Source organism: Thalassophryne amazonica, chromosome 18 (genome assembly GCF_902500255.1).
Source record: "Thalassophryne amazonica chromosome 18, fThaAma1.1, whole genome shotgun sequence".
NCBI lineage: Eukaryota > Metazoa > Chordata > Actinopteri > Batrachoidiformes > Batrachoididae > Thalassophryne > Thalassophryne amazonica.
Window position 1 is genome coordinate 28,806,244 of NC_047120.1, and position 62,108 is coordinate 28,868,351.

Below are 62,108 nucleotides of genomic sequence, written 5' to 3' on the forward strand. Positions count from 1 at the left end.
GCTTCGCTCTCAGACTGCAGGCTTACTTGTAGTTCCTAGGGTTTGTAAGAGTAGAATGGGAGGCAGAGCCTTCAGCTTTCAGGCTCCTCTCCTGTGGAACCAGCTCCCAATTCAGATCAGGGAGACAGACACCCTCTCTACTTTTAAGATTAGGCTTAAAACTTTCCTTTTTGCTAAAGCTTATAGTTAGGGCTGGATCAGGTGACCCTGAACCATCCCTTAGTTATGCTGCTATAGACGTAGACTGCTGGGGGGTTCCCATGATGCACTGTTTCTTTTTCTTTTTGCTCTGTATGCACCACTCTGCATTTAATCATTAGTGATCGATCTCTGCTCCCCTCCACAGCATGTCTTTGTCCTGGTTCTCTCCCTCAGCCCCAACCAGTCCCAGCAGAAGACTGCCCCTCCCTGAGCCTGGTTCTGCTGGAGGTTTCTTCCTGTTAAAAGGGAGTTTTTCCTTCCCACTGTAGCCAAGTGCTTGCTCACAGGGGGTCGTTTTGACCGTTGGGGTTTTACATAATTATTGTATGGCCTTGCCTTACAATATAAAGCGCCTTGGGGCAACTGTTTGTTGTGATTTGGCGCTATATAAAAAAAATTGATTGATTGATTGATTGACTTTACCTCAATTCGGAAGACAGATTACTTCAAGTTTAGTGCACATAAACAATGTCAAATGTATATGTGTTGTCTTTAATTTTGATGTGTGCCATTATTACGGTAAACAAGTAATAATTGTGGATTAATTGCTGTATCTTGTCTGAGGTAATTGGAGTGTAAACGTAATTGCCCTTTTTTGGGATCAATAAAGTTGTCTGAAGACCATGGTGACTGACACAATCACCCCTCGACCACACATGCGCAGATGCACCCTCAACCACACGCGTGCACACACACACACACACACACACATTCATTCTCAACCGCACGCTTCAATCATCCACGACAGATCATCCAACATACACATCCACATTCCCAGACCTGCCTGCAAACACTCAGTCCCCAACCTTGATCACCAAGCTCAATCCAACCTCGGTTCAGACACTTATCATTACCCTCCATAACATCTTATCCAGCTTACAATCTGTCCTCCCTCAGTTATCTGGCTTAAATACTGGTTCCCAGCCTTCTGAAATGGCTTCTGGATTCCACACACATCTGCCGCAACTGCCGTTCCTAATTCCTCTGCAGTAGCTGGCATTCAAAGTTCCTCCGGCATAGTCGGCGTTCCAAGTTCCTCCGCTGCAGTCGGCATTCCAATTGCCTCCGCGGCAACCAGGGTTCCAAGCCCTACTACTGCAGCTGGCATCCCACATGCCTCTCCAGCCACCGGCAGTCCAGGCTCTTCAATAGCTGCCAGTACCCTGATCTCCTTGCTGCTTGCTGCCCCCAGCTGACACCACCACTGTTACAGGTGGTGCTACCTGGAGGTGGTGTAAATGCCCGTTAAAGCCCGGCAAGAGGGATCGCAGGCCAGTTTCTGAGGAGGTGGCAGTCTTCCTATTGGAGTCATCTTTGGAGCAGGTCTGGGAGAGGTCGACCTCATCAGAGCTGCCTCCTGGCTGCAGGGCAGTCACAGAGCAACCAAAACCCTTTGTTTTCTGTTTCAGGTTTGTGAGCATGTCCAACCCTGGGCCGGATGCAGTTGAAGTCCCAGCCAAGTCATCCAATCCAACTCCTGGTGATGTCGCCGTTTGTCCATACCATTGATGACGTCACTGAAGGGCCACCCGCCCCAGCTCCAGAGAATGTTGTGGATTCAGATGGGTTCTCCACGCCTGCACCCGATGACGTCAGAATCTCAAAGGAGCTGGCGGGCTTTGGGCCAGTTGGTGTCTGCACTCCAGTGGAGCTGTCTGCCCCTGTCTCTGGTGACATCCCCAAGGAATCATCCACCCTGGCACCAGAGGACGTCTCGGGTCCAGCTGCCCTGGCTACAGAGGACATCGTGGTTCCAGTGTTCCTGAGGTGCCGGCTGGCTTCACTCCAGATGGTGTCACAGGTCCAGGGGGTCTTCTCACCGGTCCACTGCCGGATGACATCAGCGAGCTGTTGAACCATCCAGAACCTTGCCTGAGGATGTCAATCCTTCCTCCAGATGTGGCTGTGGTCACCTGTGGACCATATGGCTGCTCTCCTGATGCAGCATGGACTCCTGTGAGCCGTGTGGCTGCTCTCCTGATGTGGCTATGGACTCCGATGAGGCAGTCTGGCTTTCCTCCTGACTCTGTCATGGACCCCTGTGGGCCATCTGGCTGTCCACTTGACTCATGCATACAGATTTTTTTGTCTTTTCTGCATTCTGCTGCAAGCAGGGGCTTTTATTTTTACACACCCACACAGACTGTTTGTGGGTGTCTGCTCTGATCTCCCATCTCTTTAGGTTCTCACAGTATTATTTCCCAGCCTCTTTTTTTTAATCGCCTGTTGTCTGGTCTATCTTTCCCTGCATCTCCCAGCTTCCTATCTAGTTTCACATCTTTACATTTTTCCTGTTTTTTTTTTTTTTCATTATTTCCTTTTTTCTGGTTTTCAGACACTACATCAAACTAAAGATAATTTAGTTTGATGTAGTGTCTGAATATTTGCTGCCCTCTGGTGTTCTCTTATATTCCCTACATGTCATCAGTCTAATTAAGTGCACCTGCTTGGGTCTGCACCTGGAATAATTAAGGCTGGTTATATATAGTGACTCATGCGTGTCCTTAGTTGTGGGTTGATTGTCTGAATGTATGTTTGAATGCTGGTGTGTTTTCCCTGTTGCCACTTTGGTAGTGAGTTTTAACCTGTTTTATTTTATTTATTTTTGGAACGCTGGAGTTGAACTCATTTTCTAAGCAAGGAAGATTTTAACTCCTGTCTCTGAGTTTATACCTTTTTGGTATGAAAAAAAGGACTGTTTTGGTTTAATCCTGCTTTTGAGTTGGAATTCCACATCTAAGAAATAAGAGACATTCCTCAGTTGAACAGAGGGTTTTTTTCTCATTTGAAGCAGTTTCTTCAGTTTGTGTGTCACTTTTTGATAAAGAATACTCAGTGTTGATTTCCACCTAAGGTGAAAGCTTTCTGAATTTGAACTCACTTTTATCACTGCAAAAACAGATATCTAAAAAAGTTTTTAAAAACTAGTTTAAAGAAAATTAGACTTATTTTTTGTTTAAATAGAAAAATAACCTTAAACAGTTTTTACACAAGAAAAAAATGACTTATTTTGGGACAGTGTATCTCACTTTAAGTTTTTCCAGCTAATACATAAGTTGTAATTAACCAATAAAATAAAAAGCAATGAATTTCAAATCATTCGAGCAAAGGAACACCGTTTTCCTTATTTTAAGACAAAGGCTAATCTTAAAATAAGAATTCTAAGAAATGACATTAAGGTTGTATTCACAGCTGGATTTGAAAACATCACATGACAATGCAGCTTAATGACTGCTTTATTAATACTTCCTCTTATGTAATCTGATGCTGAAACCTCTCTCATTACAAAAGCAAACAAAACAAGTGTCCCTTTAAGAAAGGATGATTCTGAGTTTCAATCCTGTGTGACACTCACCTTCCATGAAGAGAAGTCTCTGTTTATTTTCATTAACAGTTTGTCCACACTTAAGTAGAAGATTATTCCTCTGTTTATTCACGCCTGTGTCAAGATTATTCTGGAGTTTGTCTTCTAATATGATTTTCAGTTGACTCGGTTTTGCACTTTAACTCGGGGGATGGTGTGTAACTCACCTGAGTAAATAAACTGTGATTTATCCTCATCCTTGTGTCTGAGCTGTCCTGCATCCTGGGGTTCTACTGTGTTTGCTTAAGTTCTGGTTCTAGTTAGCTGCCATAATTCCTAACCATAACAAATCTTATTGATAATAAACAAAAACTAAAACCAGACTTTGTTTCTGTCAGTTCATCTTATGCTCTGGCAGCTTTTGTACATAAGCTCGCCTGCGGCAGCTAAACACAGCTTCACTTCAGCCTGTTAATGAGAAAAGTATCCATTTGGGCCGTGAGGCTTTTATGTACATGTCTGAACATTATGGGACCTTTTAGTGCCCCTCTGACAGCCTCCGCAGTGAAAGGCACAAAAGTGACATTTCATGTTTGCCAGGCTGCGCGGCTCACAGAGGAGCAGTGGTGCGTCAGGAGAGTGCCACAGTGATTTATGATGTTGTGATTTATCCTTTATGACACTGAGAGCTTCTGTGGCCGCTCGGCCAACCCGAGCTTCTGCTCTTCCTGTTGCGGCGCGTCTCCAGCTGATATTTTAGATTGCCAGTTTTCCTGAGAAGAGTCGTCCTGGTTGTGATTTCTTACACACAAACAGGATTTGTTAATGATTTGAAACACATTTTTTCCCAACAATTCCTCATTATGTGAGCAGAGCTCTGACATTCCATCACTGTTAGGAAAAAAAGCACAGGGATGGTGTTTATCTCCTCGCCTCCTTTTTCTTCCTCTTCTTCCCGTATTTGTGACACGACGCCAAATTCCTTCTGTAGACCGTGTCTGAATCTTCTTTTAGAACATGCAGAATGAGTGACTCCTGTGTTTCGGCCTGAGAATTTAATTCCTGTGGGGATCATTACAGACCAGGTTTTTTCTTTCCTTCTTTCTTTTTCTTCCCCGCCTCCAGCAGTGGAAGCTGAGTGCCACAACTCTCCCTCCTCCTCTCCGTCAGCTTCAGAGTTGAACTCTGTAAACACTGTGGCTTTGTCTGCAGCTGTTGTGGCCAGTAAGCATCACAAAGTCAAGTTTTTACAGAGATTCAGTTGACGTACGGCCTTCATGGACTTTGCGGACAGCCACATCATTTGACCTAAAGAGGCAACAGGGCAGCAGAAAGTCAAAACCACAGTGAGTAGTGCTGTCTGAGGGAGTATCTTACAGCCATAAGTTCATTCCTTTCGTTCATTTTCCCATTTTCTACAGTGCATCCAGAATGCATTCACAGCGCTTCACTTTTTCCACATTTTGTTACAGCTTTATTCCAAAACTGATGAAATTCATTTTGTCATGAAAATTCTACACACAATACGCAAAAAATGACTGTTTAATATATATATTTTTGCAAATTTAGTAAGTCCCTTCGGCTGCTCCCTTGTCTGCACGCAGTCGCCACAGTGAATTTTATGCCGGATGCCCTTCCTGACGCAACTCCACATTGCATGGAGAAATGTGGCAGAGGTGAGATTTGAACCGGGAACCTGCCGCACCGAAACCAAGTGCACTAACCACTTAGCCACCACCCCTGCATTTTTGCAAATTTAGAAAAAAAAAATTAAGATCACATGTGCGTAAGTATTCACAGCCTTTGCCATGAAACTCTAAATTGAGCTCAACTGCATCCTGTTTCCACTGATCATCCTTGATGTTTCCATAGCCTAACTGGAGTCCACCTGGGGTAAATTCAGTTGACTGGACATGATTTGGAAAGACAGACATCTGTGTACATATAAGGTCCCACAGTTGACAGTGCGTGTCAGCACAAATCAAGCATGAAGTCAAAGAAATTGTCTATAGACCTCTGAGACAGGATTGTCTTGAGGCACAAATGTGGGGAAGGGTACAGAAATATTTCTGCTGCTTCGAAAGCCTCAATGAGCACAGTGGCTGCCATCATCTGTAAATGGAAGAAGTTCAGATCCACCAGGACTCTTCCAAGAGCTGGCTGCCATTCTGAACTGAGCGATCGGGGGAGAAGGGCCTTAGTCAAGGAGGTGACCAAGAACCCGATGGAGCTCCAGCATTCCTCTGTGGAAAGAGAACATTCCAGAAGGACAACCATCTCTGCAGCAATCCACCAATCAGGCCCGTGTGGTAGAGTGGCCAGACGGGAGTCACTCCTTCATAAAATGCACGTGGCAGCCCACCTGGAGTTTGCCAAAAGGCACCTTAAGGACTTTCAGACATAATGTTTGGAGGAAACCAGGTAACATCCCAACAATGAAGCATGGTGGTGGCAACATCATGCTGTGGGGATGTTTTTCAATGGCAGGAACTGGAAGAGAAGTCAGGATTGATGATATGAGGAAAGATGAATGCAGCAATGTATAGAAACATCCTGGATGAAAACCTGCTCCAGAGCGCTCTTGACCTCAGACTGGGGTGACAGTTCTTCTTTCAGCAGGACAATGACCCTAAGCACACAGCCAAGATATCAAAGGAGTGGCTTCAGGACAGCTCTGTGAATGTCCTTGAGTGGCCCAGCCAGAGCCCAGACCTGAATCCAATTGAACACCTCTGGAGAGATCTGAAAATGGCTGCAGAACCTCTCCAACTCCAGCGAGTTGGATGGGGCGCGTCGGTAAACAACTACCCAAAAATAAGTGCACCAAGCTTGTGGTATCATATTCAAGAAGACATGAGGCTGTGAAACACTTATGTACATGTGATATCTTAGTTTTTTGTTTGTTTTGTTTTACTAAATTTGCAAAAATCAAAATGAAAAACCTTTTTTCCTTTTGTCATTATGGGGTGGGGTGTGGGAAGGAAACGCATAACAAAATGTGGGGAAAGTGAAGTGCTGTGAATACTTTCCAGATGCACTGTACACACATGGACAAAATTACCCCTATATTTGATGTTCATATTTTAATATATAGTCACAAATAAATGGGTGATTCTTAGACTACGGGCACTTATGTCCTTTGATCATATTGTATGAAAAACAGAAAAAAGGGGAAATTTCACACTTTTATAGTTATCTTTACAATGAAAGTGTGTTAAGAAATGTGTTCTAGTAGTCTATGATGACTTTTTCACCTTTTTTCAGCATCATTATATGCAAATATTGTCGTTTTGTGCTTGTCCCACACCCAGACTTTTGATCTTCAATGATAAAAATGAATGGTAAAGAAACGTTTTTTCTAATGTTTTAAAATATCTATGAATAAAATATCAGTAAAATAATCAAAACATAATTGGGGTATTCAATGTCATACAACTGTTGTGATTTTTTTTTAAACAAAATGTAGTTGTCCCACACTATTGCCGTAATTTCCACCACAACACTGTAATGTCCTTTTAAACAGTTTGTATGAAAGATTGTTTAGGTAGTTTCTATGGAGATAAACAGTGACATCAGAGCACATGTATATAGCACCAAATCACAACAAACAGTTGCCCCAAGGCGCTTTATATTGTAAGGCAATGGTGTGGTGGAAATTACATTTACAAGGCCAATAGTGCCCGTAGTTAAAGAATCACCCAAATGCAAACAAGAGCAATCAGATTTCTGACGTCCACCAATCCAGACCCGGCTCTCCTCCAAAATTGAATGTCTTCCATGCCCTAATGTAACGGAGGCCAGCAGGTGTTGCTATGCATATGTAGTTTGTAAACCTCACTCTCAACAGCTCAAAAGGATTCTCTCATCACAAGGCCAGAGCCCTGGGTTTTAGCCTTCTGGTTAGAGAGTCTGACTCCCATGCCAGGGATCGTAAGTTCACATCCCGAGGGGAGCCAATGGGCGGAGTCATAACACAATGCGGAACGCAGCCGCTACACTAATATGTATCTGTGGGGTGAATTTGGTGAGAATCCATGAAGTAGTTTTGATGTAATCCTTCAAAGACTGTATAAAATGAAACTTGATCCAGATCACCTCCAAAACTTAATGTAATCTTCCATGGCCTAATATGTATCTGTGTTGAATTTTGTCAAAATCCATGAAGTGGTTTTGACATAATCCTTCTGACAGACAGACAAATAACGCAGGTGATTTTATTACATCCTTGGCAGATGTAACAAAGCAATTTTGTTTCCATCCATCCATTTTCTTCCGCTTTATCCGGAGTTGGGTCGCGGGGGCAGCAGCTCAAACAAAGCCACCCAGACCTCCCGATCCCCATACACCTCCCCCAGCTCCTCCTGGGGAACCCCAAGGCATTCCCAAGCCAGCTGAGAGATGTAGTCCCTCCAGCGTGTCCTGGGTCTTCCCCGGGGCCTCCTCCCAGTGGGACATGCCCGGAACACCTCTCCAGCGAGGCGTCCAGGGGGCATCCGGAAAAGATGCCCGAGCCACCTCACCTGACTCTTTTCGATGTGGAGGAGCAGCGGCTCGACTCCGAGCTCCTCCCGAGTGACCAAGCTCCTCACCCTATCTCTAAGGGAGCGCCCAGCCACCCTGCGGAGGAAACTCATCTCGGCTGCTTGTACTCGCGATCTCGTTCTTTCGGTCATGAGCCAAATCTCATGACCATAGGTGAGCATCGGAACGTAGATTGATCGGTAAATCGAGAGCTTTGCCCCCCTACTCAGCTCTCTCTTCACCACGACGGTCCGATACATCGACCGCATCACTGCAGATGCTGCACCGATCCATCTATCAATCTCACGCTCCATCCCTCCCTCACTCGTGAACAAGACCCTGAGATACTTAAACTCCTCCACTTGAGGCAAGGACACTCCACCAACCTGAAGAGGGCAAAGCACCTTTTTCCAGTCGAGAACCATGGCCTCGGATTTGATGGTGCTGATTTTCATCCCGGACGCTTCACACTCGGCTGCAAACTGCCCCAGTGCACGCTGAAGGTCCTGATTTGACGAAGCCAACAGAACCACATCGTCCGCAAACAGCAGAGACGAGATTCTGTGGTTCCCAAACCAGACCCCCTCTACACCCTGGCTGCACCTAGAAATTCTATCCATAAAAAATAATGAACAGAACTGGTGACAAAGGGCAGCCCTGGTGGAGGCCAACGTGCACTGGAAACAGGTTTGACTTACAGCTCCTGCTGCGGTCGTAGAGGGACCGGATAGCCCTTAGCAAAGGGCCCCGGACCCCGTACTCCCGGAGCACTCCCCACAGGGTTCCCCGAGGGACACGGTCGAACGCCTTCTCCAGATCCACAAAACACATGTGGACTGGTTGGGCGAACTCCCATGAACCCTCGAGCACCCGATGGAGCGTGTAGAGCTGGTCGAGTGTGCCAGGACGAAAAACACACTGCTCCTCCTGAATCCGAGGTTCAACCATCGGTCATATTCTCCTCTCCAGTACTCTGGAATAGACCTTACCGGGGAGGCTGAGGAGTGTGATCCCTCTATAGTTGGAACACACCCTCCGGTCCCCCTTCTTAAACAGAGGGACCACCACCCCGGTCTGCCAATCCAGAGGCACTGTCCCCGATCGCCACGCGATGTTGCAGAGGCATGTCAGCCAAGACAGTCCCACAACATCCAGAGACTTAAGGTACTCAGGACGGATTTCATCCACCCCAGGAGCCTTGCCACCGAGGAGCTTTCTAACCACCTCGGTGACTTCGGCCTGGGTAATGGATGAGTCCGCCTCTGAGTCCCCAGTCTCTGCTTCCTCTTCGGAAGACGTGACGATGGGATTGAGGAGATCCTCGAAGTACTCCTTCCACCGCCCAACAACATCCCCAGTCAGGGTCAACAGTTCCCCACCCGCACCATAAACAGTGCTGGTGGAGAGCTGCTTCCGCCTCCTTAGGCGTCGAACAGTTTGCCAGAATTTCTTCGAGGCTAACCGATAGTCCTCCTCCATAGCCTCCCCGAACTCCTCCCAGACCCGAGTTTTTGCCTCTGCTACCCCACGGGCTGCAGCACGCTTGGCCTGCCGGTACCTGTCAGCTGCCTCTGGGGTCCCACCTACCAACAAAGATGAGTAGGACTCCTTCTTCAGCTTGACGGCATCCCTTACTTCCGGTGTCCACCACCGGGTTCAGGGATTGCCGCTGCAACAGGCACCAGAGACCTTGCAACCACAGCTACGAGCAGCCGCATCAACAATGGAGGTGGAGAACATGGTCCACTCGGACTCCATGTCTCCAACCTCCCCCAGGATCTGGGAGAAGCTCTCCCAGAGGTGGGAGTTGAAGACCTCGCTGACAGAGGGTTCCGCCAGTCGTTCCCAGCAGACCCTCACGATACGTTTGGGCCTGCCAGGTCTGACCGGCTTCCTCCCCTCCCAGCAGATCCAACTCACCACCAGGTGGTGATCAGTCGACAGCTCTGCCCCTCTCTTCACTCGAGTGTCCGAGACACGTGGCCGAAGGTCAGATGATACGACTACAAAGTCGATCATCGACCTCCGGCAAAGGGTGTCCTGGTGCCACGTGCACTTATGGATACCCTTGTGTTCGAACATGGTGTTCGTGATGGACAAACTGTGACTAGCACAGAAGTCCAACAACTGAACACCACTCGGGTTCAGATCGGGGAGGCTGTGCTTCCCGATCACCCCCCTCCAGGTCTCACTGTCGCCGCCCACGTGGGCGTTGAAATCCCCCAGGAGAACAATGGAGTCCCCAGTCAGAGCGCTATCTACAACCCCTGGCAAAAATTATGGAATCACCGCCCTCGGAGGATGTTCATTCTGTTTAATTTTGTAGAAAAAAAGCAGATCACAGATATGACACAAAACTAAAGTCATTTCAAATGCCAACTTTCTGGCTTTAAGAAACACTATAAGAAATCAAGAAAAAAAGATTGTGGCAGTCAGTAACAGTTACTTTTTTAGACCAAGCAGAGGAAAAAAATATGGACTCACTCAATTCTGAGGAATAAATTATGCAATCACCCTGTAAATTTCCATCCCCAAAACTAACACCTGCATCAAATCACATCTGCTCGTTGACATTAACCCTATGTCATGAAATTGACCCTATGTGTCTTTTTGCAAGGAATGTTTTCACAGTTTTTGCTCTATGGCAAGATGCATTATCTTCTTGAAAAATGACTTCATCATCCTCAAACATCAGAAAAGTGTCCAAAATATCAACGTAAACTTGTGCATTTATTGATGATGTAATGACAGCCATCTCCCCAGTGTCTTTACCTGACATGCAGCCCCATATCATCAATGACTGTGGAAATTTACATGTTCTCTTCAGGCAGTCATCTTTATAAATCTCATTGGAACGGCACCAAACAAAAGTTCCAGCATCATCACCTTGCCCAATGCAGATTTGAGACTCATCACTGAATATGACTTTCATCCAGTCATCCACAGTACACGATTGCTTTTCTTTAGCCCATTGTAACCTTGTTTTTTTCTGTTTAGCTGTTAATGATGGCTTTTGTTTAGCTTTTCTGTATGTAAATCCCATTTCCTTTAGGCGGTTTCTTACAGTTCAGTCATAGACGTTGACTCCAGTTTCCTCCCATTCGTTCCTCATTTGTTTTGTTGTGCATTTTCGATTTTTGAGACATATTGCTTTAAGTTTTCTGTCTTGATGCTTTGATGTCTTCCTTGGTCTACCAGTATGTTTGCCTTTAACAACCTTCCCATGTTGTTTGTATTTGGTCCAGAGTTTAGACAGAGCTGACTGTGAACAACCAACATCTTTTGCAACATTGCATGATGATTTACCCTCTTTTGTTTCAATTGACATCTCTCGTGTTGGAGCCATGATTCATGTCAGTCCACTTGGTGCAACAGCTCTCCAAGGTGTGATCACTCCTTTTTAGATGCAGACTAACAAGCAGATGTGATTTGATGCAGGTGTTAGTTTTGGGGATGAAAATTTACAGGGTGATTCCATAATTTATTCCTCAGAATTGAGTGAGTCCATATTTTTTTCCTCTGCTTGGTCTAAAAAAGTAACTGTTACTGACTGCCACAATCTTTTTTTCTTGATTTCTTGAACATCCTCCGAGGCCAGTGACTCCATAATTTTTGCCAGGGGTTGTAGTACCCCTCCCAGGGACTCCAGGACGGTCGGGTACTCTGCACTGCTGCTCGACCCGTAGGCCAAGACAATGGTGAGAGACCTGTCCCCAACCCTAAGGTATAAGGACGCGACTCTCTCATTCACCAGAGTGAACTCCAACACTTGGCGACTGAGCTGGGGAGCAATAAGCAATGCGACCCCAGCTCTCCGCCTCTCCCCGTTGGCAACGCCAGAAAAATGAAGCGTCCAGCCCCTCTCCAGGAGTTGGGTACCAGAGCCCAAGCTGTGCGTGGAGGTGAGCCTGACTATCTCTAGTCGGTATCTCTCAACCTCCTGCACAAGCTCAGGCTCCTTCCCCCCCCTAGCAAGGTGACATTCCACGTCCCAACAGCCAGGGGCTGTGAGCATGGACCAGGCCGCCGGGCCACCCGCCCTCGACCGCCACCAATCCTCTCTGCACCCGACCCACATGGCCCCCCTGCAGGTGGTGAACCCACAGGAGGGCGGGCCCACGTCGCTCTTTCGGGCTGAGCCCGGCCGGGCCCCATGCGCTAAGGCCCAATCACCAGGCGCTCGCGCGTGAGCCCCAACCCCAGGCCTGGCTCCAGGGTGGGACCCCGGCTCCGCCATACCGGGCGACGTCTCCGTCCTTGATCTTTTACTGGACATGGAGGTTCTGAACTGCCCTTAGTCTGACCCGTCACCTAGGACCTGTTTGCCTTGGGAGACCCTACAGGGAGCACAAAGCCCCCGACAACATAGCTCCTAGGATCATCCAGGTATGCAAACTCCCCCACCACGATAAGGTGGCAGCTAGAGGGGGAGGCAATTTTGTTTCCTTTTTTTTTTTTTTTAATGTCCAAAGTTATTGGGCAACTAGAACAAACAAAATGCTTTCATAAAGTGAAATTAAAATGCTAACATAAAATGTATGCTGGACAGTTGTTGCCACCCTTTGATGAATTTACAGTAAATCATCACTTTTAGAGTCAGTTTTCTTTAGACAAATCAGGGGATAGCTACATGAACATTTTCAGTTCATTGAATGTGTCTTGGACTTTATTTTCACCATCCGTAACAAATGCAAACAGTATGGCACTGTATGGTTAATCTATCGGGAGGAGGCAGGTATCATAAACTGACTGCGAGATCCCTCCATGGGGTATTCTGGCATTACACTCCTGGAAAGAGTGGCAAGCTCGACTATCCAGGAGGGACTCGGAGTAGAGCCGCTGCTTCTTTGCATTGAAAGGAGCTGGTTGAGGTGGTTCGGGCACCTGGTGAGGATGCCCCTTGGTTGTCCCTCAAGGGAGGTCTTCCAGGCATGTCTAACTGGGAGGAGGCCCTGGGGAAGACCTAGGACACATCACGCTGGAGAGATTATATTTCCCAGCTGGCTTGGGAACACCTTGGAATCAGCCAGGAAGAGTTACAGGACTTGGCCGAGGATAAGAAAGTGTGGGATGAGCTGCTTCCTTTTCTGCCACCATGACCTGGATAAGAAAATGAATGAATATATACACAATAATCAATTCCATGTTGTCAGTCCTTGTCCATGTGTCTTGTTCCAGTAGCCCATTTCCCATCAGTCTGTCCTGTTTCCTCAACAACTTACGCACCCTGTTAACCCGGGTGACGTCCAAGCTGCTATGACTTCATTTATGTCTCTTGTTCATGTTCTGGGGTAGCATAGGGGGTCTAGCCTGGGGACCCTTACTGGATATGTACCTTGTTTAAACCCACAACCTTTTGTGTGCTCTGTGGCCGCTACGCTAACCATGAAGGCCCAACTGGAATCCTGAACACAAAACAGCTAACGGGGCTCAAGTGAAACAAGAAGTCCTCAAAGGTGGATCGGGAGGGGAGGTGACAAACTGTAACCCAACGGATGTGAAGGCAGATTAAAGCTGCAGCAGGTCCTCAGACCGCAATCGGCGGCTCAGGATCTGCCAAGAACTATGTGTTTGTCTGTGTGCAATGATATTCCCACTTTAAACAAACTCGCGCATAGGCGCCTCTAGAACAACCCTGGATGTACCATCTGGGAATCCATCAAGAGACTATCTTCCTCACCGCCAAGGGATTGCCATGACGAAACATTACAACCTTCCACCATAACCATGATTGATGTCAAGATGATTCTGCAGGACCATCTATTGGATGTTTTTCTTAATATTCATGGACATAAGAATGTGGGAGAAACGCACAGATAGACTAAGTAAATGGAGCATAAATAAGCCTTTAGAGACCTAAAATGAATGTTTTGTTATAAGGATGTACTACAGGATATTTTTGCCGAGCATGTTAGAACGAGAAAGCCACTTGGATGAGTAATGAACCTTCTCAACACATTTGCTTTTGATTAAATTTGCAAATATCGAGATGAAAAAAAAAAATCAGACTCCGCAGAAACTCATTTCTTGTGAAGAAAAAGAACTCATACAAATTTGAACATTTGAGCAAACCGCATGCATTTTGCCTTTCCTTCAAAAGTTTTGGAAGGACTGCGAGCTTGTCAAGAACCCACAAATAAACAAGCTGAAGGTGTGACAACCAAAGCGATTGGTGTGCGCGTCCCTCTTGCAGAGTGTGCTTCAGCTGTGCAGGCGAGGACGTGTCCTTCTGAGGACCTTGCTGTGCTGTTCAATACAAATCTCCTCCGCAGTGAATTGAGAGGCACATGGAGGACACAAATGGTCAGCGCACATTACTCTTTAAGGATTATGTGTCATATTTGCCCTTTAAGATGCACATGCATTTCATCGGTGCACTTAAATGTCATGAACTTAATACAACAGGCCCATTAATATGACCACTGGCAGGCCGGTGCTACATTTTTTCTGATTTATCTGAAGCACCACAGGGAAAAACTAATCTTATCCTATTCCAGCACTGCATCACTCATACTTCTTAAAACGGCACCTTATTTTTCATAGATTTAATAGATACAGGTCTTCATAATTTATCCCCCTCTGAACTGAAACTTCACCCAAATTAAATTTCAGGCAGGGCACTTTGATTGCCTCGTCATTCTAAGTACTGCAGTCTGATTTCTTCATTACATAAGGAACGAATACAAATGGGCTCAGTGCAAGAGCGACATAAATTAAAAGACAGAGCAGGTCGTTACAGTACACTTGGAAAACCAGGTTAGTTAGTCCAACTCAAGAGATTAAGTAGTTAACTCAAAATTTGAGCATCAATACCTTGTGTTCCAGACTATAAGTCGTGAAGGTGTTTTCACCTGAGGCCATCAAATATGGCCATCAAGTATTGCGAAGACTTTGCTTCCATCCGTCTGTCTGTGCTCAGCATAAGTCCAGTACTATTACTGCCAGTCTTCAAATTCAAAGGGAACATTCTTGGGACACAGACCTTGGACAAGTTCAAATATGACTAACCTTGACCTATTTTAAGAGGTACTTTAAAGCCCCTTTCACACCGGGCCCACTTCAAGTTGCGGCGTCATGACAAGGCCATGTGGAAGCAACCTGGTGCCGAGATGATGTAGCTCAATGCAACAACAGTGCGTGGGATGCAAAGGACGAAGCGAATCGGGCACCAAAAATTAAATATGTTTAATTTTTTTGCGTCCTGTGCTCAACTCAGAGCTTAAAAATTCACATTCTGTTCCGTTTTTTTTGTTGTTGTTGTTGTTGTTTTGAGTGGCGAAGGTGACGACCAATCAGACTAGAGCGGCATCGTGACATCAGCACAGCTCTCTCTAAAATCACTTAATTTATGTGTAAATATAACATGTTTCTCATATATTCTGTAAAAACTAGAAAGAAACACTTCTAAAACTGAAAATGCTGCTTTTAGAACCTAATAGCACTTTTGAAGTGATTTACAAGACATTTAGTAGACGTTAGCATGGTGACGTCACAGGCTCGTAGCTAGCTGCAAACTTTTTCATTTGTATGTAAATATAACGTCTTAGTCATATATTATGTAAAAAGCTAGCGAGAAACATCTAAAACTGAAAGCGCTGTTTTTGTAAAGTGATAATGCCTCTAGACTGATTTACAAGACATTTCGCGGACGTCCTTTAACACAAAATTACTTCTGCTCTTGTCAAAAGTTCATAAATATTGTTTATGATTGATTGAGGGGCTTTATTGAATAGGTACAAATTTCAAGTAAGACAATAGGATCTTCCTAATGAATGTAAATAACTGTCACTTTTTTAATTGAATAAGATAGCTATCTGAGAAGATGCATCACGTACTAGATCTGTGACTGACTTCTCAGCCAGCCAACTGATAACATTCCTGAACTTTGATCCTAAGTGCTAATTTTGATTCTGATCTACAACCTTTGTCCTGAACTTTGATTCCAGACCTTTGATAGTCAGCACTGGCCTCTGATCCAAAATTGCTCATCTTTCTGAACTTTGGTCTTGATATGTGATCTTTGATCCTTTAATCAGGCTCAACAGTCAACTTGTTTTGATATGTTGATCCTCTTAATTCTGTGATTTGTCCCTTGAGCCAGATAGGTAGATAAATTATCAAGTTATTTCCTTCTACAAGACTAATGAAAATTGATTCATTACATTTTTGCATAATCCTGCAAGCAATGAAACAGTCTGGTAATCACATAACCTCAGTGGTTGAGGTAATAATGGAATAATACAGGAAAGACTTGTCATAAAATACAACAGTTCCAGTCTGATTAATAACAGGGGCTTGTAATCAAAAGGTTACTGGTTTGAACCTTAACGGTGATGCGTGCACTGAGCAACATCTTGTTAAACCTCAATCAAACTCAGTGAACCCATCTGGAATAAATGAGTGTCCTTAAAAATGCAAAGCATGAAAGTAATTGCACCAAGTGGATTTACTGATCCTTGGCATGCAGTATGATTCCAAAATGAAAAGCAATGTGCCTGGTTGTTTGTGCCCTTTTCTTGAACGGGATATGAGATTGCATTGGTTGTATTATATATGAACAGTGTAAGCAATGATTTTATTACAACCCTAAATCAGAAATGTTTGGGATGGTATAGCAAATGCAAATTGAAAAACCCACAATGATTGTAACTTTTACTTTGACTTCTGTTTCTTTGCAGACACTATGAATCTATCGTTTTGTGAGATCAACTTCATTTTGTTCATATAATTCATTCCTGCATTTTAGATCTGCAAAACATTCTAAAAAAAGTTGGGATGGAGTAAGTTAGGGTTAGTAATGAGGTAAAAAATTATAAATAAATATATACGAGTGTACATAGTGATGTTATTTCAAACACACGTATCCACAGTAGGCTGAGTCTTTTAGGAGCTAAGGTGAGCAGAGGATCTCCAGTTCGTCAAATGAATGTGTGAGAAAACTATCAATGTTTAAAAACAATTTTCCTCAAAGAAAGATGGGAAGGGATTTGTATATTTCTCTGTCTACACTGCATAATATTCAACAATTCAGGCAATCTGGAGGAATTTCAGTGCATAAAGGGAATAGGCGCGAAGCTAAGCTGAACACCCATGATGTCTGATCCCTGACAGCACTGGATCAAAAAACATTCATCAATAGCTGATATAACCACATAGGCAAGGGATTTCTTTAGGAATAAAATTCAAATTTATGTAGCACCAATTCACGATGAAATTGTCTCAAGGCGCTTCACACACATAAAAAAACTGAATTAAAATTTTAAAACAATAAAAAGATGGCCATAAAAGAATACAAGAATAAAAGCACACCATAACAAAACAGGGAAAACAAATGAGTCTTTAAATGTGACTTAAAAGTCTCCACAGTATCTGACTGCCGAATGTGTGCTGGGAGATCGTTCCACAGAGCTGGGGCACGGTAGGAGAAAGCTCTGTGACCGGCAGACTTTTTATTCACCCTGGGAACACACAGAGGTCCTGCACCCTGAGAACGCAGGGCCCGAGCTGGTACATAGGGGTTTACCAGGTCAGCCTTGATAAGGAGGTGCAAGTCCATGAACAATTTTATAAACTAATAACAGTACTTCAAAATCCGATCTTGCAGGGACGCCAAAACGGGCGTAATGTGGTCAAACTTTCTGCTTTGTGTCAAAAGTCTGGCAGCAGCGTTTTGAACCAGTTGAAGACCCCTAATCCTGGACTGCAGTAAGCCAGAAAATAGAGCATTACAATAGTCCAATCTAGAAGAGACAAATGCATGAATCAGTCTCAGCATCAGCCATAGACAGGATGGGACGAATCTTTGCTATATTTCACAAGTGGAAGAAAGCAGTCCTCGTAATGTCTCTAATGTGGAGGTCAAAGGACAACGTAGGATCAAAAATTACTCCAAGTCTCCTCACTTTATCCGTATGATGTATAACCCACGGACCTAAGATAAGTGTCAGCTGATCAAATTGATGCTGATACCTCGCTGGACCAAGAATCATAACTTATCTTATCAGAATTTAAAAGTAGGAAGTTACTAGACATCCAAATTCTTACTGATGCAAGGCAATCTTCCAAAGATTTTATGTGAATGAAATTACCAGCAGTCATTGGCATGTACAATTGAGTGTCATCAGCATAGCAATGAAAGGGAATCCCAAAGCACCGCAGTATATTCACAAGGGGTGCTACATAAAGGGAAAAAAGCAGGGGGCCTAAAACAGATCCCTGCGGAACCCCACACTTCATGTCCCTACGATCAGAGGAGGTGCCATTACACAATACACAGTAAGAACGACTGGACAGGTATGACGTCAACCATGCAAGAGCAATTCCAGTAATCCCAAAGTGATTCTCCAGCCTATTGAGTAAAATATGATGATTCACAGTATCAAACGCAGCACTAAGATCCAGCAGCACCAAGACTGTAGTGGTATCTGAGTCCAGTGCTCGCAAAAGGTCATTCACTACTTTAGTAAGTGCTGTCTCTGTGGAGTGATATTTTCTAAAAGCAGACTGCAGTGGCTCAAAAAGATTATTCTCAGTGAGGTAGTCAACGAGCTGTCGCGAAACCACTTTTTCCAGGATTTTAGAACAAAATGATAGATTTGATATCTGTCTATAATTTTTCAATACACCAGGGTCGAGATTGGATTTCTTAATGGTTTAATCACTGCAGACTTGAAACATTTAGGAACAGATCCAGAAGTTAATGAGAGATTTAGAATTTCCAGCACAGTCGGTCCAAGAATGGGCCACAGGTCCTTAAACAGTTCTGTTGGTATAAGATCAAATAAACAGGTTGTACTTTTAGTAGACGTCATGAGCTTCGTCAGTGCGCCTAGTGAGATACCATCAAAATCCGTAAATCTGGGTAACACCTCAGTGGGCGCATCCACCTCCATAGCAGTATGCGGTGGTTGGACCAAAGCCTGCTGAGATATGCTCAACCTAATATCCTCAATTTTCTTCTCAAAATAGTCCAAATAGTCCTGTGCTGAAAATGGAGAGTGAATAACAGGTGGCTGTTCATGAATGACAAATGCTATAGTTTCAAACAAAAACTTTGAGTTATGCTTGTTTTTATTGATCAAATCAGAATAATAGGCCCACTTTGTAGCCAGTAGTGTATGCTCATGCCATGCAAGGTGGAACACCTAATTTAGAACTACGCCGTTTCCGTTCCAAATCTCGAGCCTTCTGCCTAAGGTCACGCAACTAACCATTGAACCAAGGCGACTGCGCCTTGGGAAGGCGTGGCCTTAAAAGAGGAAGCCCAACCTTATCCAGTGTAGCCTTGAGCACTGAATTCAAGCCATCTGCAAGACTATCCACTGATTTAACATTCTCCAAACCTGAAGCCAAACTTTCAGGCAGTCTGGCTTCGAATTCAGTCACAGTTGAGGGATTAATGCGTCGCCACAGAGATAGACAAGGCTTTCGGTCCACTAAATGCAGCAACATAAATGCACACTTAATGAGTGGTCAGAGACCACCGACGCAAGAGGCAAAATGTCAATGTTCGTGACAGCAAGGCCATGTGTGAGAACTAAATCAAGGGTATTTCCACTGTGTGTTGAATCCTGAAAGCATTGCTGGAATCTCAACACATCCACAAGTTCCATAAATGACTTGCAAAGGGGATCAGAGGGCTTATTTATATGAATGTTAAAGTCACCAATAATCAAAATGTTGTCCGCACTAGCTGACAGGTGAGAGATGAATGCACCAAATTCATCTAAGAATTCAGAATATGGGCCAGGAGGCCTATAAACAGTGACAAAATAGCATGACTGATTTCCATACTTCTGACCCTGACAATACGTAGCATCATGGGCAGAGCGGCGAGTCAGATGCTCAAACGAATTATATTTATGACCCCCAACAGTCAATAAGGTAAACCTGGATTTATAAATAAAAGCAACACCCCCACCTTGCTTCACACCATGAGATGTGACTAAATGTGTACCCGGGTGGGCAGGCCTCATTCAGAGGAAGAACAGCTGTGGGTTTGAGCCAGGTTTCACATAACCCAATCATGTCCAAGTGATGATCCATAATTAGATCGTTGATCAACAGGGATTTTGAGGACAGTGATCTGATGTTAATGAGACCCAAACTGAAGACTTCTGTCGGTTTGACAGACTGACATGTTTGAATAGGCCTAAGTATCTTAAAATCCACTCCATGTTTTCCATCCAGCACCCGAAGAGTGTCGGAAACCGCTGTCGTCACATCAGGACTACAAGTCCCAGAAGCTGCAGCGCTCTGATGACGTGGGTGCAGAGTACTTGGTCAAAGCACAAGATGAAGTTACATTCAGAAATGCCACTTAAAACTTATTGTGCAAAAAGAAGCCTCATGTTAACCTTGTCCAAAATCAGTGCTGATTCCTCTGGACTCAGAGGCATCTGAGCTGGACAGTCACTCAGGAAACGCATATCGTGGTCAAATAAAACGGCATTCTAGATTTTTTTTTTTTTTGAAGGAATGGATGGCATACCGTCCAGACCAAAGATGAAAAGGGCCACCCAGAATGTTATCAGCAACCAGTTCAAAAGCCAGGGTTTGTCATGATATGGGGTTATTGTCCATGGCAAAGGTAACTGACACATTTGTGACGGCAGAATTCATGTAGAATTGTACCTATATGGAAGACTTTAGTCTTGATTCTAAATTTGAATGCAGAATTACCTTAGTCATAATATGAAGAATATCAGTGCTTTTCTGTCACTTTGTCTGTCTGGCAACTCAAACTGTATCTAGTCTGAGTCAAGCAGGTTTTTGGTATCACTTAAGGTGACGAAATGACATTTAGAATCCAGCCTCAGTGTACATTGGCTTACACAAAAATGCAGTACAGCCATCCAAGGGTAGCAGCTGTAGCCAGGTAGGGGTCAATGAAGGGTTACATAAAGGTCAATTTAAAGGTTGAAAACTATACATTATTTGTCTGACCATGATTATTCCAAAAAGGTATAGCTTGGACCCTTTACCCCATAACTGAATGTTATGGGGTTAAAAACAGCAAAAATGTTGAGAAAGGTCAGTTTCAGTTTGTACAGGGGTCAAAAGTTAAAGTTGTTCCAATTTTGGTAAGAAGCAAATTATTGTTTGGGTTAATAGGGTTTTAAAAAGAATAGTTCGCACCATCTGGCATGCTTAGTTATCATGTTACAGAGTAACATATGTCATAGAATCCAACAGAGGTTGACCTTTACTTTGGCGATCAAGCATTCAAGACAGTCAAAACTATTCCACCAATAACTTGCAAAATTCTTTTACTGGTTAAGTGAAAACTGATGACTGGCTCATGGACTAATCAATGGTTTTTGATGAAATTTTGTGAAGGGAGCTGGTTTAAGGAAGACCTTATTAAATTTTGCACATATACCACAAAATACATTTCATGCTCAGCTTTTGATTTCAGTTTGAGTTAAACAGAACTGATCAGATGTCGAGACCACACAAAATGTATTATTGTGTGACTGAACCATAAAGGATTATTTTGCATGAATCTGCCATTTTAATGATTCATTATAAAACAAGTAACTGTGCCATGATTTGAACGCTTCTCACATCATACCACTAGATGGCAATGTTCCTGAGCTGATTGTGGTTTGAGGGAGAACCAGTCTTGACACACAACAGCAACGTGTTGGGTTCAAACATGAAATTACCCCAGCTGGCTATCAAGTAAACTATCAAACTATTTTGTGTGTGTATATACACACACATACATGTATGCATGCATTTCTGGTGGCAGTATTACCCCCTAAAGTACATTTTCAAGTGGGAAGTGTCATTTTTGATTCTTGGTTCAGTGCTGCCCCAAATCTTTACCAAAATAAGGTCACATTGTAATCATGTTGTAAAGTTGAACAATGGGTAAAAAAAAGAAGCAATTATCAAAGTGTATTCAGCATGTGCTCTGCCCGTGTTTGACAAATGTTCACTTTGCTTCCAGCTTCACTCACACTCTTCACTTTTTGTGACAAGGTGGTTAAGAGACATTAAGAAAAAAGAAAAAAAAACACTACACAGGTAACTCCCATTGGCCTCTTGGTGAACCGCTTGTGAGCGTAAATGATTATTTTATTAATTTAGCCTGTGTATCAATCTACCATAAAACTGATAGGTGAAACCAGAACAATTAGCTAATAAAACCTGGAACGCCTTCACACATCATGGTGTCTTTGAAGCTTCCCTCACATCTCTCCTTCATGCAGCATTGGCCTGTTCTGGGCAGATTTAATATACAGGTGCATCTAAAAAATTTGAATACCATGAAAAAGAGCAAGAAAGTGAAAAATTTAGGTATTATGCACTCATTACAAAAAAAATTTCAAGCACTTATGGTCTTAATTTTGATTATTATGGCCTACAGCTCTGGGGGGAACATACCAACATTAGATTTCATGAGATCAATCCAAAATGAAAATCTGTTATCTATTTCTTAATGATTTTCACTTATCTTCAAGCAACACAATAGTTGAAGTCACTGGGAAATCAGTTATTTCACGCAGCTTTCCTCCCATTTCACTTATGACCTCGAGATATCATGCTGCAGGTTTTCTGCTCTCTAGTTTGACAAATCACCTTTTCACTGTGCGAGACAGTATATCAAAATTTTTCTCACTAGTTTCCTGTAAATGTGACAAACTATATTCTGTCATTTTCACTGGAGTTTTTCCCCATTCAGCACCACGTGCAGACTCTTGCTTATACCGCATGCTATAGTGCCATCTAGTGTCACAGCTAGTCACTACAAAAATGTTTAAGTTTTTTTTCCCCATGGAGCATAACTGCCTGTATTCTCGGGTGATAAATGATTTGTTAGAGGGCTCATATGTCATGGATGACTCAAAGACCAGAGGGACTTTGTGTTGCAGCCTGTAACACGAGCTATCTGAGAGGCTTAGGACAAGTCCTACCAAATTTAAAATTTTGGTTTTGTTTGTTCTTCTCCCTGTTCTTTGGCTGATTACCACCAATGACAGTCAACCACAGAATTGCACTTAAGAGTGTGTTTTGGAGTCAAACGTCACTCTGTCCACAAAACGTGACACACATTCTAGAATTTCCCAGGAACCACTAAATTTACCAAACAACCATTAGGGTCAAGGTCATAATTTAATTTTTTCCACCCTGATTTGTGTCAAATCTGGGACACGTATGGAGGAGAGTCCCAGAACTGCCCACAGGGACAAATGTGCTACAGGTCAATCACTGCGCTCAAGGTCATGTTTGTCTGGTTGTTGGCATCTCAGGTCCATTTGGTGAACTCAACCACATTTGGTATGTTGGTCCCAAACTTTCCAAATTCATTTTGGAAAAACTGTTGAAAATCAACTTCATTGACTTTCAACACAATTTCAACCAAATGTAGCACCCATTTGGTGGATTTTAGAAGTGCCCTGGCAAGATCAGCCAGGGGTAAATTATTACCAAATATCTCAAACAGGAACTTATGATTCAGGTTTACTCAGTAAAGGGATTCTGTCAAGACAGGAAACCTTTATGCAACCGACAATTTATCTAACTCGTACAGTACACAGGACAAGAAATATGTGCAGTATTTTATTGAAATCCATGAAAATTACAAAGGTAACAGTGGATCATGTGATCTAGTCAGATCATCATGCATCACTTCCATAGCATAACATGAACTGCTGTAAATTAAAAAAAAAAAAAAAAAAGACACTAAATATTAACAGACCTCTCAGCTAGCAGCAAGTTTTCCAAAAGCTACCTCCTGAAACAGCATTGCCCTGCAAGAATATTTATCAATCCAACATACAAAAGAGGAAAAGAAAAGAAGCTTTTCCAACTCAAGTCTTGACCCACGTGTACATGCAGCCTCCAACACTTGAGGTATTGGACAGTTAAAAGTGGCTGCGATCTACTTAAACATGTTCTCATCTCCCTCTGATCCTGTAATGATGCTTTAGCTCTGAGCTGCTGAGGAAAAGAGCTCCACGGTATGTCAGCCATAACAGCGAAGCGAGACTTTCAAGACCATGTCAAGCTTAGAACTAGCAAAAAAAAAGTTTGTTCCACAGTAACATTACATGCAAAATAACAGTGGGCAGCTGCGTATAATGTCAGTTATTTCTATTTGAATTTTAAAATGATTTGGATTGTTCCAGCTGCAATTATTTAACTTTTTTTAAATCACCCTGAGGTCTCATTGACAAAACTGCGCAAGAGGTATAAATGCAAACACCAACACATTAAGATTCATAAAGCTGTGAACATGCACACCTGCAACTATTTACACCTTTAAGACTTCAGACTTTCCCAACACTTCTGACATAAATTGAAAGTAAGTGAGCTTATATTGGTCTTTGCGAGATTTGGGGAATTCGAAGGTGAAGTGGTTTGGGAGCTATAGGTTCCACTGATAACCAAAAACTGTGGTTTGGCGATAGATAACGTCCCTGTTCAACTGCATCATGAATTAATACATTCTCTCACACACACACACACACACCCACCCTTTGGTGGATGTGTGAATTTGGCTTGGAGTTTCTCAAAAGAATCAAGATGACTGTTGCCACACAACAACATCACCATCCTCTGACATCTACTGACGACAACGGCACCATTGTTTGGTTAGCAACTGGGGGTTCTCACTTCCTAAACCACTGATACTGAAGCTCCAGGAACACTGAAGCCAGGGGAGAAATATATAGAAGACCAAAATAAGGCATCCAGCCACTTCTGGATCAACGTCTAGACATCCTCACCTGGAATCTTTAAATATACTCTCACAACAAACCACAAGGGATCAATAAAAAGCACTTCATACCAGCATTTTGCAGTAATCATGTTTGGTAGTGCAGTAGCTAAATGTTGCAGCATTGTGTAAGGCAGGCTGTGGAGTACTGGTGGCCTTATGACACTTGTCATTTGGTATTCAGTGACAAACTGGAAGTAGTCTTACTGTATCCCTCACTTCACTTCAGTTTCAATTCCCAAAATATACACAGGTCAGTTTCCACAGAAGTTCACACATCTTCCTGCTCCTATAAATCACAACTCCTACAAGTGCATCAGCAATGGTTATAAATGAAGCCCTGGGAATCCAACTATACATTTTTCTTGTGCATAGAACTCCTAAACCTATCCATTCTAGGCATTTTACGTGTAACAAGAATACATTCCCCAAGCAAGGAGCAGAAGCTCAGTAAACCAGCTAGAGTAAAGCAGTACGTCATAATCTAAACGACACTAGTGCATTACTTTACATTGAGACAAGGTCACAAATTGAATCAAAACTTCCATTTCTTTTGGAAACCTGAAATACAGCTTGAACCTTAGTCTTACGATTCAGTGATTACAGGTAACCGTTGAAGATGAAACATTACTTAGGCGTAACATTACTTACACTGCATTTCCCCCGAAATGATTAACGAGCAAGTCTCAGTCACTCAATGATTATAGTAAATGTAAAAATAAGTTCAGAACATGAACAAATCAGCCAACACTTTCAGGCCTTCTAACAAACTATAATCTCTTTAAAAGTGATGTCACACTGCAGCCTGTTAGAAATCCATTTTATATACATTATTTACCCTGCATCTGTACAGTAATACCTTTCAGAGAACGCATGCACCAAAAAGTGACTCACTGATTGGTTTCTCAAACTATTTCAGAACAAGGAAAAAAATAATCTCAGATCACCTATTTGACTTTGGAGAAGCTTTCAAGCCATCTGACAAACACTCAAGTTAGAATATGATATGAATTTAAAATGTGATATTTTACCAATATACTCACTGACCACTAGGGGTCAGTCACAGACCACTTTGAGAAAGGCTGCTGCAGATGATTTTTTTTTCCCCCCAACAGACAGTCCTTCAGCTATAGTTTAATGACTGTGGAAGTTATTTATCGAGGAAAAATACTAGCTGTTATAAATTGCAACCATCTTCTGCCATGTGAAAATTTATTTTGTTTTATGTCACTATAATGTTGGGATAGGCTCCACCCTTAATTGAATTACAGAAGCGGGTATAGAATATGGATGATATGTCACTGCAGCATCAATATCGTCTGGGTTAAGATAGGTTGTTGGGACAACTTCTATCATACATACTTTTTAGGATCAGCATATCTTTAAAAATTATTTTAGTCTTTTTGTTTGTTTTTAAACAAAAACAGGACACCATTACCCAAAGTGGATTACCAAACTGAAGCCCTGCTGTACATCGTTTAGAAGGACATGATGGTTCTCTGGATAATGTCAATGCATTCCTGTAGATCTTCCTCCCTGATGATGAGGGGAGGGGCCAGGCGGATGATGTCACCATGGGTGGGCTTAGCCAGCAGTCCATTATCACGAAGACGCAAGCACACCTTCCAAGCATCATAGTCTGAGGAGATCAAGTCAATGAATATCAGGTGAGATGAAGCACCACTGGCTAGTTTAGTAGGTTCTTCAAATGTAACTTGTTTTAACAACTGAAAGGTTTCATTTGTTCATGTGACCTTGACTGACTGATACTATTGTAATCCCCCAAATATCATTCATTTTACACCATTGTACAGGATGAATGATATCAGCCTTGCAAATGAAAGCAAAGATGACTTTTAAGTCAAGAGAACAGCATCTCCATCTGTCTGAAGAAATTCAGCCCTGAGGCCACAGATCCCTGCAGCATTAATTTGCCTTCAGCCATTTTATCATCTATGCCATCCCACAAGATTCTGTGTTTCACAGCTCCAGGTGACACAAGACACCAGAGATGTCAAACATCTTGGCTGGAGAATCAGTTTCACACAGCAAAGTCACATGTCTGGTTTGTAGCACGAGATGCATGGTCAGAGGAATGCAATGCTTCTTTTATACATTAGCTGAAGGTCACTAATCCACATGTGGCGCACCACCTGCTCCCAAACGCTTCACACAAATGACCTCTCGTTCAAGTTCAGTGAGTGATTTCATGGCCTAATTTGAGTTGTACATACAGCCCAAAACAAACCTCGAAATGCACAACAGAGCAAACCTGCTATTTCATAAACTAGTAGGTAATGTGATAATGACAACTGACACAGCTATCTGTAATTTACAAATATGATACATTAAAAAAATATGTCCAATTATTGAAAATGTCCAACCAGGATAATTTTCCTTCATGCACATCTTCATAAGATACACTACCACTGTGTGACATTTCACTGAAATGCAAACAGTTGAAGACCCCAACTTTGTTTGTACTGTATAATAAATCAGACACAAGGCGTCTAACAGAGTGGCTCCAACTGAAAAGGTGACAGTTGTATTACGCTTCGGGTTTTGTTTCACAAAATGTTTAAATGTTTTGGAACAAAGGTTATACTGAAATTTACATGCAGCCGTTATACAACCCCTGGCAATAATTATGGAATCACCAGCCTCGGAGGATGTTCATTCAGTTTAATTTTGTGGAAAAAAAGCAGATCACAGACATGACACAAAACTAAAGTCATTTCAAATGGCAACTTTATGGCTTTAAGAAACACTATAAGAAATCAGGAAAAAAAAAATTGTGGCAGTCAGTAACGGTTACTTTTTTAGACCAAGTAGAGGGAAAAAAAAATATGCACTCACTCAATTCTGAGGAATAAATTATGGAATCACCCGGTAAATTTTCATCCCCAAAACTAACACCTGCATCAAATCAGATCTGCTCGTTAGTCTGCATCTAAAAAGGAGTGATCACACCTTGGAGAGCTGTTGCACCAAATGGACTGACATGAATCACACGAGAGATGTCAATTGAAACAAAGGAGAGGATTATCAAACTCTTAAAAGAGGGTAAATCATCACGCAATGTTGCAAAAGATGTTGGTTGTTCACAGTCAGCTCTGTCTAAACTCTGGACCAAATACAAACAACATGGGAAGGTTGTTAAAGGCAAACATACTGGTAGACCAAGGAAGACATCAAAGCGTCAAGACAGAAAACTTAAAGCAATATGTCTCAAAAATCGAAAATGCACAACAAAACAAATGAGGAACGAATGGGAGGAAACTGGAGTCAACGTCTGTGACCGAACTGTAAGAAACCGCCTAAAGGAAATGGGATTTACATACAGAAAGCTAAACGAAAGCCATCATTAACACCTAAACAGAAAAAAACAAGGTTACAATGGGCTAAGGAAAAGCAATCGTGGACTGTGGATGACTGGATGAAAGTCATATTCAGTGATGAATCTCGAATGTGCATTGGGCAAGGTGATGATGCTGGAACTTTTGTTTGGTGCCATTCCAATGAGATTTATAAAGATGACTGCCTGAAGAGAACATGTAAATTTCCACAGTCGATGATATGGGGCTGCATGTCAGGTAAAGGCACTGGGGAGATGGCTGTCATTACATCATCAATAAATGCACAAGTTTACGTTGATATTTTGGACACTTTTCTTATCCCATCAATTGAAAGGATGTTTGGGGATGATGAAATTATTTTTCAAGATGATAATGCATCTTGCCATAGAGCAATAACTGTGAAAACATTCCTTGCAAAAAGACACATAGGGTCAATGTCATGGCCTGCAAATAGTCCGGACCTTAATCCAATTGAAAATCTTTGGTGGAAGTTGAAGAAAATGGTCCATGACAAGGCTCCAACCTGCAAAGCTAATCTGGCAACAGCAATCAGAGAAAGTTGGAGCCAGATTGATGAAGAGTAGTGTTTGTCACTCATTAAGTCCATGCCTCAGAGACTGCAAGCTGTTATAAAAGCCAGAGGTGGCGCAACAAAATACTAGTGATGTGTTGGAGCGTTCTTTTGTTTTTCATGATTCCATAATTTTTTCCTCAGAACTGAGTTATTCCATATTTTTTTCCCTCTGCTTGGTCTAAAAAAGTAACCGTTACTGACTGCCACAATTTTTTTTCCCGATTTCTTTATGGTGTTTCTTAAAGCCAGAAGGTTGCCATTTGAAATGACTTTAGTTTTGTGTCATGTCTGTGATCTGCTTTTTTTCTACAAATTAAACAACTGAATGAACATCCTCCGAGGCCGGTGATTCCATAATTATTGCCAGGGGTTGTATTTACTGAAGATTATTAACTCTGCAAAAGTAAGGATTTGATACTTGGGTTTTATCTTTGTATTCTGTATCACACATATTCTGGATGTAGTGTTTGAAACTAAGTCACAATCTCAATTCATGAGATCATATAATCATCAGTACATCTGTGGCACTGAATACAATAGAAGTTTTATTTGTCATTGTACACACACAAGATTAGGGACGCCACTCCGCAACTAATCTCATACGGACTGCACAGATTAATGAATAAATCTGCCTATTAAATAAGAATAGTTATCTTGTGTTGAAATGAGACATCATTGGCCTATTTGCTCACACAGACAGGTGTTACAGGAACATTGCGTTACGCAAACAGCCCAAATAAACATTTATGAAGCCAACACCAATGAAGAATCAGTGGAACTGCAGGCTTGTTCAGTCACTAAACAGAATGAGTCACACAAAAAGAAAGACTGAGTCAGAGCAAGAATGACGCCTACATCTCACAACAATTGTATCAGTTTGTCAAAATAAGGCACTTGTCAGTTCAGGGTCACTTTTATAACACTGTATTACAATGTCAAACTACATAAGTTATTTTTTTCTACACTTGACTCACATCAGATGTTTTGTGTTAATAGTTCAGGAGTGGACAGAGAGGCTGTTAAACCGTTATACATCATCCGCTCCATCTTTTATTTACACACTACCAGAACAGAATGTTAGAGGACACATGACTTTCAGTGCAAGTGTGAAAGCAACTTTTGTCGTGAGTCTGCACAGTGGAAGAGGCAGATCTCTTATCACGGCCAGAGGATAAACCTCCGCTAAGTGAATGAAGTGGCCTTAAATGTGTCTGAAAGGAATCCTGCAGGAACAGGAAAGCAACAGCCCTGCTTTCTCCTGATAGATTTGAAATGGAATGAAGGCAGCAGAGTGACCAAGAAAAACAAAAAGGAACTACACACACTTTTCTCCAGGCTGGAGGACCACCTGCAGTCCTGTGTGCAGTTTCTTGAGATACCTGGCTTCACTGTGCTGCAGATAATTTAACCATCAAAGACTAAAAGGCTGCAAATATCAGCCTGGACTCGCTCTGTGGTGAGAGAAACAATCCAAAGCACTGCGCTTATTGTCTTCAGCGGAGAATCATTTGCTGAAGTATAAATGTTCTATACCTTTGGTCTCTTTAATGACGACTGCATTGAGGAGGCCTTTTCCTCTCACTGTGGTCACAATGTCTTTTGGCAGCTTTCTCAGCTCAGTTCGCAACAACTGCCCCATCTTATCAGCATTCTCTGCCAGCTTCTCCTCCTCCAACACCTGAAAATAACAGCCAGTTTAATAGAGGAATTGCACACCCGCCATATTGGATTTTGGTCAAGCAGGGGATTGTGGGAAATGTGTGCCTGCTGCAGACCCACAGACATGCTGAGAAACTAAACAACCGGCTCAGAATGCTGGTGTCGCAGAACAAACGGTACACCCCCCCCCCCCCCCCCCCCCCCCCCCCCAAAAAAAAATTTGGTCTTCACTGTGCATGCATCATTTCGGAGCTCAGCCGCTTCTCTAAGACAGTCTCTTCACCCAAAGCAATCAAATGAATTAATGGGATTATTAATCGGATGACAAGGTAAAATGTCTTAAATCATACTAAAGTCAGTTTTAAGCAGAAATGAGACCGTGTTAAGCAGAAACAAGGCGATAATCTGTGAGTCGTTACTCTGACTGTCTGAAATGACAGACACAGTTAATGCAGCAGCTCCTCTGGCTGTGGCGCTCTGATTGCTTCCTCCATCTTTTAATGATGAAATAATGCTGAATTTATGTGGAAATGATTGTTGTACAAAAGGTTCAGATATGTCACTGAGACAGATGATGACTGGAGTGCAGTTTGAGGCAGAAACGGGGTGATAATTGGTGAACCACGGCTGACACACAGAAATGGCGCATGCACAGTGACGGCAGTTTGGACCGATTTTTAGGGGAGACCATTCAGTTGGCGACATTGGGGATTACTTGTTATGTCCCTGGATGCCTCAAACATGTGAATGTCTGTTTTTATTAAGAATGTAACACTTAGAAACAAGTGGAGTCACAGTATTGGAATGACTGGAAATAAGAGAAAGTTTAGTAAGTTCAAGCACTGACCCACCAAGTCTGCAGCAGCCAGAAAACTTACATGGTAGACACACCAACGATTTTTCCACTCAAACAACCAATATAGTTTTGTCCACAACTTGCAACAAAATCGCGGCCGACATTGGACGCATAACTTAAATCTCTCCTGCTTTGCTACACCAGAACTTTTTTAGTTTTCTTTTTGTTGGTGCACTAACCTGTATAAGACTAATTAAAAACATGCCAGATGAATTGGATTTAAAATAAAACTGATCACACAATTTCTGAATTTGATAATTCAAAGGTTGCAGTCAGTGCAGGCTCTGTACATGCAACAGCATGATCATGGCTTGTTTCAGATTACAAGCTGGGAAAAAAAAAAAAAAAAAAAAAAAGAGGACTACATGCTTTAAACTACAGTCTTGACACATAAGGGAGGAAACTGAGTTTTATTGTTATCCTGATTATGAACAAACTGTACATTAGGAATGTAGACATTATTTGGAACAAAAAGAGTGCTCACTACACAGGATCACACTGGGTAATACTTCTGTAAATATGTAAACATGGACAAAGGGAAGGTTTGTTTTAACTAAAAATGGCAAAAACAGTAAATTTAAAAACAGATACAGAGAGAAAAAAAATGGAAGGATTCTGATAGAGGGCTGCAGAAAAATAATGATTTTCTCTGGAACATTGTCCCTGGTTTGTTTCTCAGAAAGGTTGGATTCACAGGTGAAATAAAGCGTAATCAATCAGTGAAGTGCACCTGAAGTGCAGCGATGGCCACCCGGCAGGCCATGGGGTTGCCTCCATACGTGGACCCGTGTTCGCCAGGCTTGATGGTTAACATTATTTCATCATCACACAGAACAGCTGAAACCTGAGGGACAAAAACATGTCAAGCAAATAAGGGTATGATCTCTCAACACTCAAAAAGTCCAACATGCAGAGTAGATTATGGATATACTTACAGGGTAGAAGCCTCCAGAAAGAGCCTTGCCCAGCATCACCACATCTGGACGTACTTCCTCGTGGTCCACAGCCAGTCGCCGGCCGGTACGCGCCAGGCCCGTCTGCACCTCATCATCGATCCACAACACCTGGACAAACAAAGTTCTTTAGTTGGCTTCAAAATCTCTTTAAGCATAACATTTTTCTTCACAATATCACTGTCATATTAATTTCATACCCTATATGAAATTTAGGAACTTGCCTGTACCATCTGGCAGGGGGACTGATGATGGAAATCAGCCTATGGCTGCAATTGTGTACATTTCTGTTTTTATTTCTCTTAAAAAGAAAATGTTCATTAATGTACATTGCCCCTCTTAGCAAATAAAATTGAAATGAAATTAAATGTATATCCATACGGTGTAAAAAAAAAAAAATCAATAGAGCCACATTACTGTCAATGCCACTGGAGAGCTGTTGTTGCACATTTAAGTACTTTTGAATGAATGAATGAATGGATTTATTCGGCACAGACACAAATCCGAAAGAACAGAAACATACCAATAATATGAATGTTACATAAACAAGCCTGTGAGTCCGAAAGGGTGTGGGCAGAAGCAAAGCTTATCAACGCCCACCCCTGCTAGAATGAGTCCAACAATTATAACAGTCATAACAACATATACACAAATTCACAACACACTACATATCAACACAGACATACACTTCAATATTCAATTACATTTCAATTCATGTATAAGTATGTTATGTATAAAGCGCCAAATCACAGCAAACGTGGCCCAAGTCACTCCATATTAACCCTGCCGACCCCCAGAGCAAGCACTAGGCAACTGTGGTGAGGAAAAACTCCCTCTTAGGAAGAAACCTCAAGCAGACCAGGCTCTAGGGGGTGACCCTCTGCTTGGGCCGTGCATATATACCTGTATACGTACATACATACACACACACACACGCACACATACACACACACGCACACGTATACACACACGCACACACGTACACACGCACGTATACACACACGCACACACGCACGTACACACACACGCACGTACACACACACGCACACACGTACACACGCACGTACACACACACGCACGTATACGCACGCGCACGTACACACACAGACACATATACACGTACATATACATACATATTGACTGATCATTTATTTTGAGGTTTACAAAATAAACATTTCTTTGACATCTACATTTACCCACATTGGGTTGAAAAGAACAGGAGATACAAACATACATGCATACATACCCGCGCACTTAACCCGAAAAGGGGTGGGATGAAGACAAACTTATTTAATCCCACCCCCAAATACCCATACGTTATTACGACAACAGAGTGTGACCAATATTCCTTTTTTATTACTATGTAATTGATATCATATATTAGTGATGAGTATCTATAATAATAATAATAATGATAAAAACAATTCCCACCACAATAGACAGTAATAATGACAATAATTGTCGTCAATTTTTTTTTTTTTTATATTTCTATTATTATTACCATTTTTTTTTAATTGCTATTGATATTGCTGGTGTCATTCCTTAAGCCATTTTCATGTCAAATTCCCCACATTTACTCAGAAAAGACAAGGTTTTGGAGTCTGCTGGCAGAAGGGGAAGACCTTTGAGCAACAGACCCCCACTTGTCGACCCTGATCTGGTGATAATGATGTAAGAGGGGGAAACAAGGAGGAAAGAAAAGGAAGTCTTTTTATGTATCAATAAACTTACTTACACACATATATATACACACACATATATATATATACACACACACACATATATATATATATACACACATATATATACACACACATATATATATACACATACATATATATATATACACATACATATATACACACACATATATACACACACATATATATACACATACATATATATATACACACACATATATACACATACATATATATATATACACACACATATATACACATACATATATATATATACACACACATATATACACACACATATATATATATACACACACATATATACACACACATATATACACACACATATATACACACACACATACATATATATACACATACATATATACACACATATATATACACATACATATATACACACATATATATATGTACACACGAGGGCTGTCAATAAAGTAACGGTCCTTTTTATTTTTTTCAAAAACTATATGGATTTCATTCATATGTTTTTACGTCAGACATGCTTGAACCCTCGTGCGCATGCGTGAGTTTTTCCACGCCTGTCGGTGACGTCATTCACCTGTGAGCACTCCTTGTGGGAGGAGTCGTCCAGCCCCTCGTCGGAATTCCTTTGTCTGAGAAGTTGCTGAGAGACTGGCGCGTTGTTTGATCAAAATTTTTTCTAAACCTGTGAGACACATCGAAGTGGACACGGTTCGAAAAATTAAGCTGGTTTTCAGTGAAAATTTTAACGGCTGATGAGAGATTTTGAGGTGATACTGTCGCTTTAAGGACTTTTCACGGTGCGAGACGTCGCTCAGCGCTCTCAGGCAGCGTCATCAGCCTGTTTCAAGCTGAAAATCTCCACATTTCAGGCTCTATTGATCCAGGACGTCGTGAGAGAACAGAGAAGTTTCAGAAGAAGTCGGTTTCAGCATTTTATCCGGATATTCCACTGTTAAAGGAGATTTTTTTTACTGAAAGACGTGCGGACGGATCCGCACGTCGGGACGCAGCCGACGCGGTGCGGCGGCACAGGAAAAACACCTCTGTGTTGATAACCATTTGTAAAATCCAGGCGGCTTTTGATGGCTTTCAGTGGAGTGAGTATATGAGAAATTGTTTAACAGGCAAGACATGTTCCAACTTGTCCTTAAGGCTTTCAACAGAGGTGTTTTTCCTGTGGCGGAGCGTCGCGGCGGCTGCGTCCCGACGCGCGGACCCGTCCGCACGTCTTTCATTAAAAAAATCTCCTTTAACAGTGGAATATCCGGATAAAATGCTGAAACCGACTTCTTCTGAAACTTCTCTGTTCTCTCACGACGTCCTGGATCAATAGAGCCTGAAATGTGGAGGTTTTCAGCTTGAAACAGGCTGATGACGCCGCCTGAGAGCGCTGAGCGACGTCTCGCACCGTGAAAAGTCCTTAAAGCGACAGTCTCACCTCAAAATCTCTCATCAGACGTTAAAATTTTCACTGAAAACCAGCTTAATTTTTCGAACCGTGTCCACTTCGATGTGTCTCACAGGTTTAGAAAAAATTTTGATCAAACAACGCGCCAGTCTCTCAGCAACTTCTCAGACAAAGGAATTCCGACGAGGGGCTGGACGACTCCTCCCACAAGGAGTGCTCACAGGCGAATGACGTCACCGACAGGCGTGGAAAAACTCACGCATGCGCACGAGGGTTCAAGCATGTCTGACGTAAAAACATATGAATGAAATCCATATAGTTTTTGAAAAAAATAAAAAGGACCGTTACTTTATTGACAGCCCTCGTATATATACACTCAACAAAAATATAAATGCAACACTTTTGGTTTTGCTCCCATTTTGTATGAGATGGACTCAAAGATCTAAAACTTTTTCCACATATACAATATCACCATTTCTCTCAAATATTGTTCACAAACCAGTCTAAATCTGTGATAGTGAGCACTTCTCCTTTGCTGAGATAATCCATCCCACCTCACAGGTGTGCCATACCAAGATGCTGATTAGACACCATGATTACTGCACAGGTGTGCCTTAGACTGCCCACAATAAAAGGCCACTCTGAAAGGTGCAGTTTTATCACACAGCACAATGCCACAGATGTCGCAAGATTTGAGGGAGCGTGCAATTGGCATGCTGACAGCAGGAATGTCAACCAGAGCTGTTGCTTGTGTATTGAATGTTCATTTCTCTACCATAAGCCGTCTCCAAAGTCGTTTCAGAGAATTTGGCAGTACATCCAACCAGCCTCACAACTGCAGACCACGTGTAACCACACCAGCCCAGGACCTCCACATCCAGCATGTTCACCTCCAAGATCGTCTGAGACCAGCCACTCGGACAGCTGCTGAAACAATCGGTTTGCATAACCAAAGAATTTCTGCACAAACTGTCAGAAACCGTCTCAGGGAAGCTCATCTGCATGCTCACCGTCCTCATCGGGGTCTCGACCTGACTCCAGTTCGTCGTCGTAACCGACTTGAGTGGGCAAATGCTCACATTCGCTGGCGTTTGGCACGTTGGAGAGGTGTTCTCTTCACGGATGATGCGAAGGAGATGTGTTGCACTGCATGAGGCAAATGGTGGTCACACCAGATACTGACTGGTATCCCCCCCCCCAATAAAACAAAACTGCACCTTTCAGAGTGGCCTTTTATTGTGGGCAGTCTAAGGCACACCTGTGCACTAATCATGGTGTCTAATCAGCATCTTGATATGGCACACCTGTGAGGTGGGATGGATTATTTCAGCAAAGGAGAAGTGCTCACTATCACAGATTTAGACTGGTTTGTGACCAATATTTGAGGGAAATGGTGATATTGTGTATGTGGAAAAAGTTTTAGATCTTTGAGTTCATCTCATACAAAATTGGAGCAAAACCAAAAGTGTTGCGTTTATATTTTTGTTGAGTATATATACACACACATACATATATATATGTACATACACACACACACACACGCATACACGTATATATACGCATACATATATACATACATATACATGTTTCCCTCTCTCTAAGTTATTACCATCATCACCATACTTCTATTTGACTAGCATTTCAACTACAGGATCATGATGTATAAAAATAATACTTTTGACCATGGTTACGACACCGGCAATAACAGGTATTATGCAAATATGTTAACATCTATTATATTAACAAACATATAGTAAGATTTTATTATCATTATTATCATTTTTTTTATAATATAATTTACAATTATGGCTATGATATATATAATTAAATTGATGTACAGGATAATTCCAGGTATTTTATGAAAGTTTGTGTGTCCTAGCGAGACCCCTTCTATTGCTGACAAGGCAAAAAAGCAAAGGTAAATTAACTAGAAATAAATTAAAAAGACATGACGATCACGCACCTCTCTCCTCATTCATGTATTTCAACAGAACCATTTCTTTGTATCTTTTTTTGAATTGATGGATGTTAGGACATCGCTTGAGCTGAGGTGCCAAACTATTCCACAGCTTAATGCCACACACGGACACACAGAAACTTTTCCTGGTAGTTCTCACTGCCTTGACTTTAAAGTTACCACATCCCCTCAAGTTATAGCTTCCTTCTCTCTGGGTGAAGAGACTCAGAATATTACTGGGTAATGAGTTTTTACTGGCTTTATATAATAATTGTGCAGTGTGAAAATTAACCAGATCTGGCATTTTCAACAATTTGGATTGCAAAAATAGACTATTTGTGTGATCAAGATATCCTACCTTATAGATGATTCTTATTGCCCGCTTTTGGATTATACAGAGGGGATGTAGCAAACTTTTGTAATTGTTACCCCAGATTTCTATACAATATGTTAAGTAAGGAGAGATTAAAGAATAATACAATAAATATAATGCATTATGATCCAGAAAATATTTTGCTTTGTACATAATAGAGACATTCTTGGAAACTTTTTTATGTATGTGGCTGATATGAGACTTCCAGCTTAATTTACTATCGATGGTTATCCCTAAAAATTTGACTTCTGACACTATCTATTTCAACACCGTCTATATTTATTGGTAAATTAGAATTGACATTTTGATTTCCAAAAAACATGACTTTAGTCTTTTTTATATTTAAAGATAATTTATTAATATTCAACCAAGTTTTCAGCTTAATTAATTCACTATTTACCACATTAATAAGTTTGCTATAGTTATCACTTTAATAGAATATATTGGTATCATCTGCAAATAATAATTTTAATAATTGTGACACATTAAATATGTCATTTATATAAAGATTAAAAAAATGTGGACCCAGTATGGATCCCTGTGGGACCCCACAAGGGATGCCCAAACACCTGGATTTAAATGCACCCATCTGCACAAACTGATGTCTCTCCGTTAAATAGCTTTGAATCCAGTTCCAAGCCACTCCCCTGATACCATATCTTTCCAATTTATTGAGTAGAATTGAGTGATTAAGTGTGTCAAACGCTTTCTTTAAATCAATGAATATTCCAACTATATAGTTTTTAATATCTAAGGTGTTTGTAATCTCTTCTATTGCTTCAATTATTGCAAGTGAAGTTGACCTACCAGACCTAAACCCATATTGACATTCGTTAATTATGTTATATTTTTTCTATAAAGGATCCTAACCTGTTGTTAAAAAGCTTTTCTAAAATTTTGGAAAATTGTGGAAGTAGAGAGACCGGTCTGTAGTTTGTGAAGATATGTTTATTTCCATTTTCGGGAATGTCCTAGTTTGAAATGACAAGTTACATATGAGTCAGGGGTTTTGATATGCTTTTGATTATTGTTTTTACTAGCTTCATATCTATGTCATAACAGTCAGTTGATTTTTTATTTTTACATTTATTAACAATATCTATTATTTCGGCTTCACTAACACTGGAGAGAAACATTGTGTTTGGATTGATTTTTATGAGTGATTCCTGCTCCTTGTTACAACCATCGGGAATTTTTACTGCCAAGTCAGGTCCAATATTAACAAAGAAGTTATTAAAACCATTAACTATGTTATACATATTATAGATGTCCTTGTTCTTATCAATAAAATAATTTGGATAAGAATTACCTCTTCCCTTATTTTTGATTATAGTGTCTTTTCTGTTGATCCTTTTTCTGACATACATTCACCAACACCATGAAGAACCCACAGAGAAACTATCAAAATAAGGGTCAGGTCCTGGAGCAGGCACAGTTACAAATATCCTTTTTGTCACAGATTCACCATCAAAAATTGCAGGAAGTGCACAATGTATCCATCCATCCATCCATCCATTTTCTTCCGCTTTAGCCGGAGTCGGGTCGCGGGGGCAGCAGCTCAAGCAAAGCCGCCCAGACCTCCCGATCCACACACATCTCCCCCAGCTCCTCCGGGGTAACCCCAAGGCGTTCCCAAGCCAGCCGAGAGAGATAGTCCCTCCAGCGTGTCCTGGGTCTTCCCCGGGGCCTCCTCCCAATGGGACGTGCCCGGAACACCTCTCCAGCGAGGCATCCAGGGGGCATCCGGAAAAGATGCCCGAGCCACCTCAACTGACTCCTTTTGACGTGGAGGAGCAGCGGCTCGACTCCGAGCTCCTCACCCTATCTCTAAGGGAGCACCCAGCCACCCTGCGGAGGAAACTCATCTCGGCCGCTTGTACTCGCGATCTCGTTCTTTCGGTCATGAGCCAAATCTCATGACCACAGGTGAGGATCGGAACGTAGATCGATCGGTAAATCGAGAGCTTTACCCCCCTACTCAGCTCTCTCTTCACCACGACGGTCCGATACAGCGACCGCATCACTGCAGATGCTGCACCAATAAATTTATATTGTGCACCGATAGTGCACAATATAAATGTTTGCATTTCAATTTGATATGCTAATGTGTCTCCCTGTGCTAAATGGCCTTTCTACGATATATCTGAAGACTGACTCTCTGCTCTGTTTTAGACCTTTGGTACCATGGCTTTCTGCTGCCTTACACTAGCAATGCACCAACATTGCTCCTAATCATAAGACATTGTAAGACCAACATGTGCACAGGTGCCAAGATGACATATTTACTGGCATCACATGGGTGAGAAAATGATAACTGCATCAGATGGAAACAAGCAATGACATTTTTGCCAGGTGCAAGATTGGATCCATTAATCGTTCATAGAATTATTGTGGTAACATGTCTTGAATCATAACAGTTTATGAATTTGCTTAAAGTTATAGCATGGAAGACTGAAAATAATACCCTACTAAAAAGGGGCAAATCAGAATGCATTTCATTTAAAAGATGACAAACATGGTCCAAACCTTCCTCTCAGTAAACACATTTCATTAATGAGTGAAATATCATGCCTGTCTCATGTGTTTGGCAACACTTACATTGTGTTTTGTACAAAGCTCTCTGACTTTTTTCAGGTAGCCGTGGTCAGGCACCACCACGCCTGCCTCCCCCTGGATAGGCTCCACCATGAAAGCTGCGACATTTGGGTCTTGAAGGGCTTTCTTAAGGAGACAAAAACATAGTGCCAACAAAGTCAGACACCATTAAATGATATGCTAGTTTTCTGAGTCAAGAAACTCAATTCAGCTACTTGTAAGAACAAAAACTCTGCCAACTACCATTTATCAAAAATGTATAAAAAGCATTCTAATCCAATTACATTTTTTCCACAAATCTGATTGGCTAATCGTGTGAGATTTGAGACCATAAAACATTGCATAAATAGTGGCAAAATAGTAAAACCGTTTCACATTTAATGTATTAGTCCACGCCCTGACCATGTGCACTGCTACGCAGATGTAAATAATTGCACTGTCATCTGAGGGTGACAGAAACTAGTGCAGCGAGGACGATGCTAAACTGCGTGGATTTAACTGGATTGATTGATGGATTTAACGCAATGCAGCTGACGAGATGGAGAAATCTGTGGGTCTGCTCACAAAATTTTTAGTTTGGCATGAAGACGCTGGTGCAACGGTAGGCTTTGACAAGCCAACCACACACTTTCAAAATAATTCGCCGACCGAATTACTTATAGAAAAATTAACCGTGCAAACGCTGAATTGGATTAGAATGGGAATAACCCACTAATGCGTCGCTACTCAATTTGCAACTCAATTTGCTACTCAAACTCAATTTGCAACCGTAAAATCCAGCATCAACGTTCACAAATCAGACGCAAGGGGGTTATTCCCTAAATCTTTCCATAAATAGCTGCAAAAAACTATAAAATGCTTGGAAGTTTTTACCCTTTTTCCCCTCTCAGAAACAAATGGATAATGACAGACAGTCGAAATCAGTCAAGTTTTAGAAAGGTGCAGCTACTATCAAATGTTAAAGAGAAAATATACAACCCCAATTCCAATGAAGTTGGGACGTTGTGTAAAATGTAAATAAAAACAGAATACAATGATTTGCAAATCCTCTTCAACCTATATTCAACTGAATAAAAAATAAATACATATGCGATGAAATTCACAGTGGAGGCAGACTGCTAACATTGTGTATCTGTTACTGCTGTAAAATCTGAGGATTGTTCTATGCCCAACAAAGAGCCCTTGTAAAGATATTGTTACACACCATTACATTACCCAAAACCTTTGGTTTAGTTTGATTTTACTGACTAATTTTTCTGGTTAATTTGTATACACCGCAACATTTGGCCAATTAGTTGATGCACCTTATTAGAAGCTCAGTTTTGATAGAGCGCTTCAGACTCGTCCCGTTTGTTGAAGAACCAGTCAGCCCTCATCGGCTGATGCACTTTTGTGATATAATGACACTTATTACAAGCCTTGAATAGAGTACAACAAAAACCCGTACCTCCAGTGCAGGAATGTCATTGTATGGGATAAGCTCAAAACCTGGCATGTAGGGACCAAAACCTTCGTAACAACTGGGGTCACTGGAGCTTGAGACGGCAGCCAGGGTGCGGCCCCAGAAGTTTCCATCTAAAAAAGGAAAAAAATAAATAAAAACAATCACACCATGTTGATCACGACTTTTATTGACACAAAATAAAATCAGATTTCTTTGGGCTCAGTAATCAGTTTACCCAGTGTACAACACATTGATGGGACTGGCACATTAACTGATAGATGGTTCTGTCCAGTGTGTCTGGCCAACATAAAGCATCTGGGAGAGGAAGTCTTGTGCTTTATACAGAATTGCGATGGCTTTTGAGATTTTAGATTTAACATAGTTTATGTTTTCCAGCTTAATTTATCATCAATGACTAAGATATTTGGTTTCTGTTACAATTTCTGCATCATTCAATAAAAAATTTCTACTGAAATTCCTGAGCTTATTTTCGAACATAATACACTGTTTTACCAAGATGAAGCAATAATTTGTTTGAATCAAACTACTGTTTGAAATTCAGTAGTTCCCTCTCCATGTCCAAGAGCTGTCCCAAATGATCCCCACTACAAAACACAGTCCTATCAACGGCAAACAAAATACAACTCAGACTTAGAACCTAAACGTATACCATTAATATACAACAGAAACAACGGCCCAAGGACTGAACCCTGGGTCATCCCACATGTAATCCTCAAAAATTCAGAATTTATCCCACCAATATGGACATAATATATGTAATATATCCAATAGTAAAGTGTGATCTATAGTATCAAATGCTTTCTGCAAATTAAAGAAAACCCCTACAGCGTATTGCTTATTCTCAACTGCATTTGTTTTATAATAGCCGAGTGGCCTCTGTGTGCATGCATGCGTATGGCTTTGATCACACAGAAACAACGGAGAGCTGGCATTTGCCATTTGGTATGCTTATGTATTTTGGGTCAAGACTCAATGCTGCGAAAATGGAACGTTGATAGAACAAATATTTTGGGAGAAATGAGCAATTTTAGGTAACCTGCTAATCTGCTTGGGGCGGAATGCAGAAAAGACAAAAAGCTCTGGCTTGATTTTCATTCTTCTGAGCAACCCGCACACATAAATACATTAAGATAGTAAATTAAGACTTTAAAAAAAAAGACATAATTAACAGGAAATAAAAGGGTTGAGTTCTTCCTCTAAAAACTATTGAGGTCTAAGGTTCGAAACACATTCTGGACTCACACGCCATTCCAACTCATTACAGAAACTTTACATAATGTATTACCACCCTTGAAAAATGTCAGCTACCTATTTTATAAACATTACCCAATCTAGAGCCTGTGGATCCCCACTGACAACGCATTAGTGTCAAGCAATGCAGTTAAACACTACAGTGTGTAATGTTCAGTCAACATCCAGCAGGAGCTGGCATTAGCTCTTAACTCTGTCAATAATATTTTGTAAGATAAACAACCAAATTAACATTTGGCAATAATAATAACCCACGTTATCTAGAGTGGCACTATGAACTTGTACGAGTTTATAAAGTTCAACTGACGGCAGGGCAGTCAGAATAATGATGTCTATCGTAACGTAAAAATGTTACATTCACATGTTGATAGAAAATATCCCATTGTATTTTGTCAGGTGTATTTTGTCATTTTGCAGTGTTAATGAGATGGAAAATTTACTTTAAAAAAAAAAATACAACTGCATTCTGTACAATATATTTGACTGACTATTCATTAAAATTCCAACTTTATGCACTGTTTATTTGCCGTACTGTAAAACTGTTTCCAAACTAACGTTTTTTAGCTTACTGTTCATCTTTCGCCATTGTTAAAACAAATCAGCATTCTGTTTGTCTGCATTACTATGGTGGGTATAAAATCTGAAAAAAATTAGTTTGTGAGGCATTATCGTAAAGCGCTTTGAGCTTCTGATGCAGACGGAAAAGCGCTATATAAATGCAGTTCATTTACCATTTCAAAAGTATGTAATATTACAGTGTGTGTAGTGGAGTGGAGGAAATCTCTCATCTTCCCATTGAAAAGAACAGAATATCTGCTCCACACTGTCAACATGTGAATGTAGCATGTTATCCCTGAAAAGGATCAAACGTATGAAATATCTGTCATCGCAAGATATCATCTTAATAGGCATCATTAATAATAAAGTTTAATTAAAAAAATAAAATGTCAAATCCAAATAAACACAAAAACAGCAAATAGTAAAGCTGTGACAATAAAATTTATAGTAAATACAAGAAAATTAAGTTAAGATTTTCCTAATGAGTAGGATCTTTATTCACTGAATGAGAGGCTTTTGACCATTTTTGAGATAACTCAAAAGTTGATGCGCATATCTGGACAAACGGTATGTTGCAGGAATTAAAGTTTATAATGAGAATGTGAAGACACAGCTAATGGTTTGTTGACGCTCTACATATGATCTAACGGCAGCTTCTCTGTGGTTTGTGTCAACATCATTTAAACAAATTGATTGTGTCATAAAAAGTCTAATGCCTATTTCAGAACAATTGACTAGCCTAGTGGTTCCTAAAATGGGTACTGTAGGGGGCGTGGCAAAGGAAATAAATCTGGTTTATTGCAAAAAGAAAAAACAGTGCTTTGAGAGCACAATCTCTCCCGCTGGCAAATGCTGCTTTGGTACAAGTGCTTGCTACATTCCGATAACATTTCAAGGACTTGTACCAATTTTCACAAAATCCAGTCTAAATATGTGAGGAGTTGATTTCAGAATGCAGGCACCAACTCATGAAACTGGCAGTGTCTAGATTTGTTAATCAACGGCCATAACATAACAAGGAGCGCCTTGGGGCAACTGTTTGTTGTGATTTGGCGCTATATAAGAAAAAAGTTGATTGATTGATTGATAACTCTGGTAAAAATGGCCCAACTTGAACTATATAATAATATGCGTATTACCAACCTATAACAAAGACTTGTACCAAGTTCCACAAAATTCCACAAAAGTGTGAGAGGAGACAGACTGGCAGAAACCACAATTCAAGCAGTCAGCCAGCAGGGACTACAGACTATTTGCTCCAGGATTTTGTGTGTCAGCTTAATTGTTTTTTATGAACCACAGCAATCATGACAGAAAAAATAAATAACATACATATGTCTCACAGCAGCCCGGTGTCACTTTTTTCATGCCCCCGTCACGTTTGCGCCCGTGTTTCATGACACTTTTTTTTATAAGCTTCCCCTCCTAATTCTAACCATAGCGCAAGTGTGTACCCTCCCCCGACGTTAACCATGACTCCCCCAGACCTCCCCTCATCCCACATTTCATGGCCCCCGTCACGAAATGAATTTGTGCCCCGTTACGAAAAGCGCCCCATTGTCGTGACCCCCATCACAAACCCATAGATTAATGTACTTTTCGTTCCCCAGTCCACGACCTGCCATGAGACTGGGTTGCTCACAGGGCCCAGAAGCCAAATAAATTTTGTATCTAAAGATACATTTTCAGCATCTCCTGGAAGAAGGAGAAAAAAAAAAAAATCAAAAGAAGCACATATTTAAATGATCCTAGATTCAACCTTTCATTTAAAAGGTCAATGATAATGTTGAAATAACAGAATATGACATGGAAGTAGGACCTGGAATGATTTTCCATTTAATTGCAACCAATTATGCATTAACACAGAACAATTAAACTACATGAAATTCATGAAGACTGAAAAGACTTAAAGCATTTCAAAAACCACAGCTAAAGCTTGTACAATATTTTGAAAGTCATGGTAAAGTATCAACATATCTTATAGTAAAAAAAAAAAAAAAAAAACACTTAAGATTCTTGTGTGAATGACTGTAAATCCATTAAAAGCCACAGTGTCTTTTTTCCAATGAAAAAGTCTACATTCATAAAAAGTCCCTTATATTCTTGTGTAAAATCCTGTTTGAACAGCACAATGTCCATTTTTCAGGGAGAGAAAAACTCTTACCGTATTTCCTGATGGCACAAGATGCAGGACGCTTTCCCGTTTCTTTTATATTTCAGATGTGTTCATGAAGACTACTTCAAATTCAAGCCAACGCCAATTGCATGGATTCTTGATTCCTAATACAACTTTTGATAGTCTTTGTCGTTGTCCTCCCTCTGTGACAGACATGTTGCAAAATAATTATTTTAAAAATTTGATAGCTGTAAAAGTATGCAATGCCCACACGCTACTTTTAGCTTAAGAACAGCATCTTTAATTAGACACAACAGAAGCAGCGCATGCAGCAGACACGGAACAACACAGATGACAGTGTAGCCATAGTAACCAACCAGTCCCGCTTTACGACAACTATCACAACAGCCATGCTTTGAGATAAGCAGTTTACTCTGTGGCGTTCTGTGGACACTTGTCTGCGGATAAAAAAAAAAAAAAAAAAACTTGTATGATGTCATAAAAAAGAACGCTGTGCGATAGCCATTTTCTTAACTCGTGACTATCACGATTAAAGACCATCGGCAGAGTACAACACGAAACTCCCCCCACAAAATCCGCTGAACTGCGGCATCTTCACAGCCCTGATTTTTCTGTGCATTTTGGAGGTTTTTGAACAGCTTTATCTGATAACGCTGATGATTATGATGATCCCCGAGCACTGCTAGTACAATACTGACAAGTATGTGAGGAAAACAAAAAAAAAAACTCGATGAACGTCACTTCTACTGTAAATTCATCACTTAACTTTGTTCAATAAGAAGTCAGTTTAGTAAAAATTACAATGTTTAAAATAAATTCCAGTCAATGTTGAAAACAAAAGTTTTATACATGTGTGTCATACAGAGTTGCCACCTGTCCCTTAAAATACAGAATTGTCCTTTATCTGACAATTAATTGTTGCGTCTCATATTGAATCAACACGGGACGCAAACTGTTCCATATTTTCATAAATGTCCTACACACACTTGTCAAAACTGAATAATAAACAAAATAAAATACAGGAAATATTAAGGGCTGTCAATGTCATCTCTGTACCTTGCGTTGAGTCCTGTGGCGAGGACACAACGCGAGGTACAGTGGACAGACCTCAGACTTTCATGTCTCCATCTCCGTGTGCCCACCTTTCTTGTCCTGTCATGGGTTGCCTGGCATGTCTACACCCAAAACTCCACCACAGTCAAAGAAGTCAAAACAATTGCAAATGTACATACGTGAGTGGGAAGAGTTGAACCTCTGGCTTGACAGCATTAGTGGCAATGGGTACAAGGCAAACAAGTATTTTATTTTTTTATTTCCTCTTAAAGTAAAAATGTCCTCACTTTAAAAATTAAAATTACTGGTCTGTTTTCCTTAATATTTGTTTGTTACTGCACACTTCAGTGAAAGCAAAGTTTATCATGAACAGTGTCGTGTTAATAAAGCACCAGAGTCAGGGGGTGGCTTGAAAATATATCTACAGGGGGTCCCTGTAGAAAACGTTTGGGAACTACCGGACTAGAGAAATGTCAATTTCAAGCCAAATTTATTCAAAAATACTCAACATGATAACAGACAAACTCCAAAAGTCAACAGTCTCAATATGTATGATGGGTTACTTACCTGCAAAAATGATTTTGGCCTTGTTTTTGGGAACACCTTTTACAGTGTAAGCCCATTTACGAGCAACTTTGCAGGCGGTCTCACCAGCTTCGACACCTTAATTTGCCACAAAAAGAAACCAACAGTCAAGACGCACAATGACAAAAATCTCTGAACAAGTACCACTTGGTTATTTGCTGCATTTCTTACCAGTGTTCATCGGCAAAACTTTGTCATAGCCAAACAAGGTCGTGATGTACTCCTCGTATGCACCCAGTACGTCGTTGAAGAATGCTCTGGAGGTCAGGGTGAGCCTGGAGGCCTGGATGGTGAGCGCTTCAATGAGCTTTGGATGGCAGTGCCCCTGGTTCACTGCGCTGTAAGCACTCAGGAAGTCATAATATCGATTACCCTCCACATCCCACACATGGATGCCTGGCGGGAGGAAGAAAAATAATTGAGAAGTGATTTCTACCATTCTGAGGAAAACTGTCACATGATATAAAGTCAACAGTCATTGCTAATCTAGTGACTATATGAGTGTGTACTCACCCTTCCCCCTCTCCAAAGCCACAGGGAGGGGATGGTAGTTGTGTGCGCCATACTTTTCTTCACGGGCGTAGACTTCCTCTGAAGTGAGGGGACGTTCGAGCTTTGTTTTGGACACCACGGAGGAAGACGCACGTGCGCCAGAGGGGACACTGCGATGGAGAAGAGGGGCAGCACAGCCTACTCTGCGGCTCAGGTTGACAAGAATTGATTTCATGGTGAAAAGTTGCAACATCTGGAGGAAGGGGAAGGAACTTAGTTGCCATTTGCGTCCAATTCTTAAACAACCACCAAAAAAAAAAAAAATTATATTATATTATATTATATATATATATATATATATAAACACACACACACACACACACACACACACACACTCTCATACATGTGAACTGTTTGGATAATTTAGGTAAAAGAGATTAAGATATTACAACTGGGCTTCAAGAAATTCTTAATTCTTTATGTTCACCAATGAAACATTTGGTCAAAGAAAACTAGCCAAAAACAACAACTTGATTAAAAGTGCAGAGAGAGCACAACGGTGCCACACCTACATTTGACCACTTCAGGCATCTCTCTCTCTCTTTGCTAACCCTATGAAGAGAGCCGTGGAGACCAATCTGTACTTTCTATCTTTTGGTAAGTGTAGCAGTGGGACTCGTCTGCCTGGTTATCTGCAGTTGAATTTTGACAGAGTACTGGAACAGCTCTTAGGTCACCATAATGCTTCTTTTCTCTTTTTCAAAGCTCATTACAACTTTGTGTAGCACTGATCTCCTGCCTTCGCCAGTATTCTCAGCAGAACCTTCTCAGATGTCTGGGTTTATGTGACACTGCCTCAAGCAGTGTTTTGGTTCACCTCCATGAGCTCATTTGCTGTAACGTATTGGGCCCCTTGATATCTCATATTTTTAATTTGTTTGTGCCATTTCAAATACAAAAAGTAAATGAGGGTTCTCAATATAAAAAAAAAATCTAAAGTTATCTTCCTTAAACTCAAAGCAAATCCATACAACTTGATATAAATTAATTAAAAATATAAAAGCCAAGATGATGAGTTGCATAAGTAATGGGCCACTTTGGTATAATACCTGTAAATAATCAGCTTTATTGCCAGTTATCTTCAGATAAGTCAGGAGATGGATACATGAACATTTCCAAGTCACTAAGTGTGTCTTGGACTTCATTTAAGTATGAAGAAATGCATACAGTATGGCACTCTATGTGTATGAGTGTGCCCCTGGTGGTGAAGGTAATGATGTAAAACTCAGGAACACAACAAATACAGTACATTTGAGAAGCTGTAATTTAGCTTCACCAAAGAAACAATTACTGCATTTTCAGAAGTATAAGTCACATTTATTTATTTTTAACTAGTTTGGAAGTCCCTGTGACAAATATACAAAAAACACCTGTTTCATAACAACAACAACAACAACAACGCCACCAAACAAAATAAAATGTAATAATAAAGTCCCTGATAATACAGAAAAAAGTGTAACACATTCCATTCCGATTTATACTCGGGAAAATACAATTTTTGGTCACTGTTGCTCTGTTGATGGGTTAACTGATGAAATCTGAATTCTTTCAACAGTATTTAATTGCACAACCTGTCTTTCAAAATGAGGATCAAAGAATTCAACACTACAAGACCATTGTGGTCAAGGCTGAAGTTGGCCTAAAACTGACCCCCGTTTCAAAACACCTGTACCTTAAAGAATCCCCACTGTGGCAAAGTCCAGCCTAGACACTAATGCACTGCCAGTGAACCTGCACACAGCACAGGTTCTGCAGATCTGCTGATCAACAGTTCTCTTTCACATTTAGCACAAAAGGAAAACAGAGCTAGCAGGCTGTGGGTTTACATAAAGTAAACAGACAGCATTGTGCCACGTCAGCAGACACACTCCAGGCTGTTCTGCCCAACTTCAGTCAGAAACAGAAAATTCCTCATTGGCCCGAAACGCGTCTTGCAAATGTTATTTATCTAGTACCACCACTTTCCACAAGCCAACCAAAAGTGTGATTAACTATTTGAGTTTAGGCTCAAACGTATCACAACCATGATCCAATAAAATTCCTGCTAGTCTACAAATGGTGATAAAAGTATGCAAAACTTATCTGTTCCAAATATGTTCAAAACCTTAGGGATTGGCATCATTCTTGCGAGTGGCTTTCCCGTTAACCAACTGACTGCATTAGCAGCGTATGCAAATCGACTGTTTGCACACTTAAATTTAACCTTTTCACAAGCATGTCAAAAGCTTTGAAAGAAGAAATGCTTTCACCAGTGTCTGTTTATCGGTCAACTTGTGAGCTGAATTTCTCAACAAACCAATCTTCACAGTATTATCTGAAAATGAAAACAATATTTTGGGGAGGAAACATAAAAAAAGGATTGGAGCCAAGAAATCCATAACTTGGACATGTTAATGGAACCATTTTCATGATTTCTGGTAAAACCGTTGGACCTATTCCAGCCTAATTTATGTCAAAGCCAGCACTTAAAAAAAAAAAAAAAGTGATAAACATCTCCCCAGCAACATTCTTGTATCTGGAACCTTGGTATTTCAGATCAAGACATATGGGTAGAGCTTATGAGTCATGAGGTCACTGATAGAGGTGTTGGCGAAGCTAGTACATGTGTAAAGGTGCCCTGACACGAGCATGAATTTGATTCACGCAACAGCACGACCTGTGTTGTGACGATCCCACCCACTGTGTTCACAGCTGGACGCCGTTCTTTGTTCTACCAGCTGCCATACACTCTGTGCTGGATGCTGCGTATACAAAATAATTATTTCATGGCTGATTAATTATTTTTTTCTGCAAATTGGCCATTGAAAACAGCTCTAATCACTTCCTGAATCACAGAGGAGGCTACAGAGGAGGCTGCAGCCGGAGCCGTTCGCACGTGCACCTAACAAGCTGCAGAAAGCATTTTGAGCCGTCTAAAAGGGTAATTATTTGACTTGTTTACATTGTCATGGATTGATAAAACAGTTGCATGTTTTTTCCTTCTTGTGTGCAGCTGTTAAAGTATGTTTATAACAGATTTAACTTCTTGTTATAGTCGCTGAGACGAGCTGCGCTCTGATGCGATCTGTTGACGTCACCACTCGCTCTGTTCACTTCTTGTTTACTCCACTTGATGAGCTGCACGTCGTGCTGGAGATTAGATTGCGCCACATAGCACGACATTTGTGCGTGAAAGATTTTTTGAACATTTCAAAATTTTCTGTGCACAATAGCATGCACCGACTCCCCTCTCGCGTCCTGTCTGCACCCGTTAAAGACGAGTTTAATCTCCACCATGACACAGGTTGTGCTGTTGCATGAATCAAAAGCATGCTCGTGTCAGGGCACCTTAAGAGAAACAAGGTCCAAGTCTTTTGGGTCTTGATGCTTCCTGTCTAAATATACAGTTGTCAATCGTGCACAAGTGACCAAAGGTGGATATCTTTGGCATGATATCTCTCTAGAGGACCGCTGAGTACTAATGGAACTATGTCAAGTGAACAGTTATTCAGGGAGCCTCCAATGAGACATTACTGCTTGCACTGAATGGGAGCATCAGTTTCGACATTCTGGCAGTGTGGTGTGCTTCCAGGATTATCAAGCACAAAAGTGCCTCAGAGCAAAGGACACCAGCAACTGTAAAAGGCCAAGGGGATGCCTGCATTTCACCTAGCTGCAGCACAAAGGGAGCCATTTTAAAAAGGTGGTGATGGACTGGTTGTCTGCCTGGGTATTTACCATGCAGGACCTAGGGTAGTTCTGTAGTACAATAAATGCACTGATGTGTCATTTGATTAGTGCTTTGTATGTCACATGACATGGATTATTCGTCCCATTTGTGTTGCATTGCATTTAGAGTGCAGCTTGGTTCCATTTAGAGTAAAAATTTGGTTCCATACGTTTGGTACCATTGCACTCTGCACACAAGCACACACGGCCTCGTGCACGTATGCGCACACGTGATCGCACACGCGTGTACGTCCTCGTGCGTTTTTTTGGTAGTATACGCATGGAGGACAACGACTCTTCCGAGACATAATTTGATCGAGCTAACTCACACTGCTAATTCTTGCAAGACACACACACCACATCCACCGTGCTGTCTGGAGGCTGTTAGCAGGAAGCAAAAATGAAAAGCTGGACTCATTTCTGACGTGATTTTTTTTTCGCTGCACTGAGGACATACACAGTCGACGGACCCGTTTGCGCATGTGTGTGCACGCGCACGCGGGGGACAACGACACGATGATTTGATTGAGCTAACTGACGTTGTTAATTCTCGTAACCCACACACAAAATCCACTCTGCTGTGAGCTGTCTGGATGCATGAAGACCTGTTCACACGAAATGCTGATGTGATATGTGGCTGGACTGAGGAACTACACAAAGTCTTTTTTTTAAATGGAAGTCCGAAGTCAGTGCACAGCATCAATGGACTACACATTACAATTTGGACTTTAGCAGCAGTGGAACACCACAATGTAAGTCCCATTTCTGTTATTTATAAATAAATAAAATATCAAATGACAAGGATCTATTTTAGATTAATGTTTTTTTTTTTACATTCTTTCAATGGAACGAATATTTAATTTGGTGAAAGTTGGAACAAACCATTCAACTGTTGCTGTTAGATCTCAGTGCTGTTTTGATACAGTGGATCATCATATTCTACTTGATAGGCTGGAAAATCATTTTGGGATTACTGGGAGTGCCCTTGCATGGCTGACGTCATACTTGACCAGTCGTTCTCACTGTGTTTTGTACAGTAACTGTTGTGTGGGCCGCTGAAGAGGAGGTACTGCTGGCCCACCACCACCAGAGGGCGCCCTGCCTGGAGTGCGGGCTCCAGGCACCAGAAGGCGCTGCCGCCTCACGAGAGCAGCCAGGGTGACAGTTGTCACCCATCACTGGACACAGCTGTTCCACTCAGCACGGAGGTATATCAGCAGGACGGCGTCTCCACCTCAGTGCCGAGATATCGCCTTGAGATAGAGGTAACCTTCTCTGCAGCATATTCTGTGTTATCTGATAATACTTGTTAAACCTTTCAGGACAGCTGACTACCGAAAGCCGATTGCTTGGATAAGTACTCACCTTCCTGCTTTATTGTGACGAGAGGTGGAGGCGGCTTCTCCCCTCTCCGTGTTACTGGGTGCAGCCGCATCCACACCTGTGTGTTTGTTGCTCTCTCTTGCCAGCAGTACCGGATCCGACGAGCGGAGGCAGTGGCCACCTGGGAATTCGGGACTTGGCGGTTCCAGTACTTCCAGGGTTCGGTGGCAGAAGAGATCTGGGTGGTTCCGGTTCGACTTGGACGGACGTCTCCTACCTTCGAGCCTGCCCACACGACACCAGCAGAATTCGGCTTAACCCCAAATTGTTGATTGTTGTATTGGTTGTGCTCGTTTCACAACAGTAAAACTTGTTATTTACCTTCTCCATTGTCCGTTCATTTGCGCCCCCTGTTGTGGGTCCGTGTTCCTACACTTTCACAACAGGATATCTCGGCCAGCGTCATGGATCCCGAGGGGCGTCAACCGGCTGTTGAACGGCCAATGGAAGAACAGGGCGCGTCGGCGTCTTCGGGAGGGGTAATCGGTGAGTTGCAGCGGATCCTCACCGCTTTCACCACTCGGATGGATTTAATGACCGAGCAGAACGTTCTCCTAAACCGCAGGGTGGAGGCTGTCGCCGCACAAGTGGAAGCGCGCCCTCCGGGCGCCGCTGCAGCTCTCCCTCCCGAGGACCCTGCGCGTAATAGTGACGTTCCACTGGTCGTTCAACGGCCCCTCCCTCCGTCCCCAGAAGCATACATAAGCCCTCCAGAACCGTACGGAGGCTGTGTGGAGACGTGCGCGGATTTCCTTATGCAGTGTTCGCTCGTCTTCGCACAGCGTCCCGTGATGTACGCGACTGACGCTAGCAAAGTAGCTTATGTAATCAACCTGCTTCGCGGGGAAGCACGCGCTTGGGCTACAGCGCTCTGGGAGCAGAACTCACGGCTCCTTCATACGTACGATGGGTTTGTGCGGGAGCTCAGAACGGTGTTCGATCACCCCAATAGAGGAGAGACCGCTTCAACCGTGCTACTGTCAATGAGACAGGGGCGTCGGAGCGCAGCTGCCTATGCAGTCGCCTTCCGCATCGCGGCTGCGAGGTCCGGCTGGAATAGCACTGCCCTCCGCGCCGCCTTTGTAAACGGACTGTCACTGGTCCTAAAAGAGCACCTGGTGGCGAAGGACGAACCGCTGGATTTAGATGGGCTCATCCATCTAGTCATACGACTCGACAACCGGTTAGAAGAACGCAGTCGGGAACGAGGCGAAGGGCGTGGCCAGGCACGCGTCGTCCCTCTCCCTTCCGGTTCCGACCCAGCTCCGCCCTCCCCACGCTCCCCTGTTCCTGTGCTCCGTGCGGCTACGGCTCCCCCTGCTGACGAAGCTATGGACACGAGCAGGGCAACATTTAGGGCACCTGGAGCACAAAGGAGGCGGGTCCACGGAGCTTGTTTTGTTTGTGGCTCGATTGAGCATCTTGCAAACGACTGCCCCGAGCGGTTAAACTCCAACGCCCCGCCCCTAGAGACTGGGCCTGGGGTGGGCCGAAACATTCACGTGGGACACACCCACATTGCCACACGACTCCCAGTCACGATCCTGTATGAGGATTCAACCCTGAAGGCCCCAGCACTGGTGGACACGGGCTCTGAGGGGAATCTGCTAGACAGTAGATGGGCCAGGGAGATAGGGCTCCCTCTGGTGGCTCTTACCTCGCCTGTACAGGTTTGGGCACTAGATGGCTCCCTACTCCCGCCGATCACGCATAAGACACCACCAGTAACTCTGGTGGTGTCAGGTAACCACCGGGAGGTGATCGAGTTCTTTGTGACTCAGGCCACCTCCCGTGTGGTTCTGGGTTTTCCCTGGATGTTGAAGCACAATCCCCGGATCGATTGGCCGTCCGGGGTAGTGGTGCAGTGGAGCGAGACCTGCCATCGGGAGTGTCTAGGTTCCTCGGTTCCTCCCGGCTCCCAAGCTAAGGAGGAGGTCAGAGTCCCGACCAATCTGAGGACGGTGCCGGCGGAGTACCACGGTCTTGCGGACGTGTTCAGCAAGGATCTGGCTCTCACGCTTCCTCCTCACCGCCCGTATGATTGTGCCATTGATTTGGTGCCAGGCAGTGAGTTCCCGTCCAGTAGGCTGTACAACCTCTCACGGCCGGAGCGCGAATCAATGGAGACCTACATCCGGGACTCATTAGCTGCCGGGTTGATCCGGAATTCCACCTCTCCGATGGGTGCTGGTTTCTTTTTTGTGGGTAAAAAAGATGGCGGGCTTCGTCCATGCATTGATTACAGGGGGTTGAACGAAATCACGGTTCGCAACCGATACCCGTTGCCCTTATTGGATTCAGTGTTCACCCCCTTGCATGGAGCCAGGATCTTCACCAAGCTTGATCTTAGGAATGCGTACCATCTGGTTCGGATCCGGAAGGGAGACGAGTGGAAGACGGCATTTAACACCCCGTTAGGTCATTTTGAGTACCTGGTCATGCCGTTCGGTCTCACTAATGCTCCCGCGACTTTCCAAGCTTTGGTAAACGATGTCTTGCGGGACTTCCTTCACCGGTTCGTCTTCGTGTATCTGGACGATATACTCATCTTTTCCCCGGATCCTGAGACTCATGTCCGGCATGTCCGTCAGGTCCTACAGCGGTTGTTGGAGAACCGCCTGTTTGTGAAGGGCGAGAAGTGTGAGTTCCACCGCACGTCTTTGTCCTTCTTGGGGTTCATAATCTCCTCCAACTCCGTTGCTCCTGATCCGGCCTAGGTGGCAGCGGTGAGAGACTGGTCCCAACCCACAAGCCGTAGGAAGCTGCAACAGTTCCTCGGCTTTGCTAATTTCTACAGGAGGTTCATTAAGGGCTACAGTCAGGTAGTTAGCCCCCTGACAGCCCTGACCTCACCAAAAGTCCCCTTCACCTGGTCGGATCGGTGCGATGCCGCGTTCAGGGAGTTGAAACGGCGCTTCTCGTCTGCACCCGTTCTGGTGCAGCCCGATCCTAGCCGCCAGTTAGTGGTTGAAGTGGACGCCTCGGACTCAGGGATAGGAGCGGTGCTCTCCCAGAGCGGGAAGACCGATAAGGTCCTTCACCCGTGTGCCTATTTTTCCCGCAGGTTGACCCCGGCCGAACGGAACTATGACGTCGGCAATCGAGAACTCCTTGCGGTGAAAGAGGCCCTCGAAGAGTGGAGACATCTGTTGGAGGGAACATCCGTGCCATTCACGGTTTTCACTGACCATCGGAACCTGGAGTACATCAGGACCGCCAAGCGGCTGAACCCCAGGCAAGCCCGCTGGTCACTGTTCTTTGGCCGTTTTGACTTCCGGATTACCTACCGTCCCGGGACCAGGAATCAGAGATCGGATGCATTGTCCCGGGTACACGAAGACGAAGTCAAAACGGAACCATCGGATCCCCCGGATCCCATCATCCCGGAGTCCGCTATCGTGGCCACCCTCACCTGGGACGTGGAGAAGACCGTCCGGGAGGCCCTGACCCGAGACCCGGACCCCGGAACCGGACCAAAGAACAGACTCTACGTCCCACCGGAAGCCAGAGCTGCAGTGCTGGACTTCTGTCACGGTTCTAAGCTCTCCTGTCACCCTGGGGTGCGAAGGACCGTGGCAGTCGTCCGACAGCGCTTCTGGTGGGTGTCCCTGGAGGCCGACGTCCGGGACTACGTCCAGGCCTGTACCACCTGCGCCAGGGGCAAGGCCGACCATCGAAAGACCTCAGGGCTGCTACAGCCGCTGCCCGTTCCACATCGCCCCTGGTCCCACATCGGCCTGGACTTTGTCACGGGTCTCCCGCCGTGCAAGGGAAACACTGTCGTCTTCACGATAGTGGACCGTTTCTCCATGGCGGCCCACTTTGTGGCCCTCCCGAAGCTACCAACGGCCCAGGAGACGGCGGACCTCTTGGTCCACCACGTCGTCCGTCTGCATGGGATACCATCAGACATCGTCTCCGATCGTGGTCCCCAGTTTTCCTCGCACGTTTGGAGGAGCTTCTGCCGGGAACTGGGGGCTACGGTCAGCCTCTCGTCCGGGTATCACCCCCAGACCAACGGGCAAGCAGAGCGGGCCAACCAAGAACTGGAGCAGACACTACGCTGTGTGACAGCCGCGCACCCGACGGCCTGGAGTACCCACCTGGCCTGGATCGAGTACGCCCACAACAGTCAAGTGTCGTCAGCCACCGGCCTCTCCCCTTTTGAGGTGTGCTTGGGGTATCAGCCCCCCTTGTTTCCGGTGGTTGAGGGAGAGGTCGGTGTGCCCTCGGTCCAGGCCCACCTACGGAAGTGCCGTCGGGTGTGGCGTGCCGCCCGTTCTGCTTTGTTGAAGGCCCGGACGAGGGCGAAGACACATGCAGACCGGCGGCGGGCCCCGGCCCCCACGTATCGTCCTGGGCAGGAAGTGTGGTTGTCCACCAAGGACATTCCTCTGCAAGTGGACTCCCCAAAACTCCAGGAACGATACATCGGACCCTTCAAGATCCTTAAAGTCATCAATCCCGCCGCAGTGAGGCTTCAGCTCCCGGCCTCACTGCGGATCCATCCAGTATTTCATGTTTCCCGGATAAAACCCCATCACACCTCACCCCTCTGCACCCCGGGTCCGGCACCACCTCCTGCCCGGATCATCGACGGGGAACCGGCTTGGACTGTGCGCCGGCTCCTCGACGTCCGTCGAATGGGCCGGGGTTTTCAGTACCTGGTGGACTGGGAGGGGTACGGTCCCGAAGAACGCTCCTGGGTGAAGAGGGGCTTCATCCTGGACCCGGCCCTCCTGGCCGACTTCTACCGTCGCCATCCGGACAAGCCCGGTCGTGCGCCAGGAGGCGCCCGTTGAGGGGGGGGTCCTGTTGTGTGGGCCGCTGAAGAGGAGGTACTGCTGGCCCACCACCACCAGAGGGCGCCCTGCCTGGAGTGCGGGCTCCAGGCACCAGAAGGCGCTGCCGCCTCACGAGAGCAGCCAGGGTGACAGCTGTCACCCATCACTGGACACAGCTGTTCCACTCAGCACGGAGGTATATCAGCAGGACGGCGTCTTCACCTCAGTGCCGAGATATCGCCTTGAGATAGAGGTAACCTTCTCTGCAGCATATTCTGTGTTATCTGATAATACTTGTTAAACCTTTCAGGACAGCTGACTACCGAAAGCCGATTGCTTGGATAAGTACTCACCTTCCTGCTTTATTGTGACGAGAGGTGGAGGCGGCTTCTCCCCTCTCCGTGTTACTGGGTGCAGCCGCATCCACACCTGTGTGTTTGTTGCTCTCTCTTGCCAGCAGTACCGGATCCGACGAGCGGAGGCAGTGGCCACCTGGGAATTCGGGACTTGGCGGTTCCAGTACTTCCAGGGTTCGGTGGCAGAGGAGATCTGGGTGGTTCCGGTTCGACTTGGACGGACGTCTCCTACCTTCGAGCCTGCCCACACGACACCAGCAGAATTCGGCTTAACCCCAAATTGTTGATTGTTGTATTGGTTGTGCTCGTTTCACAACAGTAAAACTTGTTATTTACCTTCTCCATTGTCCGTTCATTTGCGCCCCCTGTTGTGGGTCCGTGTTCCTACACTTTCACAACAGTAACACTACCTCTAACCTTAGTGACATGAAATTTGGGGTTCCACAGGGGTCTGTCTTAGGCCCCCTGCTTTTCTCCCTTTTCGTATAGCACCCCTTGGGCACATATTGCGGTAATCTCGTTCACATAAAATCCTTAGAAGATTGCCTTGCAACAGTGAGAAGTTGGATGTCTAGAAACTTCCTACTTTTAAACTCTGATAAGACTGAAATGATGGTTCTTGGTCCAGTGAGACATCAGCATCAATTTGATCAGTTAACACTCAGCCTCGGCTCATGTGTCATACATCACACTGACAAAGTGAGGAACCTTGGGGTAATTTTTGATCCTTCGTTGTCCTTTGGCCTCCACATTAGAAATATTACTAGGACTGCTTTCTTCCACCTGTGAAATATAGCGAAGATTCGTCCCATCCTGTCTATGGCTGATGTTGAGACCCTGATCCATGCATTTATCTCTTCTAGATTGGACTACTGCAATGTTCTATTTTCTATTTTTTATAACTTGGTATTTGACTTTGGATAATAAATTACTCCAGTGAGAGTAAACACACTTGGCAAACATGCAGCACCTGGACAAAAATTATGTCAAGGGCAGCTGCCACGTGTTACCGATTTCTCATCTGGTCACCATCTAACACAGAGTTGGATGATGATAGGTTGCTGAGGAACTGCCTCCCAGGCCCTCCTACTTCACATGAAGGCTGGAGCTAAATTAAGAGCAAATGTATTACTTACCAGCAGGCCTTAGTCAGTAATAATCCCAGCAAACCAAACAAAAATATATTCTACGTCATACTATCTGAACATGACACTGATCTCTATAAAATTCAATAAGAAACTACGTCACGTTATAGCATATCCTGTATTTTGATGGGGCATTTTTGTTTGTTTGTTTAAAGACGTGGCAGTTCAGGAAATTTTCCGAATGCGTTTCCCCCTTCACACAACATTTTAATGATGCTTGCATAGTTCCTTTAAAGTCGTAAGATAAAGTAAGACACATAACACAAAAATTCGAAAATAATGGTGGTTCAATTTGCAAAGGTAGGGAAACAAAAAATAATCATAGTTTGCATAACTGCTGCACGTTTTGTCGAGTATTTAGTTTACGCCATTTGCGCATCGGGTCACACAATGTGACAGGTCTCCCAATGTAGCATAACACCTGCGGTTTATTCAAAGGCTAGCGTCGCTTTTCGACAGCCTAGCTAACGTTACCAGGTGTCTGCTTTCTGTTTTGCTTTCTTAAAGTGACTCGGAAAATTATCACACCATCATTCTCAAATGTACAGCGGTGATACGAAAGCGAAAAGAGATATCACCTGCGATAAATGAAGCTATTTGGCGATCTTCAAGTCCAAGTGATGAATGAAGCCTGGTGACCGTCTGCGAGTGAGATTATCATTTTACAGGAGAGCGCCTCGTGGTGCTGACGTCACAGACACGCCTCTGCGATGGTGCAACTTCTCTGACGATTGCGCTGCTCGGTACGTCATTACTTACTTTAAACTTGTCGCTGCGACGGTGACAACAATTTATGAATAAAAACTTATGTACGACAGTGGAAATATGCGTATATTTTAGTGTGCACGATATAATTGTATTTTATGCATTATTTGACTAAATAAATAAATAAAAGAATTCTGAATGGTCTAAGAATTCACAACATTAATTCTACATTTAAAGTAAAATAGTTGAAAAAAGTTTCGATGGTCATGCACACGCTGTATTTCCTACACTTGCATGAATAAAGTGGGATAATTTTTTTCTTACACACTGTATTTCTAAAAGTCATATATTCTTACACATGTATTATTATCCATGTATATTCGTAGACATGCTTACGATTCTTCCTTTGCCATTCCAGTGATTTTCATTTGTTAGATTCGATTTTTTTTTTAACTGTCAATTTATGTGTGTATCTATATAGATAGATATACATGTACAAGTGTGTGTGTATATATATATACAGTGAGTAAAATAAGTATTTGAACACCCTGCGATTTTGCAAGTTCTCCCACTTAGAAATCATGGAGGGGTCTGAAACTTTCATCTCTCTACTGCTGCAAATAAGTATTTGAACACCTACCAACCAGCAAGAATTCTGGCTCACACAGACCTTTTAATTTTTCTTTAAGAAGCCCTCTTATTCTGCACTCTTTACCTGTATTAATTGCACCTGTTTGGACTTGTTACCTGTATAAAAGACACCTGTTCACACACTCAATCAATCACACTCCAACCTGTTCACCATAGCCAAGACAAAGAGCTGTCTGAGGACACCAGGGACAAAACTGTAGACCTGCACAAGGCTGGGATGGACTACAGGACAACAGGCAAGCAGCCTGGTAGAAGACAACAACTGTTATGATTATTTATTAGAAAATGGAAGAAACACAAGATGACTGTCAGTCTCTCTCGGTCTGGGATTCCATGCAAGATCTCCCTTTGTGGGGTAAGGATGATTCTGAGAAAGTTCAGAACTACACAGGAGGACCTAGTCAATGACCTGAAGAGAGCTGGGACCACAGTCACAAAGATTACATTAGTAACACATGATGTTGTCATGGTTTAAAATCCTGCAGGGCAGCAAAGTCCCCCTGCTCAAGCCAGCACATGTCCAGGCCCATTTGAAGTTCACCAGTGACCATCTGGATGATCCAGAGGAGGCATGGGAGAAGGTCATGTGGTCAGATGAGACCAGAATAGAGCTTTTTGGAATCAACTCCACTTACCATGTTTAGAGGATGAGAACAACCCCAAGAAAACCATCCCAACTGTGAAGCATGGGGGTGAAAACATCATACTCTGTGCTCTTCTGCAAAGAGGACAGGACGACTGCACCGTATTGAAGGGAGGATGGATGGGGTCATGTACTGCGAGATTTTGGCAAACAACCTCCTTCCCTCAGTAAGAGCACCTGAAGATGGGTCATGGCTGGGTCTTCCAGCATGACAATGACCCCAAACACACAGCCAGGGCAACTAAGGAGGGGCTCAATAAGTGGCCTGGCCAGTCTCCAGAACTCAATAGAAAATCTTTGGAGGGAGCTGAAATTCCAAACCTGAAAGATCTAGAGAAGATCTGTATGGAGGAGTGGACCAAAATCCCTGCTGCAGTGTGTGCAAACCTGGTGAAAAACTACAGGAAACGTTTGACCTCTGTAATTGCAAACAAAGGCTACTGTACCAAATATTAATATTGATTTTCACAGGTGTTCAAATACTTATTTGCAACAGTAACATACAAATAAATTATTAAAAAAATCATACATTGTGATTTCCGGATTTTTTTTTTTTTTTTTTTTTAGATTATGTCTCTCACAGTGGACATGCACTTAAGACAAAAATTTCTGACCCCTCCATGATTTCTAAGTGGGAGAACCTGCAAAATTGCAGGGTGTTCAAATACTTATTTTCCTCACTGTATATATATATGAGAAGAAAAAAATCTTAGCTGTAGGACTGTACTCTTTTGTTGTGCCTGGAATCTGTTGGAGCCATTCTTCTAATCTTGGAGTTACAGCTCTTAGTGCTTGTATTATCACATGTGCTATGCTTGTTCCTTCAGCCCTTGGTACTTCTTGATTTTCACATGCTACTTCTTTCTGATGTTGCTGTCAGCTGGGATTGCCACATCCATCACAATGTTTCTGTGTAGGCTCTCAGTTATCCAGGTGATTTCCA

The 62,108-nt window shown here is 42.9% G+C and overlaps 1 protein-coding gene across 2 annotated transcripts; it reads right to left on the bottom strand.

The window, feature by feature from the left end:
* Positions 1-23,580: 23,580 nt before the first annotated feature.
* oat (ornithine aminotransferase) lies at positions 23,581-59,885 on the bottom strand. Of its 2 annotated transcripts, XR_004566452.1 has the most exons (11): positions 59,745-59,885; positions 47,752-47,983; positions 47,410-47,634; positions 47,221-47,316; positions 41,637-41,764; positions 40,193-40,315; positions 32,133-32,261; positions 31,928-32,041; positions 30,216-30,360; positions 24,685-26,391; positions 23,581-24,485 (listed from the first exon to the last, which is right to left on the bottom strand). XR_004566452.1 is itself a non-coding variant. In XM_034193740.1 (10 exons), the coding sequence occupies exons 2-10, from the start codon at positions 47,981-47,983 to the stop codon at positions 26,231-26,233; spliced, it is 1,353 nt and encodes a 450-aa protein (XP_034049631.1). In that variant the 5' UTR covers positions 59,745-59,885; the 3' UTR covers positions 23,581-26,230. The 2 variants fall into 2 exon arrangements, 1 of the variants encoding a protein (XP_034049631.1); XM_034193740.1 differs by having other exon boundaries at positions 23,581-26,391.
* Positions 59,886-62,108: the final 2,223 nt, after the last annotated feature.

What these genes read in the sequence shown, in the direction of transcription:
- oat (XM_034193740.1), bottom strand. Translation starts at nt 47,983, where the DNA reads ATGTTGCAACTTTTCACCATGAAATCAATTCTTGTCAACCTGAGCCGC. An exon ending in GGCCAAAATCATTTTTGCAG is followed by an intron (nt 41,765 to 47,220) that starts GTAAGTAACCCA and finishes TTCCTTTTTTAG; the next exon opens with ATGGAAACTTCTGGGGCCGC. An exon ending in ATGACATTCCTGCACTGGAG is followed by an intron (nt 40,316 to 41,636) that starts GTACGGGTTTTT and finishes TGTCTCCTTAAG; the next exon opens with AAAGCCCTTCAAGACCCAAA.